This window comes from Xenia sp. Carnegie-2017, unplaced genomic scaffold, assembly GCF_021976095.1.
Source record: "Xenia sp. Carnegie-2017 unplaced genomic scaffold, XeniaSp_v1 HiC_scaffold_20, whole genome shotgun sequence".
Taxonomy (NCBI): Eukaryota; Metazoa; Cnidaria; class Anthozoa; order Malacalcyonacea; family Xeniidae; genus Xenia; species Xenia sp. Carnegie-2017.
Genome location: NW_025813483.1, coordinates 4973968 through 5046056, shown reverse-complemented (window position 1 = coordinate 5046056; position 72089 = coordinate 4973968). Strand labels below are relative to the sequence as shown.

The window sequence follows — 72089 nt, the reverse complement described above, 5'->3', positions numbered from 1 at the left end:
TGTAATGTTCTTATACTTGCAGCACTACATCGTCACTGAAAATTTTGTTATTGTTTTATAGCAACTCTTTCAAGAAATGCAGAGGCAGAATTTTATATCATTAACAGTTCACAACGGGAACTCGGCATGCCCGGCTGATGAATACATTGCCAAATATACCTGATAATTCAAGTTGTAAATATGCATTGTGATGTCACTTGTTTTGTAAATTGGGTTTTGTAGTAAACAAAAAGCTAGGTATCTTGAAAATGAAAAGAGACATGCATAGACTATTTTGTAAAGTCTAGTGTCATTTTAAAAATTTTATCTTATGAAAATATAATTGAAATAACAAAATTTTTGTTTCGCTTTCAGTAATAAAAGCTATGACCAGCCGACATTGCTTACTTCCGTTTACTTGTTTCATGCGTTGTAAATATATAGGTATATATATGGTTTTAAACATCATTCTGTCTGAGGATGATTTGAAATAAAGTCGAAAATTTACATTTCACTTCTCGTCTTGCTTTGATGCATATTTTGCAATCTCAAGATGTCTTGCTTTTTTGAAATTTGCTTTAAGTAATGCACAAACGAGTGTGTGCATACCTGCATGGTAAACAATTTAATGTTGTTGTTTGCATTATACATGCTTAACATTTTAACAGGAAGAAGTCCCTTTGAAACAACTCTACTCTAGCATTCCAATAAAAGATGTGTATAAATGGTATGTAATCTACAACTGATTTCAGAATTTTTTACAGGAGACTTAATCTGTCAAAGTCGTTTTTGCGGGTAGCCTTCGATGACTTTGTGAATTATCTAAAAATGTTCTTATGTTCAGTTTTATGAACGTTACATTTTTACGTTATTCATCATAAGGCCACAGCATGGAACGAAAACAGTCCTACCACTCTACTGAATATTTTTATGTAGTAATATTCTATTGCTCATGTAATTAACGTAATAAGGAAAGTAGTTTCCATTGTCTGACCAGTAGAAACGCTGAGATGGCTAATAACACCCAGTATTGAATTTAATGAAAAATGCACAATAGCACAGTAAAGCGAAACTATTCACTTCTGTTTGTTTTCTATTTTGTGGTCAAAGCTACCCCATGTACGAACTGCGTACTTATTTTTAAGTATCTGTCGATCTGGTGAGATTTTTGGATTCCTCTGAGGTACTTTTTACTGGAGCGATATGGCGTACTCACGTTCTGATATTAAACTTGTATCCCACTGTCATTTTGGCGGTAAGTCTTAGTGTAAATTCTATGTGTTCTAACTTTGTGTAACTATGTGTTTTAATTATGTACTAACGATTTCGTTCATAGATCTGATGTCTTGAGCTGTCTTAGTTACGTCATGCCCAAAACGCAGTACCGTGTGCTTTACATTACGAGAACATAAATGTTAAACTCATAGCTGAAGGAAAGTGCTCTGCTCCTCTTTTTGTGCTGGAAGCTGACACTTTTACTCTTCTGAACATTTTTAGGTTTTTACAAGTATGTCATCAAGGCCGAAAGATCTTTAATGTCAAACTTTCATCTTTACTAATAATTACAACATTTTTATCTAATTCAGCCACCTATCTTACACTGATAGCTCTTATTTTCTTATTTATCAATTCTTCGCAATTTTTTGCCATCTTTTTATCACACTTTTGTTATCTTTTATTAGATTTCCATGTTTGTACTTAATAACTCTAAAGTACTGCATATCTTTTGCATCTTTTTTTTTTACCTGGCGAATCTATATGAATCATTCTTTCCTTCTAGACAATCCTATCAATAATACAAGTCATCATATACCTTTTGTTTTGTTTTTGCCACTACTAATTTAACATTATGATATTGCTCATGTGCTCCATTTTACTATCTTTAGCTATTTCGTTATATTTCACATCTTTTTTCTATTCTTTTTCTTATGACACACTCCTGCACTTCTTCATTCCTCCACCTAATGTCCTGATGTACTTTACTTCCTCACAACTTACAAATATTTATTCACCCGTACTCCAGATCACATTTGCTTGAATAGCCAGTCCTCTGGAAGCACATCCTGATCACTTAGAGCCTGTTTCAACTTCTCCACATAAACTACACAGCATTCTTCCTTTTTCAGTCTCTAATACTTTGCTCTTTTTAACATCTTTGTCCAATTTATCATGCTCTCCGCTATAGCTATTATCCACACTACCATTTTAGGCTGTCTGGCTACATGTTCATCTGCCACAACATTCACCTGATGTTCTTATCCATTGTGGTAAAATCTATTTAATACAGCCATTTCTATACTTTTTGCAAATTCCACCACCATCTGTCCTTCTATGTTCCTATTATGAACGCTAAACCTGCTCATTATTTTCTCATAATGTCAGTTGCCTGAACTAACATGTCCCTTAAAGTAAAAAAATCACTATCCTCACATATCATGAAATACTCCTTACCACTTCATCTTTTACACTAAAATTTCTTCCTCTACTTTACATTCTACCATTAGAGATTATTGTGAACCACCTGTTCCACTAAACATTAAAACCTTTTGCGCATATTACTGAAATTCTCGTATCTACTACATTCTTCACAAACTCCTCTTTCAAGATTAATATTTTTCTTTTTTCCTTAAAATAAAACAGCTTAATAGTCGATAAAAACGTACCCTACTCCTCTCCAATAAAAATTATTTGATTAAGATGACTTGATGGTGAACAAAGGGGTGCTTTATTATAGCTTTGTCTACGCATAATTTTTTAAATTTAGAACATATAGAATATGTTGTATTGAGTGTGTTTAATATGACAATGAGCACACAAAAAAAGAGCCTATTTAAAAATATCTTTCAAATAAAATAATTCATTCGATTTAAAATTCATCCATGACTTCAACCTATAATGTTAAACTGATTAGCAAATTTAAGTGACTTAAAAAAAAATGAAAGTGATCAAATGACAATGAGATTGTTCAAATGTTTAGAAGTAGATGTAAAGGATAACTAGCGAAGCTTGTTGAAAAAATATTTAGCTGTCGTGTCCTTTGCAGGCGCATGCATAGCTTCATTATTATTCTTAATGTTTGTTAATATTTATTTTGTTTTCAATTGCTTATTTTTGTTTTATTTATTCTTTACCCGTGTCTTTTTACTTTCTGCATTTATCTCCGAAGCTACGAACCTGTTACGATAATTTTCTATGGGGTGACATTTTTGTCAATCCATTGCAAATCCTGCTTTCATCTTCCAGCTTTATTACTTTCCTTTTTAAGATATTTACGTTTGCCAGTTACATTATGTCCAATAACTGTCTAGCTTTTACTTTCGTTATCCAAACATTTCTATTTCTTACTTCATGCAGGGCTCAACTCTGTCTCTCCTCTTGTCTTCCTTTTTGAAGATGCGTTTCACTCCTTTTTGTAGACATACTGTAATCCAATTCCATTTTAGGCAGTCTACATGCGACTGATCTTACATAAAAGTCATAAAACTGATCTTACATATTTCATTTTGGCAAAGGTTTTTAAGCCGGATGTTTTTCCTTAAGGCGCAGCCCTCTGCATTTTTCAAGCGTCTGACCAGCACAGTTAAAAAATAATGAAATATGAACTTTAACTTTAATCAATTTCCTTGAGATCTTTCCTTCTACAAAATTGATTCAATTGTCTTACATATTGTTATATTTTGTATAAAAATATATGATTATTGAGTAAGATAACTTCAAAAAAATGCAGCTCTCTAGAACTGCTTCATTCTTTTTGACTGATTAACTATCCTATATAAATTTAAGATGTTTAAAAACTGTCAATGCAGGTGTGGTGTGGAATATATTTGAAAAGAATAGAATTAAAATGACAAGATGCTTTCCAATAATGCGCATCATTGCATATTTTTGCACATTCATGAAAACAGCCACAGCTCTCACAGTTTTCTTCACCAAATAACTTTTTTAAAGCCTTACTCAGTTTGAAGCATATATAATACTTATACCCTGGCTCGCAGAGTTCCCCGTGACAAACCCGGGCAATACCATAACCAAAAGGAATTCGTCTTTCATCTTCAGAACGAAAATATACTAGCACGCCAGACACACTACTTTTAAGGAAAGTTTTTTCGCTTTTCACCGTAACAGCATCCTCATACACGACCTTCTTTTCAGGCTCATTACAGGAAAAACAAACATTAACAATTTTCCCTTTATTCTTTCTTTCAAAATTCGTAACTTATGATCTCGATGAGCTCGCTTATTCAGCTCACTCTATACATCATTCCAAGAAGGTTTGTGTATTTTATTTCGTTCGCAATTCACTTCAACATTACCAACTGGAAGCGGGAAGTGGAACAGAAAAAATGATAAAAGCGGCGAATTAAGTAATAGTTTTGAAATACAAATCAGATGTACTGTCTGTTTACACTTAATAAACTTAATGATCACAATTCTGTATTCACAACCTTCAATTATATATCTCATTGCAAGCACAAGTGTTTTCATGATTATTTACTTTTTGCATATATAGTATTTCAATACAAAGAAATCAAAATGTGTAATAACTTTACATGTAATGGTATTTGATGCAGTTGCAGTTCAGAACACAAAAAAAGTGTAACTTAGTGATTTATATACAGTATTGATTGTTTTTATTCATCAAACTTATGCAAATTCAATTGTTCTTCAAATTTATTATGAAATTTAATTACAGAAAATCACATACAATAAGTCAAGCTGTAACTATCCAAAGATTTACAAGTTGTTCTTCTACAGCAACAAGTACAAATTGTACAATTTTGACAAAAAAAGCCATCACCCAGTGCATGAAAAGAAGCAAAAAAAGTAATGATAACGAACAAGCTAACGTTTCTTTCCAGAACGGTAAAGATAAACTATGGTATACTTTTTGTATAGATGACTTGCCTAGAATACGTTTTGCTGGTTGGTAGATTTGGTCGAGTGTTTTGAGATTAAACGAGCAATGGTGGTTAACCTCTTTTGTGATCAACAAACCTGCCAGCAAAATGTAAACAAGGCAAGTCGTCGATAGACTAAAAAGTTTCAGTGAGCGAACAAGTTTCTCACTTGACTAAGTTGGTAATAAACAACGCACATCTTCATTCTTATGTGACTGACGAATAGCTCCTTCATCAATAGTTATAAAAGGCATCCCTTCTACGAGCCGAAAACTAGCAACCACAGTTAACTCGCTGTTATAATTTTTAGTTTTTTACCTTGATTTTCATCAAAAAATTGCTTGCCAAATTCCAAAGGGGGAAGTGGAAAATGCAAAATTTTTGGAAAAGCAGTCATTTTCGATAATTCTCAGCGGAAGAGGGCGAAATCCGCCAAGTTTTTTACAACATCCGATACCTAAAGCAGCGCTTGAGATAGTTTCTCTAGTTATCATAGAACTCAATGGTCGCCACTAAGTCTGGCAATACAGGAACTGTCTAAATAATACCAATATCTTTAACTGATGGAATGGTATTGACTTTTATACCAAGTTATAGAAGATGAGAAAAGTATTGGGTTAAGTGATCGACAACAAAGGATGCATATCTAATGAATATTAGGATGCATATTAAAATGCCCTAAAAGAGCTAGAACTTTGTATACCAGAGTTTGTTTACTCCTAATTATTTGCTTTTTCTTACGATTTTACTGGCAGTTGTATAAAAGCTTCCCTTTTCGAAAACCCTTTGCACTTTTACATAATGACTAACTTTACATAAACATCGACAATACAATACTTAATTAAACATACAACACAAAGTAGCTAACCTAACAAAGTTGGGCCAAAAGGTTCATACTTAATTCTCAATAGTGATTCGTGAAAGAGCGCAATTTTTGACCAAAATTTCCAGGAGCTTGCACTTGCTTACGTTTTTAGTAAATGCATCAAGCAACATAAAATTCCAAAGACTATAAACACTATAGTCTTTAAATATTTCAAAACTGCATCGTTGTCTGATTGATAATTTAGAGTTTAACACATAACAAAGTGCTGAAGTTTGGTTAACCTTTTCTAAAGGACATCTCCAAACATATTATGACACTCCGTGCTCAAACTATTACTTTAATATGCTGTAGTGTAGCCAGCCCGACTTTTTACTCCCTCTATGCAAATATTTTTGTGTTTTTGTGAACAATAGATTTCTAATGAAATGAAAATGATAATGTTTCAAAATTTGCATAGCGGAAGTAAATTTGCAGGATGGCTACACTATTATATGTAGAAATACGTAGAATCATTGAATAAACCACCTGTAACGTTGTGGGAGATCGGAATAACAATATTGCGCAGTTTCATTTTCCAAAAGTTTCTCAAAAGAAAGTAATACACTGGAGTCCTCGTGTTCTGCGGCCTATAAGAAAATATATAAAAGAAGAAAGTCAAATTGCTAAGATTATTAAGGTTGGTTAATATGTACTGTTCTTGCTTGCGTTTATTACTTTATTTCATAATATGTATAACGCCAGTTGCAAATAATTTATGATATTCACAAATGTATAATACACAAATAATGTATACACAAATTGTAGATACACAAATACAGAAATACACAAATAATATATGAAATACAGAAAAATTCCTTCTAAAATAAATATTTATCATATTTAAAAAAATATGATAGCTGAAGCTAGTTTCAAACCCGATGTCACATCCCGCCAAATCCTTAACACTTACATTAAACTACACAAGCCTCTTAAAGTAGTAGTAATATCGAAATTTTTTCATTATATAAGTTTTTAATAACACTACTGTAAATAATACAGCGTAGCAAAGTCCGTTTACGGAACCGTAAATATAGCCACTTTTAAAAAAATGTCGAAAATGAGCACTATTGTGAAATTTAGTCGTACTTCTGAAGCTCAGAAGCTGGCAAGCAAAAGCCAAAAAATATTTGCTTAAAATGAAGAATCTAAAAGAAACAGCTTGAAATATAGATAAGATATAAAATAAATTAGCTTAAATACGTATAAATTATTGTATTCAACTGTGTTTAGGACTCCTTATAGGATTGTCAGATTCTAAATGTCAGATTGTAAATGTCGTCAAAGATGTGCTCTTTAAGACACCCTTATAGCTAAAATTGAAAAAAAATTGACAGGGATTGAGCATACGGAAAAAAATTTTTTTCATTTGTACTTTGTCGTGGAACTCGAAAATGAACTCAAATCTTAATTCTTTTTTACAATGGTGCAATCTCGATTGTGTGGCTACTGACATCGTAAGAAGTATTCGGTGGGAATCTTGTTTGACATTTTCAAGTGTTTTGCAAACTCTCTTTATACGAATTATTGAAAAAAGGCGTAAAAAGAACTCAAAAAGCCGGCTCATGTCCAAGTATGGAAGACTTTATGACTTCCATAGAAAATATTGAAAGCTTCTGCACTTATAATGTACAATAAAACAATTTGACTTCAGTCTAAATAGTTCTTGATATCGTTCTCAACCTCATTGGCAATTGTCGACTATTTTCACATGATATTTAAAATGGGCATGTGTAATGATAACACCATCATAAAATGCCGCTTTTGTCAATGCTACGCAATTTGCATTGAATTGTTAACAGCAATTATGACGTTTTTGATTTGAACTACAATATCTGAATTAAATTCGACGTTTTAAACGCATCTTTTTTAATTCAAATTTATTGGTGTTATTTTCAAGACGGCTGATAGTTGATTGTTTAAATTAAACAAGACTTATCTGTAAGTTGATGTTTGATTGTAATTCTACTAGTAATAAGTCAAGAACGAAAGAGTCACATGAGAAACGCGCGCGCGTCTCAGAAATTAAGTAATCGAAGGAGTCACTGGAGGGATGGGTAAGGCAGGGCATGTGACTCCTTCGTTCCTGACTAATGACTAGTAGAATTCCAATCAAACATTAACTTACAGGTAAGTCTTGTTTAATTTAAGAACTCTACAACGTCATCAGTAACATCACTAACGGAGTCACATGTGATTTCAAAGTTCTGCGGCTGCGAGATGGGAATTGATATGTTTGATGCAATTTCATCAATCAATTATGTATTATAGAGAGGACTCAGTTTGAGAGAATATTAGTAAAGTACTCCACTTTAGGTGTATTTAACAGAACCTCATAAAAGTTAACTTATGGTAAAATTTTGTTAGTAGCATGCAAAGTTTCATTGTTTTCTGTACTGTCTAGTACCACTTTACCAAAAGTGTCTGTATCAACATATTTTTAATAGTAAGTTGCAAATGTGGTACCATTTAACCATCCCGCTGACAGCATGATTTGTCTCAAGTTTAGTTCAGGTGTTTTAGCATATGAAGTTGAGGCAGCCAGAGTACTGTGGCATGTAAATTTCTTGGTGTTGATTCCAGACTTTTCCAAAGTTGATTTTACCCATCTGGCAATGATGTCTTTGGTCACTGGATTGTTAGGTTTGGTGAAACTGATGAAGAGTTGCGATTGTTCTCCCTTAAAGTTTCAGTACGGGTTATGTATTGTCTAAGGTACTCTATGATGCAGAGTTTTTTATCTGTTGGGTAGCTTTGAATCTTATAGGTTGTTGGTGTTTACCTGCCTTTGTGTGTTTAAGTATTTCACGTATTGTGATCGTACATTCTTCATCATGAACTTGTATGAAATTTAAGTTAATTTTGTGTATAGTCTGGCATTGCTGTCTGTTTAGTAAACAGAGTAGAGTTTCCTGATTTGTTGTGATATCTTTCAACGCCATCTCCTTTTTGGGTTCAAATGTTTTTAAGTAAGTAAAACGGTGTTAACATCCCATATGTGGGTATATTTTGGAAGGCATGGTTTAAGTTCAAACACCCCTTTCAAAAACCTGCAAACTAAGCGGTCTTTGCAAAACGTAAAACCTGAAGTAGGTAGTATTATTGAGGAAAGTCTAGATCTTGCCGTGTTTATTGCACTGTATCCTAGTCCAGATTTGTACATTTCAGTTAGGAATTCAATGGCATTCGCCATTCCAGGGCTGTATAACGATAACCCCTTACATCGACAAAATTCCTGCCAGCGTAATATGTAGGTGCGGTTTTGTTTTAAAGTACCTTTTCTCCATGATGATATGATAATGTCTTGAGCAGCCCGTGAAAGATTTTGGTTTCCCAGTTTTTCTCTGATAAAAGGCAGACAATCAGGGTAAGTTCCTTGAAAAGGGGGTGTACTTTTGTTGAATGACTGTGTAGAATGAGAAGGCTCGGTGATGCTTTTAGTTCTATTGGGGCTTCTCTAGCATTGTAAGAGCTATAGGATACGAGAGTTGAGTTGACCATTTTGGCATCACACATATGCCTCGCGCTTTGTCGTTCCTTATTTTCTGTAGAACATTGGCAATGATACTGGAAGGTAGAAAAGCATAGAATGAATGTTCTGACCAAGTTATGCTAAAAGCATTCACAAATAAAGCTTCCGGATCTGGTCTGTAAGAAACGTATTTGTTGAATTGTTTCTCGATTCTTGATGCAAATAAATAAATGTCCGGCAAAAATTCGAGCTCTTTACAAGCCTCATGTCGATATTTTTTATCAAGCATCCATTCACAGGCTCGTTCATTTCGCCTAGATTCAAAATCGGAATTAAGTTATTTTCCCCCGAAATGTGCGCCACATTGACCCATAGTTCCCGGGCAATACACCATTCCCATAATTGTTTTGTAAGATTGTTGCAACGTTCAGAGTGGCTAGTTCCTATATTGCTTATGATGCTCCCTGCTGAAGTATTGTCAATCATAAGACAGATGTGTGCATTGTGTTGGGAATGGGAAAAGGTTGTAGTCCTAGGTAGGAGGCAAGCAACTCTAAGTAATTTATGTGTTCTTTGTCTCTTGGTGTGACCATAGACCTCCTATGCTAATACCTTGCGATTCTGCCACCCAACCTTTGTTTGAAGCGTCTGTCGTAATAGTAAGCGACGATTCCCCATGAAAAATGTGTTTAATGGCATTCATCACATTATTCGACCAACTATTCAATGTAGTTTGGCAAAGGCTTCAGCAGAAACCATCATATATGTGTCGAAGTTTCTCTTACTTAGAGTTAATGCAGATGTTTTGTCCCTATCTAAATTTCTGTAGTTTAAGGGTCCATGTAACACACCAGGAAAGCTTGATACTAGTTTACCCACTATTTTGGCCGTGTCTCTAATTTTTACTCCCCATTTCGCTTTCTTTATGAATTTTATACAATCTGTTTCTATTGCTGAGACCTTTTCTTTTGTTAATTTCACAGTCATTGTGACGGAATTAATTTCAAATCCCAGTGTTATTAATTTCCAGGAAGGGATAAATATCAATTTTTCTGGATGCACTAGGAATAATGTCACTGTAAGTATCACATTGTTCTGATATGCATCGTAAGTTTTCCCTTGTAAATGAAAATCATCCACATGTCCAGAGATGATGTGCAGTTTTGAGTGCAATGTAGCTAAGGGAAGTTTTAGAGTTTTTGTGAAGTTTTGCGGTCCACTAGATAAGCCGTTGGGCAAGCACGTAAATTGATATAAAACACCCTTCCAGTGAAATCTCAGGTATTTCCTGTCAGTGTATTTTATGGAGATTGAGCAGTAGGTGTTCTTGATGTCAATACTACAAATGTAGCAGCTTTGTTCTACAAGCTTAGAGATCGCAGTTAGTGAGTCAATTTTTAAATGGTAATAAGACAAAAGTATTTAAAACTTTAAGATCTAGTATGACCCTATATGTGCCGTCTCTTTTCACTTATTTGAGGGAATTTATCTGGTTCGTGTTTTATGGTTGCTATTATATTTTTTGCAATCATTCTATCAATCTCAGGCCCCGTCCACACGTATCGGGAGTTTTTTAAAAACGGAGGTTTTTTCCCCGTTTTTGAAAAGATTTGCGTCCACACTTAGCGTATTTGAATCGTTTTCGCCTGTCCACACGTATACGCAAATACGATCGCAATACGAAAAAACGATATGAAAGAACATGTGTAGAGAGAGCATGCCTTCCTCGCCTTTTTATTGTTCGTTTTATAACAACTTTCCTTGACTTTGAAATAGAGATCATCCTCATAATATTAATTCGTTTTCTTAAATAATCAACGTGAACCTTCAAGACGTTTATTTGTAACTCAATACATGCTATGATGCTTGAAAGAAGCCCGAGTAAAATAGCTATACAATTTTGCATCGCTATGTTGAACAAATGCTAAACTTTGAACCTTTGAACCATGCTTTGAACTGATGTTTTGAATTCGGCGCGAAACGCATGCTCCATCCGGACTCGATAATACGTCATCCGGTCATCGTATTAGAAAACCTCCGTTTAACCCTCCACACGTAGTTGTGAAACCGGCGTTTTCAAAAATCCTCTGGAAGCCGTATTTAAAAGCATCGTTTTGGTAGGCGAAAACGCCGTTTAGATTAATGGACGCAAAGGGCAAAACGGGAAACCTCCGTTTTAAAAACTCCGTATACGTGTGGACGAGGCCTCATTTTTATTTGCAACAATTGAATTTCGTTTAAATTTGTTGGGCAAAAGTGATGTTGGTAAAGTCGTTTCCGACAGATCGATTGGCATCCTTTTACATTAGATAAAATATCGAGCCATGCCAAAAGTGATTTGTTATTCTGCCCACTTTGTAGCTGTCACATAAAGTAATTAAGGGTTTCTTTAACTTTGGAATAAAATTTTTCCCATTTGCTTACCGGTGTATTTTCATATGTTGTAATTGGTGAATTATATCTTGTGTGTTTTGTCACATTTTCCTTTGGAAGTATGATTTCCCGCGCTTGTGAAAATCTGACTGCTCTTCACCTTCATAATTTGATCCATATTGGCGCCAATGTCGTTAATCATAATTATATGAGCGAGATGGGGTTGATCGAGTTGGTTGTATTTGACTTCCTGACTTACATTGCTCCTTTCTTTTGCTTCTTGCAATCTTTGATAAGTCATCCCCAAAGAATTTGCTGCATTCGCCGTTATCTGAGCATATGGGGGCATAATCTGGTTTTAGAACACATATTATTCTATTCTTGCGAACACTTGCCAGTTCATGGCTGATGTGTCCAAGCATTGCTATTTAGTCAACTTGTTGACTTAATAGTTTTTTAATGTCAAGGTCGTTTTCCTTTGTTGTGCTTAGAGCAATGAATTATAATAAGATTTGTTTTTCGTCCTGCTTCTTGTATATTTGATATGTTTTGGTCTGCTCTTTGTTGGTAGAATGGCAGTTTGGCCCATATTTCGGGGTTTACCGTGATGGAGCGTACAGAAGGGCAATTGCCAGGTCGTTTGTATTTGTCTTGGATTGACTTTAGTTTGTCAAGAAAGTTTTTTCTGCCACCTTTCTCGACAATGGTTGCAAGATGTGGTTTAATATCATCTCCTGTGGGCTCCGTGTCGTCAAATATTTCAGTTAGCTATTGAAGTGTGTCATCGGTTGAACTTGCTTTGTTTCTGTTTTATCATCGTCAATAAACTCAGAGATGTTATCATCGTCGAGTTTATCCTAAACAACTTATTTTGTCATTTTCCTTCGAGTTGTTTTTCATGTGTGAGTATCATTAACTGATTTGTAAGATTTTCATTTTCTTTTTTTCTCCTGACGGATATCGTCTTCACTGTCCAACGAAGTAGAGTTCGTTCGGCGCCGTTTATATCGGCTATTAAGGTTTTCCTCAACGTCGGGTTGTTGAGTTGAGTTTGTATCATTCCTTGTTTGATGATGCTGCTACATGATACGTATCATTGATTTCAATTCAGCTAGCTCTTCAGTAATAGTTGAGTATCAGGCTGTTGTTTGCCCGCTGATATGTCTTCTATGCCATTAGGTGTTTCTTCAATGTTACTCATACCTGCTAAATGGCAAATGTTGAAATAAGGAGAATTATAAAATATGGTTGTACTCAAAATTCGTTACCTGTCCTCTTTTAAAGTGATAGGAATTATATAACTTAAGTGTGTATTTGTTCCTCTCTGATCAACGAACACGCAGTGCACTTATCGACAAGCGACGCGCGCTTCTCATGTGAGTCCGTAGTGACGTGACTGATGACGTTGTAGAATCATTTTTTTATAATTTCGTAATAGCATGATTGAAATGATGCATTCAACGTAAACGACAATTTTTTTTAAATTTTTTATTGCAAACATGTTTTGGCAAACTTGTGCCATCTTTAGTGCGGTATAATGAATGAATATTTGAATGGAGTTAATACATGACTCATGTAATAAAAACATTTAACAACGACACAAACTTTAACACAACTAACAATGAACAAGACCACACACAAGCCAAACCCCAATCCATTACTTCAAGCTACCTTACATTGGCCACTACTCACAAATCACAAACGAAAACTACATAACTTGGTCAGACGTTACTGCACAAACTTAGACATAAAACTAGTATTCTCTTCTTTAAAATCAAAACTTCTTCCTCTTCAAAGACACCATCGCTTTCCTCTTAAAGTCCAACGTGGTTTGGAATTCTCTTGTGCGGGATGTAATTCTCGCTTCACATTGGCGAAACAACCTCTACACACGGATTAAAGAGCATACCACTTCCGATAGAAACTCTCACATATTCAAACACCTCCTCTCATCATCTGACTGCAAATCTAAATACTCACAATCCTGCGTTCGTATATTAGACAGTTTCCACACTCCTTCTTGTTTAAAACTAAAAGAAGCACTGTACATCAAAAAACTCAAGCCTAATCTTAACAAACAAATTCATCATGTCAATACTATCTTCAACTTGTAAATACTTAACATCTCTAATCACTAGATAATTGTAAATAACTTCCGCTTCCATCCCTTTTGTCTATACACATGTCTTGTATCAGAGGTGTAGATAAAAAGCGGACGCGGACGACGGACGCGGACGGCGGACGCAAAACGTGCATATTTCAATTTTCAGTCAGTCATATAGAGTGTAACGCAATGAAACCTCATTGTATTATTTTCGTGTTTTGTCAATGGCATTTCACTCATGTTGGTCTTACGTGCGTGAGCCTGTTCATATTTACTGCACTGATAATGGTTTCCGTCAACTTGCCATTCGGCAAAGCAGTACGTCTGTTTGTACGAGTTTTATCTTTCAGGATATATTTTGTGACCTCATTATTTAAAGCAATTAAACATGCATATTTCAATTTGCAGTCAGTCATATAAGTGTAACGCAATGAAAGCTCATTGTATTAAACGGACTAAAGCATTTTATTTGCGCGTTTTGCGTCCGCCGTCCGCGTCCGTCGTCCGCGTCCGCTTTTATCTACACTCTTGTATCAGATTTCTTTACATATTAACTCCAATCAAGTATTCATTCATTATACCGCACTGAAGATGGCATAAATTTGCCGAAACATATTTGCAATAAAAATTTAAAAATTCTTGATAAAGTTCTTTAGTGGAATAATGTGCTCATTTTAACTTCCGTTAAAATTTCTCCAAGTTTTTCAAATCAATTTTGAACACATGTTTTGTAAAGGATATTCGTTTACTTGAAAGTCGGAATTAATGCATGTTTCATGATCTTTGAACATAATAAAAAATTCAAACAAATAGGAATCTTTTAGAAATTGATGAATTTCAACAACATTAAGCCTGGTTCACCTATGACTGAGACTTGACTGAGGGATACCTGTGACGATGCCTGCAGTGCTCTTAAGGCAAATGTGAACACTCATCGCTGACACACTAATGGTGTTTCAGGCAGTCGTAGGATTACTTGCGGTATGCGCCAAAATGCCACAAGAGTTGAGTTGAGTTCCCATCACGCATTAGGGTAAAAGATGGCGGATGAATTTTCAACACAGGACATGGAACCAAAAAGACTCAATGGAACAATTCCGATCACTTCACGATAAAATAAAACCTTATGGATACAATACGCAACTATCGGGCTATTTATGATAAATCGTGTCCAGAGTACAAAAATCCAAAGGTAAAATCCAAATAATTCTCTTTTTTAGGCGGCTCTCCCATCTTTGATGTATTTTTGAAATGACTGTTAAAATGGCCGCATAATTTGCTAATAGTAACGCTATTTTCAAATTACGAAGCACTATTTTGTCAAATTCAAACTGCCGCTAAATTTTGTAGTCTATCGGAGATTTGAATTATGTCATTGAAACGCATCGCAGGCATGCCTCAGGCCTACCTCAACCACAAGATCAGAAAACATCAGGCTTGCCCTTAATAATGCCTCAGTCATGTGTGACCAGGCTTAAATTAGTATTTATGTTTTCAAACTTTCTTTGTACGTTGTAATGTCTTTCAGTCGGATGATTTCTCAAGTTAAAGTTTTGTCACATTCATGTCCATTCCTGGCAATCAAGTCACATCCATGTCTCTTTTAACACATACTCTTTCATGAAGGGGATATTTCCTGCAGGTTTCCCTGTAATTCTTCCTCGACGTCTTTTTCGACATAGGATTGTTGAAATGGAACGAAATTCGTTAATGCCTACAAAAATTTGATAAAGTTTGACGAGAAACAAAAATATTTGCTACATTTAACATATATCTAATACTCGTCAAAATAGCTATATTCTTCGCATAAGGTCATAGGAATAATAATTCATGTATTCTAAATTTTGAAGGCAGAAAAGGCAACATTTGAAAAAAATGAGAATTTTATGCGCTTGTGTACCAGACATTTCAGTAACAAAGTAAATGGTTTGAACCCTGGAGTATCGTTACATGTTTGTAAATGTAGATTTTGACTCTGAAGATTACTACCGTAAGGTTGTCGAAACGTCAGTCAACAGCAACAAAAACAGTCCTTCTCAGGACTATACCAACCTGGACGATCTACATTTACAAACATGTAACATTTCAGTTACATTCGCTACTTTGACTGCTTTATTAGCATTCCAGTGCAATATTTTTCCATTCCCATAATTTGCCTCAGACAGTCAAACATTTACTCAGACATGGAAGATATGCTGGGAATATACGTATAGGTGCAAGTCATGCGCAGGAGAAATGTTAAACATTAGTATTGCCATAGTGATGGATTTTTATTGAAAACAGACCTTGATAATGTCGTCGGAAAGCAGACCTTTATCTCCCATGCATCAAAGAGACTTACAGGAAAAGTCCGATTTCATGTTTTAAACCTGGATGCCATTGGATAATTGAGGTCTTTTGCTGTATCATTTTGGTTATTTATCTTCCTGTATGCTTGATTGTATCCAGTGTTACGTGCTTCTTAGTCTTTTGGGTGAATGAAATCTGCAAATTGATATACAAACTTATCAGAAAGTGCTGTAATTGTTGCATTTGTTCAATGACATGCCCGAAACCACGAATGGACCCTTTAACATGCCTTAAGGTAACTTTTTCTTGACTCTGCCTTAATGATATAAGAAATAATTGTGTAGTTTAAGATCTTGATGCTTTTCAGTTACTGCTTTATGATCTTCGGAATGAAACTTGTACAATGCAATTGATACCTCAGGCAGTTGTTGAGTAGAACTCTTTAGTTACAAAGCGTAATTCAACCTAAAAGTTTCGATATTTAAATTGCACAATGATTTTTCAGCTTTGCAGGTTTACATAAGCAATTTTTTTACTTGACAATTTTTATATTGTTTTGTTTTTGTACTTTTGGCAGACACACGAACAATGAAAGCTGTCATTGTTTATCAGCATAGGCAGCCAAGAAATCTGTTCATATTTTTTATGCAGTCGATTTATTTAGCAAATATATTCCTTGATTTATATGCAATGTTTGTCACGCGCGCTATCTCACGCGAATTCCGCGTTTGTATGGTCTTAAAGGTCTTATATTTGGACAAGGTAGGCAACTCTCAACACAAAATTAACGACCGTTAACACAAATACTTTCATAAAACCATAAATATCTTATAAGTACATTGAAGAACACAAAAAGAAATACATCTCATTAATCACGAATAATTTTCTGTATTTTTGCAGTTTTTTTAATATTAAAATGCATTTCTATTCATTTGAAAAATGCGAATGTTTTTTGGGTTTGTGGCAAATATTTTTTAAAATCTTTGCTGGGGACACTTATCTACACATTCGTCATATTTTTGAATGCTCAAACGCAATGCAGATTGACTAAAATTGTTTTCTCATACATTCAGATTGGCTACAATTTTTTTTGATTAGTTTTACAAAAATTCCGCCAATCTGCACTGCGAGAACATACATACATGTAACTCACGCGGAGAAAGCGTGCGTGACGAAACATTGCATATAAATCAAGGAATATATTTACTACATAAATCGATTGCATAAATTGCCGCCTATGGTTATAAAAGCTATTTTTTTTTGTTTATGTCTCACACAAGCCATCAAAATAAAAACATGGCGATAACAGTCAACTGTAATATCACCTGAAACGATACATTCATAAAATTGATCTATAATTAGATTGATGACATCAGCCCAGTGCTCCAGATGTCGACCTGATGTTTTGACGTGGATCTGCAATTTCCATAGCAACCTCGAGCGCTCATTGTGTAAGCAAAAAAGCACTGGAGTGACCTACGCCCGTTGAGCTAATATACATTCCAACTCTACATGAAATAAATAAATGAATTCGGAGATTTCATACCCGACACGTGTGTAGTTTTAGGAGATTCTATTGCAAAGTGACAACTGATTAAACTGCTGCTTCTATCGAAGAGGAAATGAGCATTAAATCGGTGTTTATTACAAAAAAAAATTAAAAAGTTTTTTTCATTCGTTTGTTGTTGCATATTTGTGTCGGCATTTGATCATATGGACCAATAAAACAAATTGCTTCCTTTTTTGCCTTTTTAAGAAATACTTTCATAAAATGTTTGGTAATAACCTTTCGATTTCAAACGTTTTCATTATCCTTAAGTATAGTGTATTAAAGTTTTGATTTTGAAATTTGAAATTGATGTTTGAAGCGTACACTAATTTCAGTGAAACCCCTTTTTGATTAAAGTCGAAGGCAGTCGACGGCTGCAAGTATCTAACCTCTGCTTCTTTATTGGTTTGCAAAAATATTACGTAAGCTAGTTTGCTAGAAATTTAATTTGCTCCAAACTCGCTTGACTTGACATAAATGAAGAGGCATAATTATTGCTAAACGTTTATTTATTATTTACATGTATGTGTTTCAGCGACTTTTTCTGTTGTTCATCATACCTCGCATTATGGCAACTGTTGTATTTGCAAGTTACGACTGGCGTTGCATGATTTCTATGGAGAAGCCGGTTCAGAATTGTACATTAGATCATGTGCTTGGATTAGGTGATGCTGTGTCGTGGATTACAACATGGCTTTCCCTATCCATCGTATCATCACTAATACTTATCACAGTATTTATATGCGATGATGATTTCGAATTCGTCAAAGAACAGTGGAAAAATATTCATAAAAAAGGCTCTTTTTCTTTGCTCTTCCTAATGGTACTGACATTAGGGTTTTATAACTGCTTACGTTCTGGGAAGAAAGTTTTAATGACTTTACTTTTTGTTCTTTGGGTTCCAACTATCACAGTACTCATCAGGTGTTGTAAACTGTGTACGTCAGGTTTCTACAAGCCAATAGAGGAAGTGGAGCAGGGGGCAAGTGAAGTGAATGGAGGAGGTGGAGCAGGGGAAGCAGGTGAAGGAATGGATTAGTAGAGCGGGGAAGCAGGTGAGAGTGAATGGAGGAGGTGGAGCAGGGGGCAGGTGAAGTGAATAGAGGTGGAGAAGAGGAACAGGTGGAGTGAATGGAGGAGGTGGAAGGTGGAGGTGGAAATGGAGGAGATGGAGCAGGTGGAGCAGGTGAAATGAATGGAGGAGGTGGAGAAGCTGGAGCAGGTGGAGTAAATGGAGGAGGTGGAGCAGATGAAATGAATGGTCATAGCATAGGTCAACGCTTTTTGGACTGTCTAAAAAACTCGGTTGAATGTGTAGAGAAAGTTCCTAAGATTTCGTTTTATTGCCTTGCACTATTAATATATTTTGTTGAAATATTGGTGAAATTTTCGTCTGTATTACTGGATACTGTGGAACAACTGGCACCAATCGTCAAAGATTCATTTCGAGATGAACCAAAGGGCTTTAACGGAGTAATTCTCATTTTTATGGGTTTTAGATTGGCATTTCACGCTCGTGTATTGGAATTTTTTATGAAAAATTTTTACGGTGCAAAGATGTGTTGTCGGACAGAACTGTCAGACTTGTAGTATATATTGTCAAAACCCGTTAGTAAAAGCATAGCTTGTATATAGCATGCATTTTAACATGATGATGTACATGTAATGCGCATGCATAACTTATAATTAGATTGTTTTAGTATTGTTGTAATATATCATTACATGAAAATTGGCTCCTCACAGCGCCTTTTTTGGTTCACACGATCCGATTTGTCGGATCCTTAAAAAAGGATCGTGTGTACACATAATAAAGGTAATGTAGTTTTTTTGGCAATTCACTTAACTTTTTACTTCTAAAAATTCTTCATCAAACATAACATGACAAAATTAACAAATAGATAACATTTAACCGTTGTCTATACAGTTATAGATACACGTGTATGACGCCATTGTGATATAAACTAAAAAAGTGGCCACGAGTAGTTTATATAATAAAATCAAAAATCCCAAATCAAACGGTCAAAGAGTTTGTTTTCTTTGTCCCTAACACTTGGAACATTGAAGAATAAAGTGCTCTTTGCTTGCGTGACCTATAAGATTGAGGAAATGCATTGGCTATCTTAATCGCATGATAAAATGGGATTGACTGACAAAACAAACAAGCAATAGCTGATCAATTTTCTTGAAATTTTGTTATCGAAGACGAACTACAAATCAATGCTTGAAAATTAGGTTTTTTCTTTCTTTTTAGCTCAAATACGTCCACTGCTTCAACTAAGCATTCTTAAATTCTTTACTTGCCCATTCAGGGATGAATTCAGATAAATATTCAAATACGTTTGCTGTTCGTTCTTCATTTAAAACAAGAAGTTTTGTGTGACATCAATTCCGTGTGTCTGTCCTCTTTTAGATCATAGCTCTAGACCAATGAATTTGCTCAAATTCTTCTGGTTATTATATAATATTGTGTCTATCATGATTCTGTATGATTGTAAATAACGTCGAAGCCTGTGGCGATTGGCTCACGTAAGTTAATTTATGACAAAAACTCTCTTTGGAAGCTAAAGATTAATCGAAAATTCTAATACTATCTTTTGATTTATTTTACTGCTCGCCTTTGTCCTTTACCCTTCAAAACAATTTCGTCATGTGCCTCCCCTGCTGTTAAATTCTTGGTAATATAATAAAAGTAATTTTTAATGTATCTTACATAAATTACGGACAGTTCTGTGAGTTCGTGCACCAATCACCAATACATAACCATGCTTTTCATAGATTTAAGAAACAAAGATGTTTACTGTGTTTGCACAGGCTTATGCAAGCCGAGGAGACTTTTGGGAGACTCGAGACAGATCAGTGCAAGCGCGAGACCAAACGTCGAGTTGCACCTGCTCGAGAGTCTCGGTTTGCCGCTGCTGAATGATTGATTGAGTTGATTGGTGGAGCTTGGGTGTGTTTTGCACAGGCTAATGCAAACACAGCTCTAGACCAATCAGCGCACGCGTTTTACTGTGTTTATTTTATAAATGTTGTTTATAGAATCACACATGTCAACAAGGATGACGAGTAGAGTAGCCATTCAATTTTTAAAAAGTATTTGTTATTAAGCTCTTAATAACCGGGTGCGAGGTCTTTACGAAGAAATATTGGACCGAGGTCTTTTTGTTCAAGACCGAGCCGTAGGGCGACGTTTTACAAAGACAGAGGTCCGATATTTCTCAGTAAAGAGACAAAAGCAAGGTTGTCAAAAGGTTTGTTATATGGCATTAATTGACTAGAAACGGGAAGCTGCTTTCTTTCTCGTCTTTGTTGTTTTGCACGGGTTGACTTTCATTTTTCTAGTTTTGTCACCAAAAAGAAATCGTTTCAAATTGTATCGTCTGATAGTCGAACTGTTTTCCAAGTGTTTTCCTTCGACTCACATTCGTAAATGGTTTTCTGTTTGGTTTATTTAATTAATTGATGAAATTAATGGACATTGCGTTGAGACACTCGCACATCGCGCTTTTGCTTTTCACGCCATTCCTTGTTTCTCTCGACATTAAAAGTTTTAGTATTCCACCCACAACATAGAAATGCGATTACTAAGCATTTTATTTAATTAAAGTGTCTGACGACGACCTTTGACGAGTGCATGTTGAAAGTCACACACACGACATAGGTATTAGAGAAATAAACCATTGCTGAACATAATTAGAGCAGCAATGTCACTAAACAAATATTATTGCAACAATTTTTAGCTAATAATATCGTAATTTTCCATTATATATCGATCGCAAGTCTACTTTTATAAAACACTAACTCTTAAAATTGACAAATATCATCCACTATGCTAACAATACTCAGTTATACAAAATTAAAGATAAGTTTATCTTGGTATGATTTTTAGCAATGTTCAATATGAAATTTTAAATTAGACTAAAGTTCTTCACCTCAGTAAGCATATTACAAACAATAATATAGTTAATTGAGTCGCTATATTTCTTCATAATGTGGCATATAAATCAACACGCTTATGACTTTTATTGATTTACATATGTAGGACATCTTGTATTACTATTTCTGGGCTAACGAGTCGTGTGTTTTTTCTTAATTTTTTCTAATAACATTTGAAAAGACTATATTTTTAACAATTCTTTAATAAGTACGTTTAATGTAAAGCACAAAGCAGCTACAAAGAAATAAGACAAAACTTATCACATTGCCGAACATCACCTACTGACGAAACAAAACATTGACTGAGACTTGACAAAATGCATTACTTACAGTACTGACTATAAACAACAGCTTACATTAGAACTGGTACACCAACTTCGGAACAAACCCCCCTGAACAGATCGCAGCAATTACCTGCACCTTGCAACATTTCCTGTACACACAATATAATGACGTAAGAACCAGATAACAAATACGGCTAACTTGACGTTTCAGGGTTGCCAGATGAGCATAATTTCGGCCAAAAAACACAAAAAGGCCTAAAAAATTTTGTCAGGCAGAAATTTTTTTGTCGAGTCTGCCATGGTCGAAAATTGGCTTTTTATATTATTTTCCCAAACACGCTGAACACATTTCACAGTATGTTGGAGTTTAGTAATTTTTGTAGATTTTTCTGATTGCATACATTTAAATTAGCTTTGATCCACCCTTGTGCGTCGCGTCGTCTACATTCAGCGCAGCAATGAAAAGCAAAAGCAAGCCTTTTTGTCTCAACGTTATCGATGAAACTGACTCGACAATAATGAATAATCATTTGAACTGCATTTGAAGTGCAAATCTTTCCAAATATTAATGTAACTATTAGGACTTTAACGAACATTACAGATTTTTATAACTTTTCAAATTTTCAAACGAATATTTACAAATTTTTCTTGTTCCATTTCAAATTTCGATTAAATTTTAAACATTAAGCCATTAAATGGTGTTGCATTCCGATTGATCTGATCTGGTAGATTGCACTTTTGCTCGTTACTAGTCCCTCAAAAGTCGATTTTTGCTCTTACTATTACTAACTTTCGGTGTCACAGAAGTTGGCAGAAAACTGGCCTATTTTTGTTGAAAATTTACCATAATTGAATTTATTATATCTGGAAAACCTGAGACGTTTACTCTTCATTTGACTCTGAAGATAGCTACCGCTAAAGTTGTCGAAACGTCAGTCAACAACAACAAAAACCGTCGTTCTCAATACTCTACATCTACAAAATATTCATCGAATTACTGTGACGAGCCACAACTGATACAACTATCTTTAGCTTCATTCACTGCCTGTTTTTCATATTTGAATTTCGTGCTAAATTTTGTATGTGTGTTGTGGGCTCCAAAGGAGGATTGATAGTTCATTAACATCCCAAGCCTTATACACACGAAATAAAGTAACCTTTGCCTTGCCCATCTCAAAAGATATAGGTTGATTTTAACCTATGTTAAACCTTTGTTAATAGTGTTTACACGCAAAATATAAACCTGGGTTGAACCTAAGTCATCTAACTCCATTCAACCCCACTCTATCGCTTAACAGCTAACGCACAAAATCTCACTACATTATCGTCATCACATTTTGTAACCTAACACTCTGTAAATATCGTGTAATTACTTTATATGTTTTCAAACTTTCTATGTGTCACTGTGTAATGTTTCTTATCGACAGTTTATGTTTGTCAAAAATATTTGCGTGAACAAGTATTTTAATCATACATACGTGATTTCTTTTTGTTAAACTTTCCCTTCACTTTTTTATTTTACAGTTTACCTCGGATGCGTGGAGAGTATGGAAAAGTCAGTCCAAACGAAAAAATACCATATTTCCATTTGTTTGTCACAGTTGATTTCGAGAAAGGAAGTTTTGATGAAGATTTTCTTAAGAATGAAATGAATCAGAATTTTGGACCTGATGCATCGAAGTATTTTGAATTTCGTGCGAAACCATTCACAACACCGAAGCTTCAACTGTTATCTAAGATTGCAGTAAAAAGAGACAATCGGACAGTTTCAGAAGGCGCATTAACGATGTTCTGTTACGTAAATGGGAAATATTACACGTTTACCTGTTGCCATGTTTGCTACAACGGAGATGGTGATGATCAACTTCATGAAATGCTTAACCAGAACAAAAATGACCCAAACAAATTTGAATTGCATTTGAATACAAATCAATACAACTGCACATCATCTCCTAACTCTGAAAAAGTTAGCAAAAAAATATTTTGAGTTCGTTTTAAAAAACTGTTATGCCATATTATTGTGCTATTATTAATTGCACCATTAAAGCGTCAAAAGGGACAATACCCACTTAAAAAAAAGAAAAAAAACAAATGACACTCCATATTCATAACTTTTGAAACAAAGTAAAAATTGTAATGTAATACAAGTATGAAAAAGATCATTAGTCTAATATTATAGAATCATCACATATTTTCACAAATATGACCAAACACACATCCTAAAAGTTAATATATTACACATACATTTATCATTATCTGTATTACAAGAAAAAATCTAATTTTACAATCAATATGATATACTATAAAATTTTGATACATGATATAGCTTTGCTTGCTTTATAATCATTTTTAAGCCCTGGTTCAAACCACTGAGGATGAGGGTTGCTTTTTGCCATTTATGTAGACCAGGTTATATTTAGCAATACTTGTCATGTTGTACACTTAGCTATTAATTTAAAGGATGAACTTGGTTATAAAATGCTCAATACAAAAATATGAATGCATGTCAAATCTTCCACAGTTCTTAAGAAGTGGGAGAAGTAAATGACAAGAACCAACAATCACGAACAGTTCAATATTTCAAATCATCACTTTCACACTTTACAAGAGCAGGTGAATATCTTACAAAAAATATAAAATTGTTATGAAACATGTTATATTAAGTGGATTGTGTTTATTTTGCACAGCATTCAAAGAAACAGACTACCTGTTATCAGTTTTATCTTAAATTTTGGTCTTTCGATGACAAATGAGAAATTCATATTTCGAAGCAAGTTCCAACTTTTATGTTTTATATAATACAGCGTTACGTATACAAAACATGTCTTGGAACGTCCACAATGCATCTTAACACAGTAATAACCAAATTTTGCTAACGGTTTGAAAAAATAAAACATTTAGGCTAGCATTCTATTTCCAAGATAGCAGTTTTTCAAAACACTCCGTCACGCAAATAAAACAGTCCACGCGAGATACGCGAAGCGTCAGATTCAATTGAAAGTTCCAGCAAGTCTAGGCATGTATATTGTGAGTTAGCCTTCCAGTTGTTGTAGAGTTCATTGATATAGATTAATATTATGGAGAGCTGTTTTTCGTAAACTTGATGGGTTTTGATTCACATATGGACAACAATTTTAATGTCTTTAAGCAGGATATAAAGGAAATAAGGTAAGAAATAGTTTTAATACAATATACGTTCGTCATTCGTATTCTACGGGTTTTATAAGTTTCTTTCATTGATTTGTATTGGCTACGAGATCAATGTTTTTACAACGTGTATGATATTGAAAGGCAATTTCACAGTAGATTTGTCGTTTAGGACTAATACGAAGGCTGAGCAAAAAGATAAAAAATTTGGTGAACAGAAGGATATTGAATGCACATTAGAAGCTGCACTAAAGCCTCCTGAGCACCTAGCCAGCTTTATAAGGTTACAAATGAAGCTCCACTCAAAAAAGAAACATGGTCGAAGATCATCACCAGAATTACTATCATTACCGGTTTCTTCTATCAAAGCTTTTTATTCTATTGAACAGATAAATGCAGCCAAGGTTATCAAGGTGTAATAATTAGAAAAAAATAATCTCGTGCTTTCGCACCTATATTAGCGGCGGTATAATTTTCTTTCAGTGGCATTAAAATTAAATGAGTTTGTAGCTTAGCAGAACAGGTGATATTAGCACTGGCATATACTGCATATAAAATAAGTCAGAAACGCAATTTTAATACTATGATACATCTTAATATATGTCTAGGAATCTACTCATATATCTTGCAACAGTCTTGTAAATGGTTCAATTCAAAGTCTAATCCTCTAAATATTTCGCCATTTTATTTACATTGACATGAAAGCAAGCGTTTAATTGGTGAAAATGTATCCCTCCCATCTTAATTAAAGTCCGAAGAACTTTATTAAGCCTCTCGAGGCTTAAAGACTTAAAGGTACATTTAATCACTAATACTTTTAAAGCATGGTGCGTTTACTTTGTAATAACCAATGCGGGAATAATCAATGCATTAGACGTTTCCGTTTGTCAATAATTTTATCAAATTTTGAGGTCACTTTGCGAATATTGACAAACATTGATGGTGTTTAAGGTGTACATTGTAAATGGTCAGTGATGGAATATAGAATTTAATTGTGAATTCTATTTTGAATTGGTTCAGGAACATGTATGAATTTGCTTTGCTTAATTATTGTTGAAGTTGTTGATAGTTTATCACTGGTGTTTCTAAGTTAGTCACAAGAAAGTTTCTGGAGCGAGAGAAAGTCGATTTCGGTCACGACGCAACGACATAAATTTTGAGGCACTAAGGCCTACAATAACGCAAGTTTGGAAATTGAACTGCTCTAGCATAAAGTCCATAATGCATCGGGCAAAGACGTGACGATACTTTGAAATGGCAGCATTCTGACAGAATGTCCTTGTGCAAGATGTTTAAGATAAAACTGTCCACTGCATCCAATGCATCCAAACATGACGAAACTGGCCCAAAATGTTATTTTGCAATTAATAATCACGAAAATGAACAAGAAGCAACAAATTCTTGGAAGAACGACAGAAAAAGCATACAAGATGGTAAAATATGGTCGAAAGGTGTTTTGAGGAAGGTAGGTAAAATATAGTGCTTCGTATGTCAACAAAATAATGTCAATCGCTTTAAAAGAATTCATAATTAAAGTGAGTTAAATCTTCTTTTGTCTCATGTGATTATTTCTTTGGAAATGTAAAATTCAATCTCTGTTAAGAATATTTGTTAATTTATGCAAAATTAACATTTGCCCAGAGATGGTGAATGGTAATTTTCTTAGTAAATATTGAACTTAAGCAAATTTTTTCCTCAAATGACCATGCACCCCTAAAATTGAACGTTTTAGACCAATAATTGCCTTAGAAAGGTTATTTCATTTTGCTTTCGAAGTTAGAGACATGTCAACACTGCCATTTTAGGGTCTCGATTTCTGGACTTTTGTTAGGATTGAGAAAATGGCACATATGCTATGTTGTTCGTTAAGATCATTTTACCTAAGAACAATTGAAATTACTTCGAATAAATGAAGTGCGTACAAACTCTTATAAAGGTCCTCGACTAGTATGCGAACGACATTAAAGAAAGTACAATTATTATTTGAATAACATATTATTTTCAATTTAATATGCGAGGTGTATTTTAATCTAGCGTTTGGTTACAGTATAGAGAACGTACAGTAGAGCCACTCCATTGAATTTTTTAGTGCCACGCATATCTTATTACGCATGTGATTACCATATTGGCAGCCGGTAAATTGCATTTTGTGACCAATAGGATTGACGATATGGCAAACGGCAATAGTAAACTAATTAAATATACGGCAGCCAGTTGCACAGCGAAGTGGCCCTACTGTATATTCCTATACTGTGGTTTGGTTCTCATGTATAGTTGCTTGCAACCAATGCTCAATCTCGCACAAATAAACATTTCGTTTTAATTACTCCTCAGGGTTTTCTCTGGGTGTGTAGATAAATGTGACTACGTTAATGGAAACTCCCACACTTTCAACTGTAACATTACGTATGTTCTTCCCTGCCGCATGGTCAAAACGCAATTACGATATTCTCAGATTGGAACCTCAAACAATGGAGTTCATAGCTATGTGAAATTATTAATATTCAAATGCAGGTTTCTAATTTCACATATGAATTTTTGAAGTGGCTCATCATAAATACAATTACGATACATTAAGTGCTCCCAACATGAAGTTGTATGAAAAATGCTAACATCACGACTATGTTTTCAATAATAATGTTTTCAATAATAATAATGTGATTTCAATTATAATGTGTTACATTTCATAACTCAAAACCCTCCTTTGTGTTTAGAAATAGATCCATTCAAACAGTATATCACAGTCAAAGTTCACTACATCGGAAAGTTTACTGGGTAAATGTCCCAGTAGTTATGTAGTTCAATAGTTCAAAATGGCCTGAAAGAGGTAGAACTTTGTATACCAGAGTTTGTTTTACTCCTAATTATTTGCTTTTCTTACGACTTTACTGGCAGTTGTAAGAAAACTTCCTTCCTCGAAAACCCTTTGCCTTTTACATAATGACTAATTTTACATAAGCATCGATAATACTATACATAATCAAACATACAACACAAAGTAGTTAACCAAAAAAGTTGGTCTAAAACGTTCATACTCAATTCTCAATGGTGATTTGTGAAAGAGCGCAATTTTTGACGAAAACTTCCAGGAGCTTACGCCTGCCTTTTTATAAAATGCATCAAGCAACATAAAATTCCATAGACTATAAACACTATAGTCTTTAAAATTTCAAAACTGTATCATTGTTTGATTGATAATTTAGAGTTTAACACATACCAAAGTGCTGAAGTTGGGTTAACCTTTCTTAAGGACATCTCCAAACATATTATGACACTCTGTGCTCAAACTATTCACTTTAATATATGCTGTAGCGTAGCTAGCCGACTTTTATTCCCTCTATGCAAATATTTTTGTGTTTACTGACAGTGAGAACAATAGATTTCTAATGAAATGAATAATGGTAATCTTTCAGAATTTGCATAGCGGAAGTAAATTTGCGGGATGGCTACGCTATTATATAATAGAAATACGTAGAATCATTGAATAAATCACCTGTAACGACGTGGGATTGGAATAACAATATTACGCAGTTTCGTTTTCCAAAGAGGTTTGTCAAAAGAAAGTACTAAACTTGAGTCTGAGTGTTCTGCGGCCTATAAGAAAATATATAAAAGAAAAAAGTCAAACTGCTAAGATTGTTAAGGTTGGTTAATATGTACTATTATTGCTTGTGTTTATTACTTTATTTCATAATATGTATAACGCCAGTTGCAAATATTGTATGATATTCTAAATGTATAACACTAAATAATGTATATACAAATAGTAGATAGAAAAATGCCGAAATACATAAATAATATGTGAAATACAGAAAATTTTCTTCTAAGATGTTTTCTCAGCTATATTGTTTATTGAAAAAAAATTAAAGATAAAATTCATTTTATGAAGAAGTAAATATTTATCATATTAAAAATATGATGGCGGAGCTAGTTTCCAACCGATATCGCATCCCACCAAATCTTTAACACTTACACTAAACTACACAACCCTTCTAAAGTTGTAGTAATATCGAAATTTTTCATTATTTAAGTTTTTAATAACACTGCTGTAAATTATTCAGCGTAGCAAAAGTCCTTCTACGGGCCGTAAGTATGGCCACTTTGTTAAAAAAATGTCGAAAATGAGCTCTTGTGAACTGTAGTCGTACTTCGAAACACAGATGCTAGCAAAGCCAAAAATGTTTGCTTAAAAAGATGAATCGAAAAGCAGCTTGAAATATAGATAACATACAAAATAAATTAGCTTAAATACGCATAAATTATTGTATTCAACTGCATATAATATAATACATAAAAAAATTTTCACGAGATAGCAAACAAAAATTTGAAACTGAAGCCCCGACATTTTGACTGTATTTTTCTATATTTGCAAAATTAATCGAAGCTTATTCAACTTTTCCTAAATTACATGCTTTTCGGATCACATGATTTACATAATAAGAAGTGATCCTCCCTGTCTCGACCTATTACATTTGCATAACTGCTATGTGATCTGGATGAGCAAGACAACTGGTATCCGAACTATCAGATTGCAACGGGCACCCTGAAAAGAGCTATTTAAAAACGATAAAAACAGAGGTTTATTCTATGGTTATTTCTTCTTCGAAGTTTTTCGTGAATTGTGTGGAAGAAAATTGAAATCTCTATAAGGTATTTTTCTGTATATCTATATTTGTACAAAAAACACATCAGTTTGTGTTGTGCTATGTAATAAGTGCCACCCACATCTTATTACGCGCATGTGATTACCATAGTGGATACTCTATACATTGCTTCAACGCATCGTTTATTCTAAAGACTGAATAAGCAGTCTTAACAGCTTCTTATGTTCACAAACTCCATACCCAAGATCTATGTGCTCTTCCGTGCCCTCACTGTAGAAATATATTAGCACTAATGAATCTCTCTTTCTTTCAGAAAAGGAAGCTTACGACCAATGTTGATAAGGCTATTGGGGAAACACGTCAGGTTATTTGCAATTTTTCGTAATTCAAACAAAGCACTTAATTTCCTTAATTTTTCTGCCACTCTTTTCCAATCAGGCTCCTCAATCACACTAGACATGCGAGAAATCGTTATACAATCATTACGTTTAATGGATATAAATCCTATAATATCAGTTTTCATTTTAATTTTATGTAAATCAAGTTTTATTTGTTCAGCTTCATTCTTATAGGAATATAAAGTATTCCTCGTCATCAGTGATATCTCCTATGGAAATTTTTCGTACATTTGCTTCATTTCTTTGTGTTTGTTTGATAAACTCAATTTTTCGCCAGCTACTCGACGTTTAGTTTTACAACTAGTGTGAAAGCAAGTAAAAGTAGTAATGTTCTTATACTTGCAGCACTATATCGTCACTGAAAATTTTGTTATTGTTTTATTGCAACTCTTTCATGAAATGCAGAAGCAGAATTTTATATCATAACAGCTCATAGCAGGAACTCTGCATGCCCGGCTGATGAATATATTTGCCATTTGGTAATTCAAGTTGTTGATATGCATTGTGATGTCACTTGTTTTGTAAATTAGGTTTTACAGTAAACAAAAAGCTAGGTATCTTGAAAATGAAAAGAGACATGCATAGACTATTTTTGTAAAGTCTAGTGTCATATTGAAAATTTTATCTGATGAAAATATAATTGAAATAACATATTTTTTGTTCCTTTCAGTAATAAAAGCTATGACCAGCCGACATTGCTTACTTCTGTTTACTTGTTTCATGCGTTGTAAATATATATGTGTATGTATGGTTTTAAACATCATTCTGTCTGAGGATGATTTGAAATTAAGTCGAAATTTACATTTCACTTCTCGTCTTGCTTTGATGCATATTTTGCAATCTCAAGATGTCTTGCTTTTTTGAAATTTGCTTTAAGTAATAAACAAACAGTGTGTGCATACCTGCATGGTAAACAATTTAATGTTGTTGTTTGGATTATACATGCTTAAAAATTTAACAGGAAAAGTCCCTTTGAAACAACTCTACTATAGCATTGCAATAAAGATGTGTATAAATGGTATGTAATCTACAACTGATTTCAGAATTTTTTACATGAGACTTAATCTGTCAAAGTCGTTTTTGCGGGTAGCCTTCGATGACCTTGTGAATTATCTAAAAATGTTTTTATTTTCAGTTTTATGAACGTTACATTTATACGTTATTCATCATAAGGCCACAGCATGGAACGAAAACAGTCCTACCACTCTACTGAATTTTTTTGTGTAGTAATATTCTATTGCTTATGTAATAAACGTAATAAAGAAAGTAATTTCCATTGTCTGACCAGTAGAAACGCTGAGATGGCTAATCACACCCAGAATTGAATTTAATGAAAAATGCACAATAGCACAGTAAAGCCAGACTACTGACTTCTGTTTGTTTTCTATATTGCGGTCAAAGCTACCCCATGTACGAACTGCGTACCTATTTTTTAATTTCTGTCGGTCTGGTGAGATTTTTTGGGGTCCTCTGAGGTACTTTTTACTGGAGCGATATGGCGTACTCACGTTCTGATATTAAACTTGTATCCTGTCATTTTGGCGATAAGTCTTATCAGTGTAAATTCTGTGTGTTCTAACTTTGTGTAACTATGTGTTTTAATTATGTACTAACGATTTCGTTTATAGATCTGATGTCTTGAGCTGTCTTAGTTACGTCATGCCAAAAACGCAGTACCGTGTGCTTTACATTACGAGAACATAAATGTTAAACTCATAGCTGAAGGAAAGTGCTCTGCTCCTCTTTTTGTGCTGGAAGCTGACACTTTTACTCTTCTGAACATTTTCAGGTTTTACAAGTATGTCTTCAAGGCCAAAAGATCTTTAATGTCAAACTTTCATCTTTACTAATAATTACAACATTTTTATCTAATTCAGCCACCTATCTTACACTTATAGCTCTTATTTTCTTATTCATCAATTCTTCGCAATTTTTGCCATCTTTTATCACACTTTTGTTATCTTTACTAGATTTCCATGTTTGTACTTAATAACTCTAATATACTGCATATCTTTTGGATCTATTTTTTGTACCAGGTGAGTTGCTACTCTATATGAATCATTCTTTCCTTCTAGACAATCCTATCAACAAAACAAGTCATCGTATACCCTTTGTTTTGTTTTTTTGCCCTACAGATTTAACATTATGATATTGCTCATGTGCTCCATTTACTATCTTTCATTATATTCCACTCTTTCATTCTTTCCACTACCATTCCCTTCATCTCTTCTTTCCTTCCACACACCCGTCTCCCGGATCACATTTGCCAGTCCTGGGCTTACATCCTGATCACCATGTTCCTTCCTTCCACCTCTCTAATACTTTGCTCTTTAAATGTCTTTGTCCAATTTATCATCCTCTCCACTATAGCTATCATCCACACTGCCACTTTGTGCTATCTGGATACACGTTCATCTGCCACTACATTCACGTGATGTTACTATCCTTTCTGTTAAAATTTATATAATACAGTCATTTCTATAGTTTTTTTTGTCAACTCCACCACCATCTGTCATTCTATGCTCCTATCGTGAGTGCTAAACTTGCTCATTTATTCCCCATAACGTCGGTTGCCTGCACCACCATGTCCCTAAAGTGAAAAATCACTATCCTCATATCATAAAATACTCCATACCACTTCATCTTTTGCACTATAATTTTTCCCTCATTTTACATTCTACCAGTGGAAAGTTTAATTCATTTGATTTGAAATCCATCCACACTTCAACCTATAATAATAAAACTGATGGGCAAACTTAAGTGACTTAAAAAAACTGACAGTCATCAATTGAAATGAGATTTTCAAATGCTTAGAAATAGATTGAATGAACTAACGAGCTTGTTGAAAAGATATCTAGTTGTCGTGTTGTCTTGCCGGCGCATGCATGGCTTCATCATTATTCTTAATGTTTGTTAATATTTATTTTCTTTTCAATTACTTGTTTTAAATGTATTTGACGATTGTTAGCATAATATTTTGTTTTATTCTTTACCAGCGTCTTTTCCTTTTTCAAATATCTTCAAAGCTACGAACCTGTTATGATATATTGTCTACCCATTGCGAATCTTGCTGTAATCTTCCAGCTCTTTCCTAAGATATTTACGTTTTCCCAATACTTATATCCAATAACTGTCTTGCATTTTACTTTCATTATCAAACATTTAAGATTCTTACTTTATGCTCAACTCTGTTTCTTCTCTTCTCTTTCTCTTTGAAGATACGTTTCACTCCTTTTGTAGACATACTGTAATCAATTCCAGTTCAGGCAGTCTATATGCGACTGATCTGATATCAAACCATAAAACTGATTTATATTTTCATTCTGGCAAAGGTTTTTAAACAGGATGTTCTTCCTTAGGCGCAGCCCTCTGCATGTTTCAAGCATCACCAGCACAATTAAAAATAATGAGATATGAGCTTTAACTTTAATCAATTTTCTTAAGATCTTTCCTTCTTCAAATTGTGCAATTGCATTACATATTGTTAAATTTTGTATAAAAATATATGAACAGCAAGTGAAATAACTTCAACAAAAATGCGGCTCTCAAGAACTGTTTCATTCTTTTTGACTGCTAAACAGGCACATAATTTTCTAATTTTGATCCTTAGTAACCTTGAACACAATACAAAAAGAATTCTATATTTCAGTTTAATTACTATAACACGTGTAAGGATGAATATTTAACTCTCCTATATACATTGAAGATGTTTGAAAACTGTTAATACAGGCGTGGTGTGGAATATACTTGAAAAGAATATAATTAAAATGACAAGATGCTTTCCAATAATGCACCATCATTGCATATTATTTGCACATTTATGAAACCAGCAACAGCTCTCACAGGTTTCATCACTAAATAACTTTTTAGAACTTTACTCAATTTGAAGCATATATACTACTTCAGGAAAAACATTAACAATTTCCTATATTCTTTCTCTCATAATTTTTAACTTTTACTAGCTGATATTATCTCGATAAACTTGTTTATTCAGCTCCTTCAAACATCATTCAAGAAGGTTTGTGTATTCTATTTCGTTTGCAATTCCTTCAACATCACAAACTTAAAGCGGAAATGGAACTAAAATATGATAAAAGTAACAAATTAAGTAATAGTTTCGAAACACAAAGTCAAATCTAATGTCCTTTTACCTTAATAAACTTAATAAACACAATTATGTATTCACAAGCTTCAATTATAAATCATATTGCAAGCACAAGTGTTTTCATGATTATTTACATTTTGCCTATGAAATATCTCAATACAACAAAATCAAAATGTGTAAGAACTTTACATGTAATAGTATTTGATGCAGTTGCAGTTCAGAACACAACAAAAATGTAACTTAGTGATTTATATACAGTATTGATTGTTTTCATTCATCAAATTTATGCAAACTCGAGTGTTCTTGAAATTTATTATAAATTTAATCACAGAAAATCATATACAATAAGTCAAGCTGTAACTATCCAAAGATTTATAAGTTATTTATCTAAAGCAACAAGTACAAATTGTACAATTTTGGCAAAAAAAGCCATCACCCAATGCATGAAAACAGGCAAAAAAGTAATGATAACGAAAAACTAACCTTTCTCTAGAATGGTAAAGATAAACAATGGTATAATTTTTGTATAAATGATGTGCCTAGTTTACGTTTGCTGGTTGGCAGATTTGGTCGAGTGCTTTGAGACAAAACGAGCCACAGTGGTTAACCTCTTTTTGGGATCAATCAACCTCCCGGAAAAATGTAAACAAGGCAAGTCATCGATAGGCTAAAGTTTCAGCGAGCGAACAAGTTTCTTACTTGACTAAGCTGGTAATATGTGACAGTGGTTAACCTAAAATGTAACTTAAAATGTAACTTAAATGTAACTTAGTGATTTATATACAGTATTGATTGTTTTCATTCATCAAATTTATGCAAACTCGAGTGTTCTTGAAATTTATTATAAATTTAATCACAGAAAATCATATACAATAAGTCAGCTGCAACTATCCAAAGATTTATAAGTTATTTATCTAAAGCAACAAGTACAAATTGTACAATTTTGGCAAAAAGCCATCACCCAATGCATGAAAACAGGCAAAAATAATGATAACGAAAAAACTAACCTTTCTCTCTAGAATGGTAAGATAAACTATGGTATAATTTTTGTATAAAATGATGCCCTAGTTTATGTTTTGCTAGTTGTGCAGATTTGGTCGAGTGCTTTGAGACAAAACGAGCCACAGTGGTTAACCTCTTTTAGGATCAATCAACCTCCCGGAAAAATGTAAACAAGGCAAGTCATCGATAGGCTAAAAGTTTCAGCGAGCGAACAAGTTTCTTACTTGACTAAGCTGGTAATATGGTTCTTATGTGACTGACGAATAGCTCCTTCATCGATGTTATAAAGGCAAAACTGGCAACCACAGTTGACTCGCTGTTATAATTTTATGTTTTTACCAGTTTTCATCAAAAATTGCATGCCAAATGCCAAATATTACACATACTTTTTCCTTGCTCCTTTCTTGAGAGGGAAGTGGAAAGTAGTGACATTTTGGAAACAGTCATTTTCGGTAAATCTCAGCGGAAGAGGACGAAATCCGCCATGATTTTAAAACATCCGATATCTAAAGCCGCTCTAGTTATTATAGAACTCAATGGTCACCACTAATTCCACTAAGGAACTGTATAAAATAAACTAATATCTTTACTGGTGGAACGGGATTGACTTTATACTAAGTTATAGAAAATAGAAAATTATTGGGTGGTCGACAATAACAGTGGTCGAGAATAATAGTGGTTGACAGCAAAGAATGCATATCTAATGAATAACTTTTTGGTTTGTAAAAGGCTATACGGCGTCAGGGGCGGATCTAGGATTTTCAAACATCAGTCATAAAACGTCAGGCGCTCCGCACCTGGGGCAGGTCTGAGGCATTCTCCCCTTAGAAATTTTGAATTTCAGAGCTTTGAAAATGCCATTTTCAGCGTTTTAGAGCAATACAAAATGTATTTTGTGGGCATCGTTTTTGCGTAAAAACAACACATTTTGCTTACGTGTTTTTCAAAAAAATAATAAGTGAACAATACTTGAATGTTTTGCCAAATATTTAGGCTCATTACCATGCCAAGTATATGGCTTATTAGCATGTCTAGGAATGTAAAATTTATTTTACAATAATGCTATTCCAAAACAAATATAGTCTTTAAAAATTTCTACCAAGTTGTCATGCATAGACCCCCTAGAGACCCCATTCAAACCTCTATGTAATGAGTTAAGTTAGAAATTTGGTACTACAAGTGACAGTTCATAGATATAGAAAAGCTCAGACTTCAAACCATGTAAGTTTAATGTAACCCTTCACCCATCTCCACATCAGTGCCAGCAAATTCACTTTATGAGAAAAAACTCAAAATTTTTTTCTGCCAAAGATTAAGCAAAATTATCAGAGTGAAAATTTGCAGTTAAGGACAGCTTAATGCCATAAATATTTATTAGGCATTTCACAAGACTATTATCTTCTGTAAGTATATGCAAGGTGTGCTATATAGCAATCACTGCTAGCATTGTATTTGCAAATACAAACAGAATGTAATCAACATGTCTTTAATTTTGTAATTACATGAATGTTAAAACTGGTTCATGTGTCATGCTTACTGGTTATGATAAATATCTATTCATAAGATCAAAGCTCGTTTAAATGTAAATCTGAAATAATTTAGTTTAGAAATTATAATGATCATCAGAAAATTACCTAGTGATCATGAAAAATACTTTGTTGTTTTGCCAAATTTCAAGGTTTATCTGCATACATAGGAAGACATTTTTACTTTATAGAAAATGCTTTTCATGCATCAATAGCCCTTTGGAATTTATGGCAAACAATCTGGTATGAACCCTAGATTAACACACCTTTACATCTCTACATGTGGTGTTTAGTTAGAAAAGGGACAATATGTGACATGGGACAACATTTCATGTATGTGAAATACTCAGGTTTAATACCATTCCAATCAAATTGTCAAAATAAAAGCTTCATGGATCAGAAGACTCAAAATCACAGGTTATAGTAAACAGCTTCTCATGTAATCAATGTTAGTTTTCTCAAATCTTAAACAATATGTAGTGTAACTGTCCAATGATTGAATGATCAATGATCATACACTGAAAAGCTCAAACATTTGTTTATGATGAAGTAAATAATAGTATGGCGCCTTATGGCTACAGATTATTTGTCCATTGAAATATATTTGCAGGAATGTAGGATTTAGCTGCCATATAACGGCCACGATTCCCCAAGCACTAAAGAAATCATAGCTAAAAGTCCTTCGGCAACAACAATTTTAGAAGCATCAATCTGCTTACCATACGCCATATTAATGCATGCAGTGCGGTGTATGCATGCGAAGATCATATCTCATTTAATACGCCATATTGACATAAATCGCATCACACACTCGCATAAATTGACTTTGATATATTACATTCATGCATACACTTCACTTGTCCTTTACTTACGATTTTGGATGTAAATTTCTGCTGATAAAACTCAAACCAATGTTGGCTTTCTTTTGAACATCAATGACTGAAATGTCGCTCATGAGATCGTCTTTGCCAAGCATTTACAATTTATCCATAAATTTTCACCCTCTTGAAAAAATTCACGGTTTGGACAGCATTCATATCAATATATGAATTTGTAAAGATTTCGATAAATTCCATCTGATTGTAGTTTAGTTTCTATCAACCTTATAAAAATTACTGAAACGATATAACATTTAATTCAGACAATGAGCTTGACTATATTAGTTCAGTTGGCTATCAGTCGAAATCCGTCAAACCAATCACAATAAAATAAAAATTCAAATGAACCAATTGTAACATAGCAATTGGACTCCCTTATACGTCCGGCCACCCCTATTATCAGTCGAGACCATTCCAGACTGTCCACTGATCCGGCCATTGACCAATAAAATAAGCGTTTTTGGCGTTCATAGACTCCTTTATCCGTCGAACCAGTCAAGCCACCCCGCTTATCAGTCGGTTATTCCAGGCCAATTAAAATTCAACTGATCTGGTTTACCAGGAGATATTCATTGGATTAGTCATTAGTTTTCAATAATAAATAAAGCTGGATTTTTATCACGAAGTAAATGCGATAATAAAGTAAGAATAATTAATGAATTTTTAATTAATATGAATAGGTAATTTTGAATTTCAAACATCAGTCGCGACGGATTTGACATACTCTAGATCCGCTGACGGCGTCCAGCTTTTATTTCTTTGAAAAATAAGGAGAGGAACTGTTTCGAATCATCAAAAAGATTCCAAAGAGCTCAGTTGGCCCATCGTCAAGACAAATGTAAAATTAACTTGAATTAAAAGGTGTTTATTCTCATTTGCCATTTATTGAACAAAAAGTAGTTTCTCAACACAAAACTGTTACTAAATACATAGTATAGTTAACTATATTATATAGTATACAAAATTTACATGGCTATGGCTATACAAACATATTGAATATTAGCAACATGACTTATACTGTTTACATTTATTTTTGAATATGACTGTCAGAAGTCTTTAACAATCCAAATATGACAGAAAATATGGGTAAAATGGTCTCTACTATCAGTAATCAACTCTGTAGAGGACTTTGCATTAAACTTCAAGTTGATTATGAACCAATTTCAAATTAAACTCATCACTTATAAAAACTATTAATTTTCCAGAATCATTCTAGTATCTGACAAACTGAATAAGCGCTCATCTGACATAATTGTTATCTTTATTCATATTTTAAATGTAAATTTATGCGAACAACTTACATTCTTAACTTCAAAATCTGTTTATATTAGATGTTAGTACTTTGTTTTCCACGCAATTTTGAATAAACATTAATTTGAATATTGACTATTATGTACTTCGTGTATTATTTATGCTTATGTAAGATCATTCTGATACAATTTAACGAGTCATAAGTTCATTTATGCTGAGGTCTTATGAAATTTTTAACTAATCTATTACATAGCTTAGTATATTTCTTTGAAGTAATTTCAATAATAATGTGTTACATTTCATAACTAAAAGTCCTCCTTTGTGGTTAGAAAAAGGTCCATTCTACCAGTATATCACGATCGAGATTCACTACAGGGGAAAGTTTACTGGGGTAAATTTCCCAGTAGTTATATAGTTCAATATTTCAAAATGCCCTGAAAGAGCCAGAACTTTGTATACCAGAGTTTGTTTACTCCTAATTATTTGCTTTTCCTACGATTTTACTGGCAGTTTTATGAGAAGTTCCCTTGTCGTTTACCCTTTGCACTTTTACATAATGACTAATTTCACATAAACATCGACAATACAATATCTAATCAAACATACAACACAAAGTAGATAAACAAAAAATTTAGGCTAAAACGTTCATACTCAATTCTCAATGGTGATTTGTGAAAGAGCGCAATTTTCAAACAAAACGTCAAGCTTGTACTTGCTTATTTTTTTATAAATGCATCAAGCAACATAAAATTCCAAAGACTATAAACACTATTGTCTTTAAATATTTAAATCTTTGTTTAATTGATAATTTAGAGTTTAACACATACCAAAGTGCTGAAATTGGGTTAAACTTTTCTAAGGACATCTCAAACATATTATGACACTCCGGGCTCAAACTATTCTTTTTAAAATTCTGTGTACATAATTGCTCTTTGATTCAACTTCATTTAAGTTAACATTAAGAACATTGCGCTCCGCTGTTGTTAGAATTTTGATGAAATATGTAGAATCATTGAACAACCATCTGTAACGACGTGGGATAATGGAATGAGAATATTGCACAGTTTCATTTTCAAAAGAGGTTTGTCAAATCAAGATCACTAAACTTGAGTCCGCATGTTCTGCACCCAAATAGGAAAATAAAAAAGAAAGAAATTGTTAAGATTGTTAAGGTTGGTTAATATGTACTTTTATTGCTTGTGTTTAATACTTTATACCATTGTATGTATAACGCAAGTCGCAAATAATATGAAATTCACAATGTATAATACAAATAATAAGTACACAAATACAGAAATACACAAATAATAAATGAAATATTGAAAGGTTTTCTCATAAAGAGGTTTTTCCTAGCTATATTGTTTTATTGAAAAAAATTAAAGATAAAGTTCATTTATGAAGAAATAAATATTTATAATTTTTAACAAAATATGATGGCGGAAGTTAGTTTCAAACCCGATATCGCATCTTACCAAATCCATAACAAATACATTAAACTACAAAGCCTTTTAAAGTTGTAGTAATATCGAATTTTTCATTATTTAAGTTTTTCATAACACTAGTGTAAATTATACAGCCTACAAAGTCCGTTTACGCAGGTGAATATAGCACTTTGTTAAAAATGTATGTCGAAAATGAGAACTATTATGAACTTTAGTCGTACTTCTGAAGCTCAGAAGCTGGCAAGCAAAAGCCAAAAACGTTTGCTTAAAAGATCAGTATAAAAGAAACAGCTTGAAATAAAGATAAGATACAAAATAACTTAGTTTAAATACGTATAAATTATTGTATTCAACCGCGTTTACGACTTCTTATAGGATTGTCAGATTCTAAATGTCAGATTGTAAATGTCATCAAAGATGTGCTCTTTGAGACACCCATATAGCTAAAATTGAAAAATTCTGACAGAGATTAAGAAACGGAAATTAATTATAGGTGACGCAATTTTTCAATGTGGCTGACGACATCGAAAAAGTATTCGGTGGGAATCTTGTTTGAGATTTTTAGGCGTTTTACAACTGTTTTTATAATTATTGAAAAAGACGTAAAAAGACACAAAAGCCGGTACTTGTCAAAGTATGGAAGACTTTATGACTTCCATACAAAATATTGAATACTTCTGCATTTATAATGTACAATGAAACAATTTGACTTCAGTCTGAATATCGTTCTCAACCTCATTGGCATTTCAGTTAGGAATTCAATAGCATTCGCCACTCCAGGGCTGTATAACGATAATCCCTTACATCAATAAAACTCTTGCCAGCGTTATAGATAGGTGCGGTATTGTTTTGTAGTACCTTTTTCTCCATGATAGTGTGATAATGTTTTGAGCAGCCCGTGAAAGATTTTGGTCTCCTACTTTCCCTGATAAAGGCAATCAATGTTAGTTTCTTGAAAAGGGGTGTACTTCTGTTGGATGATTGGGTAGTATAAGGAACTCGGTGATGCTTTTAGTTCCATTGGTGGCTTCTCTAGCATTGTAAGAGCTATAGAATACCAGAGTTGAGTTGGCCATTTGGCATCACATATATTCCTTGCGCTTTGTCGTTCCTTATTTTCTGTAGAGCGTTGGCTATGATACTGAAAGGTGGAAAAGCATAAAATGAATGTTCTGACCAAGTTATGCTAAAAGCATCTACAAATAAAGCTTGGATCTGGTCTGTAGAAACGTATTGTTGAGTTGTTTTGTTGATTCTTGATGCAAATAAATTAATGTCCCGCATAAATTCGAGAGCTCTTCACAAGCATCATGCAGATATTTTTTATCAAGTATCCATTTAGAGGCTCGTTAATTTCGTCGAGATTCAAAATCAGCAATTAATATTTTCCATGGAATGTGTGTGCCGCATTGACCCAAAGTTGCTGGGCAATACACCATTCCCATAATGGTTTTGTCAGATTGTTGCAACGTTCAGAGTGGCTAGTTTCCATATTGTTTATGATGCTCAGTGCTGAAGTATTATCAATCATAAGACGGATATGTGCATTGCGTTGGGAAGGGGCAAATGTTTGTAGTCCTAGTTAGGAGGCAAACAACTCTAAGTAATTTATGTGTTCTTTTGTCTTTAGGTGTGACCATAGGCCTCTTGTGCTAATGCCTTGCGACTCTTCCCCCCAACCTTTGTTTGAACCGTGTGTCGTAATAGTAAGCGACGGTTCCCCATGAGAAATGGGCTAAATGGCATTCATCACATTATTCGACCACGAATGTAGTTTGTAAAGGAATCAGCAGACCATCATATAGGTTTCGAAGTTTCCTTACTTAGAGTTAGTGCAGATGTTTTGTCCCTATCTAAATTTCTGTATTTAAGTGCATGTAACACACCAGGAAAGCTTGATATTAGTTTACCCACTATTTTGGCCGTGTCTTTAATTTTTACTCTCCATTTCGCCTTTTCTATAAATTTTATACAATCTGTTTTTATTGCCGAGACCTTTGCTTTTGTTAATTTCACAGTCATTGTGACGGAGTTAATTTCAAATCTAGTGTTATTAATTTCCGGGAAGGGATAAATATCAATTTTTTTGAATGCACTAAGAATAATGTCACTGTACGTATCACATTGTTCTGACATGCATCGTAAGTTTTCCCTTGTAAATAGAAATCATCCCGATGTCCCGAGATGATGTGCCCTTTTGAGTGCAATGTAGCTAAGGGGGATTTTTAGAGTTTTTGTGAACTTCCGTGGTCCAAGAGATAAGCCGTTGGGCAAGCACATAAATTGGTATAAAACACCCTTCCAGTGGATCTCAGGTATTTTCTTTCAGTGTATTTTATGGGGATAGAGTAGTAGGCGTCTTTGAGGTCATTACTACACATATAGCAGTTTTGTTCTACAAGCTTAGTGATCGTAGTTAGTGAGTCCATTTTTGAAATGGAAATAAGACAAAAGTATTAAAAACTTTAAGATCTAGTATGACCCTATGTGCGCCGTCTTTTTTCATTTTAGTGAAAATGTTTGAGAGAATTTCATCTGGTTTGTGTCGTACGGTTTCTATTATGTTTTTAGCAATCATTCTATCAATCAGTTTGTATTTGCAACAATTCAATTTCATTGAAGTTTGTTGGGCAAAAGTGATGTTGGTAAGGCTTTTCCGACAGATCGATTGTCATACCTTTTGCATTAGATAAGATTTCTTTGTCGGATTTGACATCGGTCCACGCTGAAAAGTGATTTGTTATTCTGCCCGCTGTGCAGCTGTCACATAAAGTAATTAAGAGGTTTTTTAACTTTGGAATAAAATTTTCCCATTTGCTTACCGATGTACTTTTCATATGTTGTAATTGGTGAATTATTTCTTGTGTGTTTGTCGTTTCACATTTTCCTTTAGGAAGTATGACTTCCCGCGCTCGTGAAAATCTGACTTCACTCCAACTTTTATAATTTGATCCATGCATGTTGGCGCCAATGTCGTTTATCATAATTTTTAAATTATATGAGCGAGATGTGTTTGATCGAGGTTGATTGTATCTGACTACCTGACATCTCTCCTTTCTTTTGCTTCTTTCAATCTTTTCGGTAAGTCATCCCCAAGAGCAATTTGCTGCATTCGCCGTTATCTGAGCAGATGGAATAATCTGGTTTTAGAACACATATTTTATTCTTGCGAACACTTGCCAGTTCATGACTGATGTGTCCCAGCATTGCTTTTAATTTGGCTTGTTGACTTAATAGTTTTTAATGTCAAGGTCGTTTGCCTTTGTTGTGCTCAGAGCAATGAGTTATAATAAGATTTGTTTTCGTCCTGCTTCTTGTATATTTGATATGTTTTGGTCTGCTCTTTCTTGGTAGAATGGTAGTTTGGCCCATATTTCGGGGTTGACATGATGGAGCATACAGAAGGGCAATTGGCAGGTCATTTGTATTTGTCTTGGATTGACTTTAGTTTGTCAAGAGCAAGTTTTTCTACCATCTTTTCTCGACAATGGTTGCAAGATGTGGTTTAATATCATCTCCTGTGGGCTCCGAGTCGTCAAATAATTCCAGCTAGCTGTTGAAGTGTGTCATTGGTTGAACTCGCATTTATTTCTGTTTTATCATTGTCAATAAGCTCAGAGATATTATCATCGTCGAGTTCATCAGCGCAAACGCTTATTTTGATGTTTTCATTCGAGTTGTTTTCATGTGTAGTATCATTAACTGATTTGTAAGATTTTGATTTTCTGTTTTCTCATGACGGATATCGTCTCACTGTCCGTCGAGGTAGAGTTAGATCGGCGCCGTTTATAACGGCTATTATGTTTTCCTCAACGTCGGGTTGTTGAGTTGAGTTTGTATCATCCCTTGTTTGTCGATGCTGCTACATGATACGTATCACTGATTTCAGTTCAGATAACTCTTCAGTAATAGTTTGAGTATCAGGCTGTTGTTTGCCCGCTAATATGTCTTCTATGTCGTTTGGTGTTTCTTCAAAGTTTCTCATACCTGCTAAATGGCAAATTTTGAAATAAGGAGAATTCTAAAATATGGTTATATTCACGATTAGTTACCTGTCCTCTTCTAAAGTGTTAGGAATTATATAACTTAAGTGTGTATTTGTTCCTCTCTTATTAACGAACACGCAGTGCACTTATCGACAAGCGGCGCGCGCTTCTCATGTGACTCCGTAGTGACGTGACAGATGACGTTGTAGAATCTTTTTTTTTATAATTTCGTAATAGCATGATTGAAATGCTGCATTCAACGTAAACGACAACTTTCTTAAATTTTTTATTGCAGACATGTTTCGGCAAACTTATGCCATCTTCAGTGCGGTATAATGAATGAATATTTGAATGGAGTTAATATTTGAATGGCGTTAATACATGACTCATGTAATAAAAACATATAACAACGACACAAACTCTAACACGACTAACAATGAACAAGACCACACAAAGCCAAACCCCAAATCCATTACTTCAAGCTACCTTACATTGGCCACTACTTACAAATCACAAACGAAAACTACATAACTTGGTCAGACGTTACTGCACAAACTTAGACATAAAACTAGTAATCTCTTCTTTTCTTTTAAAATCAAAACTTCTCCGCTAAAGACACCATCGCTTTCCTCTTAAAGTCCAACGTGGTTTTACGAATTCTCTTGTGCGGGATGTAATTCTTGCTACATTAGCGAAACCAGCCGCCACCTCTCCACACGGATTAAAGAGCATACCACTTCCGATAAGTCTTGAATCAGATTTTTTTATATATTAACTCCACTCAAGTATTCATTCATTAAACCGCACTGAAGATGGCATAAGTTTGCCGAAACATGATTGCAATAAAAAATTTAAAAAAATTTGTCGTTTACGTTAAATGCATTAATTTTTTTTACATGGAAAGTAACAAAAAAGAATCTCGGTGACGTTTGAAAATATTATGAAAATTCAAAAACATAGGAAATGAAATGTTGATCTTTTTGACAATAAATTATTTACGGTGTGACATTCTTGATAAAGTTCTTTAGTGGAATAATGTGCTCATTTTAACTTCCGTTAAAATTTCCAAGTTTTTCAAATCAATATTGAACACATGTTTGTAATGGATATTCGTTTACTTGAAAGTCTGAATTAATGCATAATTCATGATCATTGAACATAATAACAAATTCAAACAAATAGGAATCTTTTAGAAATTGATGAATTTGAACACCATTAAGCCTGGTTCACACATGACTGAGACTTGACTGAGGCATACCTGTGACGATGCCTGCGTTGCTCTTAAGGCAAATGTAAACACTCATCGCTGACACAATAATGGTGTTTCAGGCAGTCGTAGGAGTTACCTGCAGTATACCGCCAAAATGCCGTAAAAGTTGAGTTGTGTTAAGTTTCCGGCATGTCGGCGGCTAAACAGCGGTGTACAGAACTTATCTTGGTTATTTATGTTATGAACGCTTCTCAGATTGACCGGTGGCAATATTTCCCGCATTTTGTAAAAGATGGCGGATGAATTTTCAACACAGGACACTCATCGCTGACACACTAATGGTGTTTCAGGCAGCCGTAGGAGTTACTTGTGGTATGCCGCCGAAATGCCGTAAGAGATGAGTTGAGTTCCCATCACGCATTTGTGTAAAAAGATGGCGGATGCATTTTCAACACAGGACATGGAACCAAGAAAAGACTCAATGGAAAATTCCAATCACTTTACGATAAAAATAAAACTTATGGATACAATACGCAACTATCGGGCTATTTATGATAAATCGTGTCCAGAGTACAAAAATCAAAAGTAAAATCCAAATAATTCTCTTTTTAGGCGGCTCTCCCATCTTTGATGTATTTGAAATGACTGTTAAAGGGCAGCAATTTGCTAATAGTAACGCTATTTTCAAATTACGAAGCACTATTTTGTCAAATTCAAACTGCCGCTAAAGTTTTGTTGTCAAACGGCGATTTGAATTATGTCATTGAAAAGCATCGCAGACATGCCTCACTCCTGCTTCAGCCACAAGATCAGAAAGCAACTCAGGCTTGCCCTAAATAATGCATCAGTCATGTCTCAATCATATGTGAATTAGCATTTATGTTTTTAAACTTTCTTTGTACATTGTAATGATGTCTCAAGTTAAAGTTTTTGTCACATTCATGTCCATTCCTGGCAATCAAGGCACATTCATGTCTCTTTTAACACATACTCTTTCATGAAGGGGGAGGGAGATTTCCTGCGACACAGGTTTCCCCTCTAATTCTTCCTCGACGCTTTTTCGATATAGGATTGTTGAAACGGAACGAAATTCGTTAATGCAAAAATTTGATAAAATTTGACGATAAACAAAAATATTTGCTACATTTAACATATACCTAATACTCGTCAAAATAGCTATATTCTTCGCATGAGGTCATAGGAATAATTATTCATGTACTCTAAATGTTTGAAGGCAGAAAAGGCAACATTTAAAAAAAAAATGAAGAATTTTATGCGCTTGTGCACAAGACATTTCAGTAACAAAGTTATGATAAACTCCCGGGTAAAATGGTTTGAACCGGGAGTATCGTTCATGTTTGTAAATGTCGATTTTGATTCGGAAGATGACTACCGCTAAGGTTCTCGAAACGTCAGTCAATAACAACAAAACAGTCCTTCTCAGGACTATACCAACCTGGACGATCTACATTTACAAACATGTAACATTTAAGTTACATTCGCTACTTTGCTGCTTTATTAGCATTCCAGTGCAATATTTTCCATTCCATAATTTGCCTCAGACAGTCAAACACTTACTCAGACATGGAAGATATGCTGGGAATATACGTATAAGGTGCAAGTCATGCGCAGGAGAATGTTAACATAACAGTATTGCCATAGTGACGGATTTTTTATTGAAAACAGACCTTGATAATGTCGTCGGAACACATACCTTTATTATCTTCCATGGATCAAGAAGACTTAAACGAAAGAAGAAAATAGAAGAAAAGGAAAAGAACAAAGTCCGATTTCATGTTTCAAAGCAGGATGCCAATTGATAATTGAGGTCTTCTGCTATATCGTTGGGTTATTTATCTTCCTGTATGCTTGATTGTATCCTGATTGTATCCTTGATATATGATTACGTATTGCTTAGACAATTGCGTCTGTGGAATCCGCAAACTTGGATCCAAAATTTGGATGCGACTTAACTGCTGTAACACAAATGGTCTCATTTGTTCAATGACTTGCCCGAAACCACGAATGGACCCTTTAACATGCCTTAAGGTAACTTTTGCTTGACTCTGCCTTAATGATGTAATAAATAATTATGTAGTTTAAGATCTTGATGCTTTTCAGTTACGGCTTTATGATCTTCGGGATGAAACTTGTACAATGCAATTGATACCTTAGGTAGTTGTTGTGTAGAACTCTTTAGTTACAAAACGTAATTCAACCTAAAAGTTTCGATATTTAAATTGCACAATGTTTTTCAGCTTTGCAGGTTTACATAATTTTTACATGACAATTTTATATTGTTTAGTTTTGTACTTTTGGCAGACACACGAACAATGAAAGCTGTCGTTATAGCACAGGCGGCCTAGAAATCTGTTCAGGTTTTTTATGCAATCGATTTAATTAGCAAATATATTCCTTGATTTATATGCAATGTTTGTCACGCGCGCTATCTCGCCCGAACTCCATTGCTTTCTATTGCTTTTACAAAAATTTAGACAGTCTGCAATGCGAGAACATACATACGTGTAACTCACGCGAGAAAGCGCGCGTGACAAACATTGCATATAAGTCATGGAATATATTGCACTGCGAGAACATACATACGTGTAACAAATTTCTGGGCCGCTTATGGTTATAAAAGATGTTTTTCGTCTACGTCTCACATAAACCATCAAAACAAAAACATGGCGATAACAGTCAACTGTAATATCACCTGAAACGATACATTCATGAAATTGATCTATAATTAGATTGATGACATCTGACCAGTGCTCCAGATGTCGACCTGATGTTTTGAGGTGGATCTGCAATGTCCATAGCAACCTTGAGCGCTCATTGTGTGAACAAAAAAGAACTGGAGCGACCTACACCCGTTGAGCCAAAATACATTCAACTCTACATGAAATAAATAAATGAATTCGAGATTTCATACCCGACACGCGTGTTTAGTTTTAGGAGATTCTCTTGCAAAGTGACAACTAATTGAACTGGAAAATGAACATTAAATTGAGGTTTATTACAAAAAAAATGAAAAGTTGTTTTCATTCGTTTGTTTGTTGCGTATTTGTGTTGGCATTTGATCATATTGAACAAAAAAACCAATTTCTTCCTTTTTTGCATTTTTAAGAACTACTGCCATAAATTGTTTGGTAATAACCTTACGATTTCAAACGTTTTCATTATCCTTAAGTATAGTATATTGAAGTTTCCATTTTGAAATTTGAAATTGATGTTTAAAGCGTACACTAATTTCAGTTAAACCATTTTTGATTTAAGTCGAAGGCAGTCGACGGCGTTTGCAAGTATCGAACCTCTGCTTCTTTAACTATTTTTTATGTTTGAATTACATGCAAAATATTACGTAAGCTAGTTTGCTAGAAATTTAATTTGCTCTAATTCGCTTGACTTGACATAAATAACGAGGCGTAATTATTGCTAAATATTTATTTACTAATTGATTACATGTTTGTGTTTCAGCGAGTTTTCTTGGTGATTATCATACCTCGCATTATTGCTACTGTTGTATGCAATCTACGATTGGCGTTGCATGATTTATGAGAAAAAGTCGGTTTTGAATTGTAAGCAAGATCATAAGTTTGGTGATGATGTGTTGTGGATCGACGCATGGCTTTCCCTATCAATCGTATCATCGCTAATACTTATCATAGTATTTATATGCGACAATGATTTGAACTTCAAAAAAGAACAGTGGAAAAGTATTTATAGAAAAGGCTCTTTTTTTTCTTTGTTGTTCCTAATGGTAGTGACATTAGGGTTTTACATATGGCGCATAGCTTCTGGGACAGAAGTTTTTGCGGCTTTACTTTTTCTTCTTTGGGTTCCAATTACTACAGCACTTGTCAGTGTTATAAATTTTGTACCTCAGACAGATGAAACAAATAGAACAAATAAAACAAATGGGACAAAATGGAACAAATGCATCAATTGGAACAAATGGAACAAATGGACGTCTGTACAGACTCATAAGCTTTTAAGTTGGGAATGGAAGTTCGAGGATTTGGTTCTACTGGCTTGCAGTACTAATATATTTTGTCGAAATATTGGTTAGGATTTTCGTCTGTATTTCGGGATACTGTGGAAGAACTGGCACCAATCCTGGAAGATTCTTTTCATCATGAATTAAAGGACTTAAACGGACTTAAAGTCATTCTTATGGGTTTTAGATTGGCATTTCACGCTCGTATATTGGGATTTTTTTACGAAAAAATTTTTCACGGTGACAAAGATCTGTTGTCTGAACCATCAAAAACTTTAGATGATTGGAAACAAAACAAATAAAACAAGTGAAGTATGGTAGAACATGTGGAAAAGCAATCAAATATCACAATGAGCAAAAAGCATTTCATGTAGCAACTGCACAAGAAAAATAAGCACTTACCTTGAGTATGGGAGCTTCTATATCACAAAAATATACTATTGCAAAGACTTTTAATTAATAATAATGTAATTTACCTTCTATATGCCAATTGGCAAGTCTACTGTTAATTATAAGCACTTAATTTTAACATTGATATATACCATATGAACTTTAATGAACTTTAATGACTAACAATAGGTACTCCTATAGGGCTTTTCAGTAGCTATTTCATTAGATAAACAATACCATATTCATTAGATAAACAATACTCAGTAAAAAAAATTGAAGATGTAATAACATGTACTAAGATTTGTATCAATAAACTAATCTTTTTCCTATTTCACTCATCGAAAACGTCTTTTTGCAATGTTCTCTCGTGCTCGGTCTACTTATGGCATCAAAACGTAGTAATGCGAGAACTTTATGTGTAAGACAGTAGTTTTTTATATTAGTGGCTTTCTTGCAAATTAAAATTTCCTCAAAAGCTTACCTAAAGGAGTTAATCTTCTCCAAACACTTTTTAATAACTTGTATAGCTTGTGTTTTAAAATTTTGATTTATATGTAATGCATAACTTCTGAATTATTAGATTGTTTAGGTATATTACCATATTTATTGACTTGGACACAGATTAGAGGACAAACAATATTCACACTCTATTGAAAATTTTTGATAACATGATCCCGGTTAACCGAGATTCAGTGATGCGTAAAATAATTACGAGGGATTGATAGGAGGCAAAACTTCAAGCGTAAAAATTACAACTGTTTGTTCGACAGCATCAGTAATTCTTGTTGTAATTTTAAAAATAGGCCAAACTGGTTGTTTTAATTTCAAATGTTTTGCGTAGTTATTATCACATCAAAATATTGAGAAATTGCTCGTGTTGAATCGTTTTCATTCGCCAAAATCATTTAACGCTTGGCTGAGTCCCGGCTACCATGTTTCATGTAATCAGCCACAGGTTTTCACTGGCGACATTAGAATAAGGATAAACAAAGACTAAAAATAGAAAATTCAATAGAAGGCAATAAAGCAAATGACGCAAGCATCAGCATAAGCATAAGCACAGCAACTTGACATAAGAATAAGTTAGAACAAAAACAAATTGAAAAGAAAATCCTTTTTTTTACTTCCTCCAATCGCTGGAGAATATGCCTGGCTTTGCTTTATCGCTTTTGCTTATGTTGCAAAGAACTGGACTTTCATGCGAATCTTAATACGCACATGATTAGCGTAATGGCGCCAATCAAATGTATTTTCTGACCAATAGAAACACTAAGTTGGCTAACCAAATCAAATATACATTGAAGTGAACCTATTGTTTATTCCTTAAACTGTGGAATTGAGAATCAGTTTGTTTGTTTTCTATTTTATAACTTCTTTTTTCCAAAATTCCAAGATTTTTTATTTTGTTTCTCAGTCAAATCTCACACTATACAGGGTGCAAAGTTTAGAAACTTATTAATGAAAGTATTTGATCGTGGTGTAATGTTTACCAACAACATGGCATCTAAAGACCAATCCCGAATAACAGTGTACTCACATGTAAATATATATGTCAAGCAATCTGCAGAAAGCTGACAAATAACAAAAAAATTTAATGTTCATTTGATCTCAACTTTTCTAAACGTCAAAAAACTCCAACACTTACAGTCCCTCTCAGACGATCTATACATTTTCAAACAAATAACGACACTTCCATAACACTTTTTGTATTATATATTATGACTTTTTTAGTTTTTTTTATGAAAATTTTTTCAGCGCAATTTCAAAAATAGGTGGTAGAATTAAGCCTAGTTTGGAAAACTCAATTTCAATGCATAGTTTCTTTGTAAATTTTAGATGTGTATTGATAGATATTGATGAAGGTCAATTAGCTTATGCACGTAACTGTATTCTGCTCATATTTCAATATTTCGTACTGATCTTCTGAAAACACCTAAAAATGAAAGGCAAAATATTGATAATGGAACTGTCGACATTTAGAATAGAAGACATAAACTTTAATAGATTAACCCGGCAAAAAAGTTTGGTCACGCTAGATCATGCTAATCAAAATAAAACAAGCAAAGAACAAGTTATTGACCACATCTCCTGCATCTAAATGAAGAATAAGGAGCAAGTCAAAGCGTGGATAGAGACAATATTATGTACTTAAACCTATCTTGATTTGATAGTGTTCTTCATCTTCGTCCTTCGACTTTGAAACTAAAAGCAAACACTAAAAAGTTGATGACGCAAGGAAAACACAGCACGTACATCTGCTCTGTTTTTATTATGTTTTTCCTCTCTTGTCTTGTGCATCTGAAAAAATACTAAAAATACAAAGAAAAGTTAACGACTGATAAAAACAAGTTTCTATACCTTTGCCTTCTTTATAATTCTCTTCTTGTATGAAAGAAGGCTAAAAAGGCTTATGGTATGAAAAAGCAAAACAAACACATATTGCAGTCCTTGTATTCTTCTCATTAGTTGCCATCGGTAATTGTAACAATAATTACTAATTTCAAGTCATGAGAAGCTATTAGAATCAAGACCACTTTTCATGAGAAACAAGTGCTTGCAAAGATCTGTGAATTTTGTCAAAATTGTACAGGTATTTACCAAATTATATTTTTAATTAAGTTTCAAGTTTTGCAAAGATTTTCCTCACAATTCATAGTTTTATCATGATATAAAACATGGCTATTCATCGTAAATTCGTAATGCGTTATCTGAGCTACTGAAATTTAAAGAATTTACTGAAACATTTAATTTTCAAGAATTCTTACGTCACTGTTATAACATTGAGGGATGTTAAAGTATTTTCCATTACAATGAAAGAGAAATTAATATTTACAGTTGATTATATCATGAAAGCTAAAATACAACACTGCCATTTTTTGATAACTGCATGTTATTTGACTATTCAATGCTATAAACATAAAGCTAAAAAATTGCAATGCTCTGACTGAGTGGTGCAATTTTTTGTAATCCTGAAATAAATATCATATTCTATATCAATCCTTGCTTCACTTCAATAATAAATGAATGATCCAAAGGGCTTCTTTAGAATGCTAACTGCATTTGTATTAACTACGATATAACATCGTCTGATGCAAAGGCAGTTTTTGTCAGTTAATATTGAAGTAAATAACCACATTGTACCGCTTATAGTCACTGAGTAGAAGATGTTTGTTCTTATTTCAAACATAGGCTACCTGTTAGAAATACACAATAAGCCATAAATATTGTGCTTGGCAACATGTACAACAATAATGAAAAAGTAAATTTACAAACGATATTTGGGTTTGTAATTTTTTGTTTGTTTTTGTATGTCAGTCCCACAGTTTATGTTGAGGATGGAGAAGGCATTTAGGGAGCTTTAAGTGGGATGGTGATCTCTATGGCTTCAATTTATAGTACCTTGATGACGACTTTCTTTTTAGAGATATATAGAAGTAACGTGAAACAAATGAAATTGATTTTAAGATATGTTGTTCGCTAATTGAAATTTGCACAATTAAGGATCTTGATGAGATTCTTAGTTCATGATGTTAATATGTTCATATGGCCATTATTAAAGGCCAAATTTTGTTTATTTTGTACCAATTTTCATATTTAGTTTGTCATTTCCAAATATATCATATCGATAAAACATTTGAATGTGTCGTTTCATATTCTCCTATTCTGAAAAGCTCACGTTTTGGCTTAAACTTAATTCCTTAACTACATTTTACAGGATGTCTTTGCTCAATAGAGCAGCTTTAACAAACAAAATGTCCTAACAAATACGCTTGTTGAAGCTAAATATAGTAGTTTTTAATTGAAAAGTTTATTTTATCTTGTAATTTAGTTTTCAAAGGAACAATAAGATCAATTGTCTTCTTAATTTTGCCTCGGTTTTGTCATTATGTCCTAACTATCAACAAGATCAACAAGAGGGCTTTCATACATTTGATATCATAAAATTATGCAGATTAAGAAGTGTGGAAGAAAAAGAAATTAGGAATTAAATATAAGCAATATTAAATCACAGGTTGACAAAGGCCATATGTTTTGATGTTAAATTCACTGCATTATAATTTTCATGTCTTTAAAAATTAATTGTTAGAAAATAATTTATGCAAGATCTAATGCACAAAATTTGAATATCACTATGATCAAAGCTTCTTATCGGCTATAAAGTCGCTGTATAAGTAGTTAAGGCAGTGACCAAGCAGATTTTCTCATTTTGTAACACATGCACAAAAAAGCGTGTGCTAACTATATTGTCACCAACTTCATTTAACCATGTTTGTAAATATAGATCGTCCAGGTTGGTACATTTATCGGTACATTTACAAACATGCACGATACTCTCGGGTTCAAACAAACCATTTACTTCAAACAGCCATTTACTCAAAACGAGCGAAAGTTCAGCGTATGAATTTTAATCAGCATTTTGTCTCTATGCTTTGTGCTGATGATAATTTCATAATGTGACTAGGATTCATCTCCTTGCTCACGCTGGAGATTTCAGGTATCTAAGACTATTATAATATGAAGTGTAGTCTACCATGTAATATTTTTCCGAGACAGGTCAAATGAAAGCTGTAGCCACGGCGTGATGTGGTATTTTACTTTTCCCATGTCTGGCTAAATACGGTTTATTTTTGTTCTTGAAAAGTTTCTGGTGTAATGAAAGCAAATGTATATCAAAAGATATAGCTAAGAACTTAAATTTTGCAATTAACACATGAAACTTCATGAAGCATACTAGAACTTCACGAAACGTTTGAAACGTTTTTTTTTTCTCAATGCAGTACTTCTATATTAATATGTTTTAATTGTATACCCAATACAATATACACTGTATTGCTGGATACTGTGGAGTAAGCTGCTCCTATCCTCAAATTTGCCTATCCTGAAGAATTAAAATAATTTGTAACAAAGGTTGCAAGACCTTCAATCAGAAGTCAATGATCTTACTTCTGAGCAAGACAGCGTACAACAAGCTGAAGAAGAGAAAAACAATGTAGGAAAAACTCTTCAAGCATTAGAGCAAACTTATCAAGAAAAACTAAATGAATTGACTCTAGCATTACAAAGATCAGAAACCAAAGAATTGGAAATTTAAGCTGTACCCGCTACAAGATATATTCATGTTCAAACTGACGAGGAACCCCTTCCCGCACAACTCACGCATTTTCAAAATAATTTCAGAGCTTGGGAATTGCAGTTGAAAAAGATTCAACAAGAGAAAGCTGAGGCTGCACTGACATCGGGTGAATTGCTTGCGGAAAGTGAAGCCAAGATCAAAGATCTTACTTTAAAGTTGAACGAAACTCAACTGAAATTGGGAAATGCTGGCAATAGTTAAAATGTCGACAGTTATACGAATCGCATCATAAAATCGAAGTATTGTCGGAAGAAGAACGTGAAAAATAGTAGGTTTATCTCAGCAACTTGCGATACAAGAATTTGGGAAAAAAGATGCCGAAAGTCGACTTGCATTGCTGACAACCGATGAAGATAACATTAAAAGTGATTCAATCACAACACAAACTGCTCTGTATTTGGAGAAATCTGCACGTCGAAATACCCAATTCGAATTAGATCGTGTAAAAGAAGACCAAGATCGAGCGGTTTTGAGGGAAAGCAAAGTAAAAACAAAGTTGACGAACTTCAAATAGCTTAGCAATATTCGAAATTAAGGGAATCCCAGTTGAAATAAGAAATTAAATTATCTGACGGTAATGAACTTTTAGCTTTAAAAAATGATCTTGAAGCTGAAAAAGATAAGAGCAATGCAATCGATAAAAAGTTATCGAAAGCATTGGCGACCATTGAGTATTCTGAACGACAAATTCGTGAATATGACTCGAAAATATCCGGTTTGAAGAGCACATTGAAATATTTGCATGACAAGACATTGTTTTGGAAAACAAAGCGAATCTTTGCTGGAATCCAAAGAAAACTGTCAGTCTACTTTTAACGTCAAAAGACAAGCTGGTTTACAATACTACAGATCTAAAAATGAAAAACGAAATGTACAATCAATCGTTGGAACAAACAGCTCAAATTATCGGAGACAAAGATCCTAATCTAGAGGTAAAAGATAGAGTTATTGCGAAATCAAACGAGGAGAAAGCTAGATTGGAAGAACAAATGAAATTCAATCACACACAACTCGGCTTGCAAGCTAATTTGAGAGAGACTAATAATAAAATTATGACAATGAATCGTGAAAAGGATAAAGTCATCCGCGAATACGATATTAGACTGCAAAGGCTAGCGAAGAACGCGCCAGGGAAAAACAGGATTTGCTAAATGCTCAGAGGAATATTGAGAGAAATTTAACCACGCAAATTCAATCTTTACAACAAGCATGAGCGTTGGCAACAAAGATAATGAAGAGGCTTCATCCATTCTTCAATCGAAATTAGCTACGGAACAAAAACTCTATCAACTTCAAAATACCTACGAACAATTACAAGCAGACATGCATGAAGTTTAAAACAATCAATCTACCAAAGTGTTGCATTTGATAGATCAGATTAAATTCAGTGAAAATGAGGAAAATGATCTCGAAAAACAAATGATCGTTTTGCAAAGCGAATTTGCCCATGTTCAAGAACGTCATGATCAATTCGTTAAACAAATGGAACAAAACATTCAATTGACTTCAAACGAGAAAAAACATTTTGTGAAACGTTTGAACATTTCGCAAAAGGAGGAAAATAAACTTACTGTTGAACGATTAGCAGAGTTGAAGTCGAAGTATGACCAATTGGTAGTTTACCAAGAAGATATTGATCATACTAATGCAGAATTGGAGTTTGCTCTCAACGGAAAGAAAATCGAATTAGAAGCTAAAGAAGCTCAATTGCAAATTGAAATTCTTTTTCGAGAACAATTGTCTTATAACATGAAAGATGTTGAAGCAAAGAGAGATTTAATGCAAGAAAACAGCCGAGCTGGAGCATATTTGAGAAAAGTATGACATGATCAAACATTACCTCGATTCGATAAAGAACGATAAAGAAAGATTACAAACAGAAAAGGAAAATATACAAGAAAATGAAAATATACGGAAAGAATATAAAGAAGACATTCACAATCTAAAGAGGGTAGATCGTCGACGAGATGCCGCAATAAACGAAATTAGGAAGAAACTAATGAAGTTGACGAGAAGTATAAAATAATAGAGATGCAAGCGTGCATGAAAGGCGTACGCGAAAAAGCTCTTCAACGAGCTGGACGAATTCGAAAAGATGTCGATACGATCGACACATGGGATACGATTTCACCTATTCCTAGATCTGATGATGCTCTTTCTCAAGTATCCAGTTGACCTTTGGGGCTACTGCCGCAAGCTATGGTCTATCGAAACCTACACAAGGACAATCAACCATCGATAAACTTGCCGATCTTTATTTTACACAAGCTGAAAAAGACATTGCTATCAATAGCAGTGCTTTACTCCAAGCAAGTGACGAACTTTCACAAGTAAGTGATAGCGATGGTGGTTTGTATTCAGTTGGTGGAAAAAGACCACGCAATGAAGCTTCCGAACTCCAAGATGAATATTTCAAAATGCTCAAAACGATTTTGCGCTTACGACTATCGAGAAGTTTAACGATGATTTGCTTGATCATCATGCTCTGAAAGGGTGCAGGATCCTCAAGAGTTTTTCAACCCTGAAAAGATTTCAAGTGCACTTGACTGTGTGTATGAACATGTGAAGCTTGCAGAAACCAACGAGCAAAGAGTGATTTTCCAAGAATTACATAACTAAATCCTAAGTTACAACGCGCATTGAATTGAATTCATGATGTTAAAGTGAACACCAATGTTGAGCAAATAGGGATTTGGGTATAGATACGAAAACGGTCCGGTCGACCTTGTACATTTAGACCCGACAACACAAACCAACGATGACGGAGCGAGTTTATACTCATCAACAATAGCAGCATCGAGCACTGGACAACCCTTAGGGCCAGGACCAAAACCTAATGTTTTAAACGCTTATAAAGATCTTGCTAGGCGTCAACGTCAACGAGCTGATGCCATCATTCATAAGCACATACAAATAGGTATCGATATGAATTCCGAACAGTACAAAAAATTCACACACGAGCAACGCTTGGAAATGTCTAAATTACGATTTGGAGAGTTGATGCAGCATGAAAGACCCTTTTAAAATCCTTTAAATTTACTGACGCATGTAAACTAACGTTTAAATACTCGGGCATTTTCATATATACTTCATAAGATGTTGCTCAATTACATAGGCGAGAACTTCCACGGCTACATCGGCGTGGATGGGGTTGTAACAAAATGTTCAATGATTTAGATGGAGATTAAATATAATATTTATGATAAAACTACGATGTCGCCAACGATATTACGATTTTTACCCGTTTGCCCGAAAATCCAGTGCTATTCGGTTAGCACGAGCTCGGTTTAGCGTAGGTAATTTTATCTCAAAATCATCAACTCTGGTATGGATTACAACGATATAGCAGGACTCACGACTCAAGCCACCTTCGACAATTTGATCATCAAAAATTTCGACAGTTAAATTTTCCATGTATGTGACCAAAGATTTGGAGCTTTTCTTAAAGAACGAAGAATACAATTATGATAAGATATCAATGATATTGTTCGCAGGAAAAATCGGTATCGATGAAATAATTGAAAAACAACGCTTAAACATCGAATGCAAGCGAAGCAATAAACTATCGTGATGAACTCAAACGCAAGAAAAAAAGCGAAACAAAACCTACAAGGCAAAATGTAAATCATTTTATATGAAATAAAATTAAATTGAACAATTTTCAATTTTAATTGTACAATTAATATGACAATTTTATAGCACAATCTCCATTTTCACTGCCTCAGAGACAGCACAAGCTTCTTTACAGTCAACCACTGATCTTCATGCAGTTGGTGTACAGGATACATCAGGTTAGTTGCATTAAACATTATAATGCCACTATGCTTTATCTTATTGATGAATCATGACAACTTTTTACAGCACAATCTCCATTTTCATTGCCTCCAGAGACAGCACAAGCTTCTTTAAAATCAACCACTGATCTTCATGCAGTTTGTGTACAGGACACATCAGGTTAGTTACATGAAACATTATGCTGCTATTATTTTTATTAATGAATCACTACAATTTTTTTTAATGGACAAAAAGTGCTTGCCATAAAAAATACATATTAACTTAAGGACACGTGTACATGATCTGTTTGAAAACTGATTTATTTTAGTCTGTGCTTAACTGTTAGATTTAGAAGCAATTTATTCTGTGTGGTAATAAAGACTAGTTTTCACTTGAGATATTTCATCAGAATTCAGCCACTGCAGTGAATTACTGTACATCGAATTACGTCATATAAAAACAAGCCTCTAGAGGTCTTTTTAAGATCAGATGAATAACAAAGCTTCTATGAAATTTAAGGCCATTAAAGGACTGGAAAAAATTTTCATAAGCTGTATTTTGACAGGGAGTAAAAGAATGTATGAATGAAAGTGATTTTTTGCCATAGAACACGAATAGCATCACCTTAACAATACGCATATGTCTAGTATTTTCTTTTTTATTTTTATGTTTATTGTATGATTAAAGCTATTGTTGGCTATTCTAAGCATTCTTTTTTTTCTTGGATTCTGCAACAGTAATAATTTCTATAACATTTCTCAAAGAATAATGAGCTAAAAACTTATAACGATGATTTTGTTTGGGGGACTACTTTTTTCTTCATCCCCTGAAGATTATCAGTTTACGAGACATACTTCAATCTTAAACATGAAAATATTAATTGGCAACTGAAATTACAGTTTGTGCACAACAAAATCTAACCCCTGAGTATAACATTACATATATAATTCACCTGACTTTTGAGAGACCTACAACTATTAAAAATACTGAATTGTTTATGTGTTTAGCAACAAATGTATGATAGGATTTTTTCTATTTTGTCTCTTCCTTCAATATTTATGTTTCTAACTAAACATGTAAGTTTTATAAAGGGCCTACTTTTTGTCCACCTTCTTTACTTATATTCAGGGTTTTTACACAACATAAATATAATTTACGTTGACGTAACACGTTGAATATATCTTCGTTTGATATCGGTTTGTACGGCATCACGGATTTTACTGAACTACGTTTTCTTATAAATCTTCTTCTTCCTTTTTCTTTTCAATCGAGATCGTTTTATAGGCTGCGATTTCATTTTATTCATTTGTTTTATCATTTCCTGTAGCTCTTTTTTCTAAATTTTCATTTTACGTGTTCTTGCATCATATTATGTTGATGCACTTCATATCCACAGAAAGTAAGTGTATAAGGATCTAAATCCCTAAGAGTGTTTGGCATGCGATCTTTCAATTTTAATGCATAATTTTTAGGAATCGCGTGTGTTGAACAACATAACGGGCATAAGCAGCGGCTGATGTTCCAACGCATGATAAATTCCCAATTGACTATGAAGAAGGTTAGTCCGTGAAAAATCTTCTTTTGTAGGAGCGTTATAATACTTTTTTTCGGCCATTGCAATGGTCTCGGAATACTGATTGTTTTGAGCGAACCGCTTCGCTTTTTAAAGGATCACTTCCTTCAAAATACCGACAATGAGTACCATATCCGTTTTTGTCGTTGTGATCAGTTTCGCATCACTATTGATAAACTTGAAGTGAGTTCCTAGGGAAATAGCCGACGTGGTCGGACTTAAACGGACATCGAACGTTTCGGGTTCGTTTAATCCCGTGACGAAATAACTATGACCTAAATCTTGAAATCGCAAGAATTGTCGTTCGTTAACATCTCCTCCGACGTTTTCAATTTGTAGTGGGGAATAATATACTGTTTTTTTTGTAAAAGTTAATTTGTCCGTTTTTCACTTCATATGTGGTGTAATTATTGTCTGATCTTGATTCGAGCGTATACGTGTCACTCCTGCTTTATTTGTTTTCAAATCAAACATGATGATTCCAATGATGAAATGATTCATTGTTGGTAAAATCGAGAAGGTTATCACGACAGACACCGTCGAGGTCCGTACAACTTGTGTATTTTCGAATAAATATAATTTCAATAAATACGGTTTGAATTCTTTTGAAAAATCATATCCATCGAAGATAATTGGAACGACGTTACTATTATATTATCTAAATAGCCGATACTACAATCGATTAAATTGCTATTGATGGATATGGTATAGCGATGATGATTGAATAATTCGAAATCGTAATCGTTTTCTAAAACCAAACCAGGTGTGTTACCCGCAAAGTACCCCGAAAACTAAAACACATTTTGACTACTTCAATTTTAATAACGATTTGAAATCATCTGCTTTTATAAAGGTCGTGATATGCACCATTTGTGGTGATGGTATATTTGAGTTATTTGCAATCAATTTTCCTTGTCTCTTAATGAATTCCTGTACGGAGACGAGTTCAGAGTTTTTAACAAATGTTTGACCCAGTGACAGCGATCTAAAATTCCTTCCTTGGAATACAGATAAATCGAAGGCGTGTGTGTTGTTCGTCATATTCAATGCGCATGGCCAATCGAAGCCAGATGCATGATTTCCAATCCATAGGGTGTCTTGAATTGATCAGGAATGCGTGATAAATCCAGTACCTGATTTCTGTTCATTGTTGGAGCATTCGTGGTCGTATCGTGTGTAATAGGGATTAATTCTTGAAACACCATTAATGTAGATAATGAACGGACGAGACGTTATGTTCAACTTTAAGTTTACTTTAGGAAAGACGTTTGTTCGTCACGTGCGGAAACAAATAGAAGTTGTTGTATTTGCGTTTAATTTGTCCGTGTGTGTAATTATATACCATAAATCTTGTTTGAGCATTTGAATCATCGGGTACGTCACTCTTATCTGTATAACTATGTGAGGTTTTTCTTTTCTTTTTCGCAGATTATATAGGATGGGTGGAATCTGTAAGATCCGACACGTGATAAATTTTTTTTAATTTGTAAATGTTGAAGGTCACATTGGCATTGCTAGGATTAGTACTTCGTCCAGCCAATCCTTTGAGTTAAATGAAGCAGTTTGTTTTACTCGTAAACACACCAAACTTGCTTTGTTCAGCATACACGGCACATTGTTTTCCATCATGAATAAGAATAACAACGCGCATGTTATAATCATTCGACATGAACTGTACCATGACAGTTTCTCCTACGGTGACGTGGGTGTATAGATGGGTGACATCCCGTTCTACATTGTGTCCCAAGAGTAATTTGAAGCGTTGACTAAACAGGTTCCTGTATTGATGAGCATCATTGTAATCAAAACCGGCAAAATCCGATCCACTTGTTCCAATATGAGTCGGTTGACCAACAATTTCGATATCCCGATAGACAGCAATAAAATCCCTCACCTTGTAAATGTTGAGCGAGACATTAGCTTCAGGTGTGTTTGTTCCAGCTAGATTTAAACCTTTGAATTTGATAGAACCCTTTGTTTCTCATCTAAATACACCGAATTGACTTTGTTCTGCATACACGGCACATTCTTTTCCATTATGAATAATGATAACAGTTCGCATATAATAATGATCACTCGTAAACAATAGCAACACTGTTTCTCCAACCAAAACATGTGAAAATAACGAAGTGATATCTATTTCTTTTCCTAAACTGAGATTTAGATCAAGACGTTGATTGAATGCATTTCCGAATTGATTTGTTCCATTATATTGTAAATTTTTATAATCAGCAACAGGTGATCCAAGATGAGACGGTTTATTTTTGATGACGATATTTGGTTTTTTAACGGTTGGGTCGAAATTCTCCGATTTGTAAATATTGAAGGTGACGCGTGCATGTGCGGGATTTGTCCCGCGTGGTGCTATACCTCGAAGTTTAATTGTTCCATTCGTTTCACGCGTGAATATGCCGAAGTTGTTCTCTTCTGCATACACCAAGTATTTTTTTGAATTATGCACAATCACAACACTACGCATGTCTGCGTCATTGATCGTAAATCGTAGTAGAACCGTTTCATTGACATTGACATTTGAAAAGCTCGACGTGACGTCCAATTCTGTGTCATGACCAAGCCGTTCCTCGTATCGTTGATTGAACGGATTTCCATATTTACTGTAAATGAAACTAAGAAATGGTTCTTTGACAGTATCATTTCCAATAAATGTGGGTTTACCAAGAATGTCAATATCCGAGTAAACATCATGAAGGTATCTTAATTTGTACATATTAAAGGTGATTTGTGCAGCCCTAGGATTCATACCACGTAATGCTATTCATTTAAATTTGATCAATGTCTTTGTTTTACGATGGAAAATACCGAATTTGCTTTGCTCGGCATACGCAGCGCATATTGCCCCATCATGAATAACTTCAACAACACGCATGTACGGATCATCGGATTTAAACTGCAACAGAACCTTTTCTCCAACCTCGACATCGGCAAATCTTTCCGTGACCTCTGCTTCATAATCATGACCAAGTTTCAATTTAATTCATTGATTGAATGGGTTACCAAGTTCTTGGTTGTTGCTATATTTGAAGTTAAAAAAATCATGTCCTTCACCAATATGCGATGGGTTGTTTCTTATTTTAATAAGCGCTTTTTCACGTGGCACCTCAAATTCGTCCAATTTATAAATATTGAAAGTAACTCGCGCATTTTCGGGATTCGTGCCACCTAATGCAACCCCTTGTAAGCGGATCGAATCATTCGATTCGCGTTTGAATAGTCCGAATTTATTTTGTTCTGCAAGACCATACATATCTTGTAATTATGCAGAATCATCACGCTACGCATGTCTGCGTCGTCGCTTGTGAATTGCAACAAAATTTTTTCACCCACTTGAATACCGGCATCTGTAAAGAGGTTGGTGACATCGACCTGTCTGTCGTAACCCAGTCTCCGGTTATCAGTTGAACGGATTTCCATATTTACGATAGTTGAAATGAGTAAACAAATTTGCATCACCAAGATGAGTAGGATTCCCGAGAATGTCCATTTGGAAAAAGAGACTTGAATTTCCTCAATTTGTAAATGATGAAGGTCATAGATGTTTTGCTAGGATTGGTACCCGTAAGGCAACATCCTCAATTCTATTTTTCCAGATGTTTCGTGGTTGAAAACTCCCCATCGACTTGTTTGGGCAAATATGGAAAGGGTCTTATTGTTGTGAAAAATCTCGATGACGCGCACGTCTTTGTCATCGGACATGCATTGCAAGAACACCATTTCCGTCACTCTCACATCGGTAAACTCCGAGGTTACATCCACCAACTTATCGTGACCGAGAAGGATATTGATGCGTTGATTGAACGGATTGCCGGATTTTGTATAGTCGAAATTAGGAAATGGTTGTTGGGTGATAAACCGAGAAAGTTTGGTTTGTTGTTGATTCTGATGGAAGGTTTCTTCGCGATCGCAATAAAATTTTCCAATTTGTAAATATTGAATGTGGCACGTGCATTCGAAGGATTCGTACTACGTAATGCGATTGTTTTAAGAACAATAGGATCCGATGTTTCACGTTTGAATAGTCCGAATTTACTTTTTCGGCAAACACCGTCCATGTTTTGAAATTGCGCAGGATCATCACGGTACGCATATCAACGTCATCACTCATACATTGCAATATTGCCTTTTCACCCACTTGAATACCGGCATCTTTAAATCGAGCGGTGACATCAACCTGTCGTAACCCAATCTAATGGCATTACGTTGATTGAACGGATTTCCATATTTACTGTAGATGAAATCAGCAAAGACTCATTATCACCAAGGTGGGTGGGTTCACCAAGAATATCCGCATCCAGGAGAATATCGTGAAGTTATCGTAATTTGAAAATGTTAAAGGTAACGTAAGTTCCGCCACTATTAAAACTCGTGTTTCCTATTCCTTTAAATTGAATTGCTCCATTTGTTCTACGATCGAATATGCCAAGATTGCTTGTTTCTGCTTACGCTGCACATTCTATTCCATCGTGAATGACATGAATGACTCTTAATCCTTTGTTCGCAGATGTAAATTGTAGCAAAACCCGTTCTCCAGCGCTAACGCTCGAAAAGAAGGTGGTGACGTCAACTTCCGCATTCATCTGCGCGTAGAGAGCATAGCGTTGATTAAATGGATTTCCCAATTGATTTGCATCGTTATACTTGAAAAGAGGAAATTTATATCTTGTACCAAAATGTGTTGGTTTGTTGTTAATTCTGATCGGATAGTATTACTAATAGTCGATATTGGAAATTTTACATGATAAAAATATTTTTTAGTTAGATGCAGTTGCTCAGGGGTCGGTTCAGGAGTTAAAATTGATCCAAACGTATCTTTTGTCGCACCCGTACGTAATACACCAGAAAAAGTAAATGCCATTTTTAAGTTAAGTAATCTGTTATGGGATCCGATTGCTGATAACAGATCAATAACGTCGGGCAGGCAACCCTTAAAATGTCTTCTTTTAATTAGTTTTTAATACGAATTCATCATAAATTACAACACCACTTTTGAACACTGTACTGCCTTCGGCAGCTTATATGGCGTTATCCATAGGAACGCTTAATCGTTTGTAATTACCGCTAGCTACATTCTTTTTACGCCATGATTGTTTTTGTTAAATTGTCATATGTGTATTCTCGTACATTACTTTTCGTACCATCTACTAATCGGAACAAGGTGAGAGCTCCTTCCGCGTTCGTGTCCGAAGGTGGAATGAATAACATTGGACAATACGATCCGTGACCTTTCGTTAAATTGAGTTGATTATTCGAATTGAGCGTGGAGAGGTGATCAAATTATTCGAAAGTTCTACACGGCGAAAGATCTGGGGTACATGTATTTTCCGGATAATCAGTGAAACGTGATGATAACATCAGTATTTCCGATACAATTTCTTGTGCATATCACAATACCAATTTAGCTCTCTTGTCATACACTTGTTCTTTGAAATTAAATCCTTGTGTCGGTACAAACGTTGAAGCTGTACGAACGAAGTTGTCTGCGTCCGTTACTTTGGTTTCGCATACATTGTACATCAAAGGATCTTTGTTGCCATGCAGTTTTGGAAAAAGAATTGTAAGGAACGGCAGTTATCAAAAAATTTAAACTGCCAATAATATTGTCTACACATTATTTTGTTTACACATTATTTTTTTTTTTTTTTTTTTTATACCAGAAGAATGGAGAACAAGCAGAATAGTGCCCTTTACAAACAGAAAGGTGATCCCTAAGCTGTGGAAACTATCGAGGCATTAAACTCCTCTGCCACTCACTGAAATTATTTGAGAGAGTGATAGAAGAGACTGAGAGAAATAGTGAAGATAAAGGACAACCAATATGGATTCCAACGCGGAAAATCAACCACTGAGCCGATGTTCTGTCTGCGGATGCTGCAAGAGAAGTATAGAGAATTCAACAAAGAGCTACATATGGTTTTCGTGGACCTTGAAAAGGCGTATGATACAATCCTGAGGGAGCTACTATGGTACTGTCTAAGGCGTCAAGTCCCAGGGGCCTATATTGAAACCATCAAAGATATGTATAAGCGCTCTACCACTAGTGTCGCAACGAACGTTGGTGAGACTGAGAAAATTCAAGTAGAGGTCGGGTTACATCAAGGCTCGGCACTAAGCCCCCTACTCTTTATTATCATTATGGATGTAATCTCGGATGACACGACAGAGGACACACCTTGGAGTATGATGTTTGCAGATGATTTGGTCTTGTGTGATGAGAAGAGAGAACATCTGGAAAGAAGACTAGAAGAGTGGAGAAGAATATTAGAAGATGTTGGCTTGAAAGTTAGTAGAGCCAAGACGGAGTACCTTCCACCGAGTGGCTGCATAGGAAACATGAAGCTAAGAGAATATGCTGGACCCGGAAATACAGATCTACCAAACTGCGAGACATTTAAGTACCTCGGGACCACCATCCATCAGGATGGCGGTTGCAAGACCGAGGTTGAACTACGGATTAGCCGGGCATTGAATAAATGAAGAGAGTTAACGGGAGTGCTCTGTGATAAGAAGATGCCGAAGAAACTGAAGATCCTCATCTACAAAACGGTAATACGCCCAGTGCTTCTGTATGGGAATGAAACTTGGCCTGTTACAGACCTAGCAGAGAAGATCAGTGTATGCGAGATGAGAATGATACGCTATTGTCTTGGAGTCAGCCTGGAGGAGCACAGAACAAATGAAAGCATAAGAGAAGAAGGAATGTCATGAGTATACTGAAATTGATGAGAAGAAAAAGACTGCAGTGGTTCGGACATGTGTGCCGGCGTGAAGAAGATGTAGACATTCGGAGAGTTTATGAGATGCAAATGGAGGAGACGAAACGAGGACGCCCAAAGCATCGGTGGAAGGATACCAGGAGAGACATGCAGCTATGTGGTGTCAAAGAAGAGGATACAGGACAGAGCAGCCTGGATAAGTCTCATAGAACTGGGTCTCCGGCAAAGACCCGCTACCCGAGCAGGAGAAAGCGGAGAAAGGTGACCAAAGGTGACCACACATTATTTGAATTTAAACTGCAAGCTTTTTAATAAAGACACCTGCCAAATAAAGGGAGTTAAATTCATGGACCGCAACATAAATTTGAGAAAAAATTTTTTGCATTTTTAAAATAATCACACTTTGTCTGGCATCAAATTTACAAATCAATGAAAACTTATTTGTGTTGCTGACGACTCAGTATACCCATAGAGTAATTATTATTCGAATTTAAAAATTAACTCTACTTTCACCGTTTTCCTTCAAAGGCAATATTTATTATTCGCATTTTTGTTACGTTGGAGGTAAACTTCTTGATCAGGAAAAATGTTTGTTCATTGTTATCTTACACCAATATTTATGATGATTTGAGCTTTCACTTTTACTGAAAAATATTCTAAGAAGATAAGCAGAATATGCAACATTCATCTATGGGACAAATTAAACTGCATTTCAATAATATAATTTGTTATTTTTCTTGAATTTTTTGTAGCTATGCTGGTTTCTAATGTAAATTATGCCCAAGCATGATTTTCTTTGAAGTCTAAAGCTTAAAAAACTTGAAGACGAGATTCTTATATAAATCAAAGACACACCTTATGATTTTTAGTGGTCTTGTTCAGAGTAGTCTTGATTTGTAGCTAACGTAAGTAAACTAATCATTCTCTGGGGAGAGAAAGAACAATGAAATGTTCGTCACATTGGATGACATTTGCATTCTAAATAAGGAAAATGCTTTGTGAAAATCGTCCAAAATGAGGGCCATGAAATTAAGGCCTATATTCAAACGTGGAACTTTATATGAACCGAACGCATTTAAAACAAAAGACAATGAAGAAGTTCATCTCATTTTCTTTTGTTTTTAATGCGTTCGGTGCATTTCAAGTTCGACGTTTTAAACAGGCTTAACTTGCACACCAAGAATTGAAATCAGACCTTTTCTTTGTTAACCAGCGTTTTTGAGTTAATTAAAAAGGGAATAAATAATGCTATCTACATGTGTAAAGATTTTGTATCTTGTACTCTAACGATGACTCATAGGACATGTCGCTCAATGCTGGCGAAATCCGTTATTCTTTTTGGAACGTATACTTCAATGGAAACATTGTGGTTAAAAATGAATTTAAACACCGCCACCAGTTGAGCGATAAAGAAATGATTGATGATGTTATACGAGCATTTTTGTTGTATTTTGTGCTAATCTAAACGGCGGTACGAGCAGAAAGTCCTGTGGTTGTTAATTTTAGTTTATACTTTAATCATTTGTTAGTATAACTTAAGACATTCCATTATTCAGATAAACGACAATTGTTTCAATTATAAATTTGTTTCCGCAAACTTATGCTGTCTTCAGTTTGACTGTTTTTTTTTTGCAAGCGAGTACATAATGATTATTTGTTTAAAAATGATTAGCTTAACTACAACAATAGTCATGCAGAAAATACTTACATATTGAAGATATAGTGTTGAGATGGTAAATATATTTGTTAAAGTTTGGTAAAATTTTATCATTTGCGTGAATTGAACTTTGACTATCTGAAATTCATTTCAGATTTCGTAATTTCAACTCCAATCATAAATTTACAGAGAAAATTATGGATTTGGGAAAAAATATATAAATTATAATGACAAGAATTGTGCAATAAATATGTGAATAGCGAATACAAGAGACAGTGAAAATGAACATATCACCAATGACACCAAAATGATGATAAAAATAAAATAAAGAGAAATAAGTAATTGATAAACACAATAAACCTAAATCGATGTATATGAATACGAAAAAGTACTTTCGCATTTGATAAAGCATCAATATAAACTTTTCTCATCCCAAACTTCATTAAATAAGACTAAGATCACTCTTTATGCCTGCAAGTACCAAAGACATTTTTTTAAGTTTAGATTTTTCAATGCGACGTCTAATCTAAAGGCTAAATAGACAATTTTTCCATTATCTTTTTTATGTTCGCAGACTCCGTAACCCAGAGGTATGTGTTCTTCTGTGTCTTCATTGTAGAAATATATTAACATTCCAGAATCTCCATCTTTAAGAAAAGGACGGTCGCATTCAATGGTGATAACATTGCTAAAGATTTCACGTCTGGTTTCTCTGCATATGTGTGAATAGCTAATGTCTACAATTTTTCCTAAAGCGCCTCCAAAATGTTTCTGAACCTTAGCATTTCTTTTCTTCAGTTGATTTTTAACTTTTTTCCAATCAGTCTCCGTGATTACGAAAGGGTTGCGAGTAATCATTTCTTCGTCAATAACTTCAATGGCCATGATGTCAGTGCTTTCATTAAATGATCGACAACAAGGAGCTCCAAGTTCTATTTCTTCACCCAAAAGTGGAACGTAATAATATCTATTTTCATCTGGGATTGCTCCTGTTGAAATTTTCTCGCATAATTGTCTTATATCTTCCCAGATGTGCGAAAAATTGAATTCGTTACCAGCTGCTTGTCGGTCAGTAATGCATGAATTGTGAAAACAAGTCAAAGCGTAGTGTTTCTTGTCTTTGTTACAAAACATTGTAACAAAACCGTTTGCAATTGTTTCATGAATATCTTCACTGAATGGATTTGGACCGTTCTCTCTTTTTACTACTTTAAGGTCTGACAACAATCGAAACTGCGATTTTTCTTTTGGTTCTGGTTCAAATTCAAAGTAAGGAGAAGCGTTCCATCCAAACGTTTCATCAATTTCTTTTCTTAAGGCATCTTCATCATTTTGTCTTTTAGCTGCCACAGTGACATACAAAGATAGACGGGGTTCCCATCGTACCCCGTATCCACCACAAATCCAAGGAAAACTACATAATATATAATAGTATTCAATAAATTAGGTACAACAAAAACAATATATATCAGAATTATGTTCAACTTTTTCCTCTCATTCATAGAAAATGCTAAAATCAAATTAATGATACAGTAAAAGAAAGTTGTTCAGAGTTGGATGTAGCACTAAATCATGTTTTTTTTAATGTTATTACCCACTAAACTTTGCAAACTTGATTTTTAGTTCACAGGAAAAAAGTCAAAATCAGTGAACACAGAAAGATTTAAATTACGCGTGATTTTATTTAGCATAGTTATTGAGCATCCTTTCAATGTCACCTAGGTTTTCTGCTAGAATGCTAAAAAGTCCAACTTTAACTGTATAAAAAAGAAGAGAACTTGTATTGGTGAGAGTGTTCGCCATGATGAATAGTTAGTAAAAGTTTCGCGCAAGTAACTAGCTCTCACAACTATTTGAAACTGTTCAGTTTGTTCGCAAAAAATGTAGCTATTGTTTCATGTATAGACTATTTTACAATTTTTTTCATTTTTAAAATTACAAAGGTCATAGTGGCGTTGACCGTTTTAAACATGCTATTTAAGTCAACATTTATAGAGGAAATGGGGTAAATATCTTTGAGACAAACCTTTTTAATAATTTACGAACATCATCTCTAATACCGTAGTCTTCGTCAAGAAAATTCTTCTCAAAGAATTCGTCGTCATCCTCTACAAAATAATCAGGAGAAAAATCAGCATTCTTCATTTCGATGGCAGCATCTATAGATATATAGACAGTAGGATCTAAATCTTTCACTGCTTTCATTCTACAGTCGATGTCTCTTTATAAAATTAAAGCAATAAAATAGTAAATAATTTACAATGTTTTTAGGTGGTCTATAGTGGTGGACTTTGTAAATATGTATAATTTCTTCACGAAAGCAATTTATGGCATAACAACCAATAGCATGAATAAAACCATGTAAAAGTACTTCTATAAATACTAAAAACGAGAAAAAAGGTTTAATAATAAAAACATTACTCGTGGATAAATTAGCTACATATAAAAAGTGTGATGGTTGGCAAAAAGTGCCACATTGTATCAATGCATGCCATGCACAGGATTAAAATGTAACTACTTCCAGTTTGTAACCATTGCAGTCAATCGGATGTACTTTGATACTGCTTGACCTAATATATTTAGGACAGTGCAGTAGTTTTACCGTTGTTTTTGGAAACACTAAGATTGCATGATTCAATCATAATGATCAAACTGTTTTTATGATAATGCGCGTTTGTAGTATTCAAAAGTTTTGCAAATTAATTGCTAAAAGCTGAAAACAATTTACACTAGAAGTTTTATATTTTGTTTAGTTTGTATATTAGGTTTTTCCGTACGTACTGTGGGACTTCGTTTCAATTTCCATCGCTCGTTCAAGAAAATCTTTTGCTTTTTCGTACTCTCCCATATCACCGTAAACAGAACCCAGATTGCAGTACGTTGTCGCAATATTAACATGGTCAGGTCCAAATGCTTTCGTTTGAATTTCTATCGCTCGTTCATGAAAATCTTTTGCTTTTTCGTAGTCTCCCACATGTCTGTAAACCGAACCCAGATTGTTGTACGTTGTCGCAGTATTAACATGATCAGGTCCAAATGCTTTCGTTTCAATTTCTATCGCTCGTTCATAAAAATCCTTTGCTTTTTCGTACTCTCTCATATCATCGTAAACCAAACCTAGATTGTTGTACGCTGTCGCAATATTAACATGGTCAGGTCCAAATGCTTTTGTTTGAATTTCTAATGCTCGTTCATAAAAATCTTTTGCTTTTTCGTACTTTCCCATATCTCTGTAAACCAAACCCAGATTTTTGTACGTTGTAGCAATATTAACATAATCATGTCCAAATGTTTTCATTTGAATTTTGGCCGCTCGTTCAAAAAAATCTTTTGCTTTTCGTACTCTCCCATATCTCTGTAAACCAAACCTAGATTAATGTACGTTGTCGCAATATTAACATGGTCAGGTCCAAATGCTTTTGTTTTAATTTCTATCGCTCGTTCACAAAAATCTTTTGCTTTTTCGTACTCTCCCATATCTCTGTAAACCAAACCCAGATTTTTGTACGTTGTAGCAATATTAACATAATCAGGTCCA

General features: G+C 34.3%; 3 protein-coding genes and 2 long non-coding RNA genes across 6 annotated transcripts; 4 read left to right on the top strand and 1 right to left on the bottom strand.

Annotated features, from left to right (window-relative positions):
* The first annotated feature begins 644 nt into the window (after positions 1 to 644).
* Positions 645 to 1560, top strand: LOC124441912. Its single transcript, XR_006947033.1, has 2 exons — positions 645 to 706; positions 1316 to 1560. It is a non-coding gene; the product is annotated as an uncharacterized LOC124441912 (long non-coding RNA).
* A 4629-nt stretch (positions 1561 to 6189) lies between these two features.
* Positions 6190 to 18612, top strand: LOC124441910. Of its 2 annotated transcripts, XR_006947031.1 has the most exons (3): positions 6190 to 6379; positions 15972 to 16272; positions 18062 to 18612. XR_006947031.1 is itself a non-coding variant. In XM_046992385.1 (2 exons), the coding sequence occupies exons 1-2, from the start codon at positions 16228 to 16230 to the stop codon at positions 18563 to 18565; spliced, it is 549 nt and encodes a 182-aa protein (XP_046848341.1). In that variant the 5' UTR covers positions 15997 to 16227; the 3' UTR covers positions 18566 to 18612. The 2 variants fall into 2 exon arrangements, 1 of the variants encoding a protein (XP_046848341.1); XM_046992385.1 differs by lacking the exon at positions 6190 to 6379 and having other exon boundaries at positions 15997 to 16272.
* An 11198-nt stretch (positions 18613 to 29810) lies between these two features.
* LOC124442361 lies at positions 29811 to 47038 on the top strand. The gene is made up of 5 exons (XR_006947224.1): positions 29811 to 29861; positions 30857 to 30913; positions 31524 to 31693; positions 31866 to 31931; positions 46982 to 47038. It is a non-coding gene; the product is annotated as an uncharacterized LOC124442361 (long non-coding RNA).
* A 19008-nt stretch (positions 47039 to 66046) lies between these two features.
* Positions 66047 to 66655, top strand: LOC124441545. The gene has a single exon (XM_046992022.1). It carries the CDS (start codon positions 66047 to 66049, stop codon positions 66653 to 66655), a length of 609 nt encoding a protein of 202 aa, XP_046847978.1.
* A 1808-nt stretch (positions 66656 to 68463) lies between these two features.
* Positions 68464 to 71357, bottom strand: LOC124442934. Its single transcript, XM_046993451.1, has 3 exons — positions 71333 to 71357; positions 70578 to 70659; positions 68464 to 69965 (listed from the first exon to the last, which is right to left on the bottom strand). The coding sequence occupies exons 1-3, from the start codon at positions 71355 to 71357 to the stop codon at positions 69017 to 69019; spliced, it is 1056 nt and encodes a 351-aa protein (XP_046849407.1). The 3' UTR covers positions 68464 to 69016.
* Between the last annotated feature and the right edge of the window lie 732 nt (positions 71358 to 72089).

Coding starts and splice junctions, on each gene's coding strand:
- LOC124441910 (XM_046992385.1), top strand. CDS start 16,228: ATGACATGCCCGAAACCACGAATGGACCCTTTAACATGCCTTAAG. Junction 16,273..18,061: donor ACCCTTTAACATGCCTTAAG/GTAACTTTTTCT, acceptor TATGTGTTTCAG/CGACTTTTTCTGTTGTTCAT.
- LOC124441545 (XM_046992022.1), top strand. CDS start 66,047: ATGCTGCAAGAGAAGTATAGAGAATTCAACAAAGAGCTACATATGGTT.
- LOC124442934 (XM_046993451.1), bottom strand. CDS start 71,357: ATGGAAATTGAAACGAAGTCCCACA. Junction 70,660..71,332: donor AATTGAAACGAAGTCCCACA/GTACGTACGGAA, acceptor ATTATTTTGTAG/AGGATGACGACGAATTCTTT. Junction 69,966..70,577: donor GTTCGTAAATTATTAAAAAG/GTTTGTCTCAAA, acceptor TATATTATGTAG/TTTTCCTTGGATTTGTGGTG.